Raw genomic sequence first — 72,089 nt, 5'->3', positions numbered from 1 at the left:
TCACATACACCCTTAAAAACTCCTAGTTTTATTAAATTTTGAGTCCCTGTCTTGGCAACACCAGACCAATGCTGTCCCTGCACCCCTGTTCTACAGGTTCACAGGTTATCATTCTAACAAATGGTTAGTGGGACTTTCCCTCATGGTACATACATTTTATTGCTGTCATGTCCAACTCTGTGACCTCCTATTTGAGGTTTTATTTTGTTTTGTTTTCTTCTGACATAAATACTGGGGAATGATTTGCCTTTTCCTTCTCCAACTCATTTTATAAATGAGGGAACTGAGTCAAACAGAGTTAAGTGATTTGTCTAGTGTCATACAGTTAGTAAGTATCTGAGGCCAGATATGAATTCAAGAAGATAGTTCAGTACTGAGTCACCTACATTCTAGGATTTATTCAGTCATACATTTTAGATCTAGAAGGGATTATCCAATTTCTCTTATTTTGCAAATAGAAAAAGTAGTCTGACTTCATGTAATAAGAGGAAGTAAGGTTGGCTTTAATAAGAGGAAAGAATACCATCCTTTGAAACTAAAATAACCAATGAAGAAAGAATAAAGATGGAAAAGTTTTGAAGATTGGATCAGGATGGATGAGAGAACTCATGATAACTGGCCTCAACCTTTTTAGGAAAGTAGGAAGCAAGATCATCTGCTAAAAGACAGAAGAGGAAATGAGAAAACAAAAATGTTCAGACAAGCTACTGCAGAGAATATAATAGAGAGTTATGTAACCCATGCTACATAATCATGTACAGGGTTCAGTTGTAGTGGTGGGATGAGGGTAGGATTCTCTTAGCTAACAGAATCATTTAAAAGAACCCTCAGCTATCCAGACTGATACATCAAGCATAAAAGAGAATTTAATTATACTGTTTGAAAAAAATACAAAGAATCAAAGTTCATAAATGTTAAAGACAGTTTTCTGCCCCTCTCCACTAAGTCCTACCTCCCAGAAATCTGTAGTTTATTAGATTTATAATGTACTTTTTCTTGGTACTCCTACTTTCACCAATACACACACACACACACATACACACACACACACACACACACACATCACTCAAAAACTGCTAACATATCAAGAAACCCAACTCTCCACTCCTGTGAACACACACAAATTCCCAAGTTTATTGGTTCTTGCCCTTAGTTTTCAAGAAGACCAAAATGACATCCCTATGTTTGAGACAAATTACAGTATGTCCAACTCTGGTTTATCAGACCAGAATACTCCACACCACAGGCCAGGCATAAATAGTCTTTTGATACGTGGGTAAATTGGATTTAAGTGAGGTAGAGCCGCATGAAGTCATCTGCCTTCCAAAGTCATCATGATCCAGCATGGCCAGACAATAGTCAAGACAACTGGTGATGGCTCTAGATGCAGTGGACAACCTTGGCATCTTTGATATCTAACCAAGGGCTCCACAGCACCTGTTTCAGTAACCTTCAAGGTGTTCTCCTCCTCCATTCCACCAGTGGAAGACTTCACATACTTGGGATAGACTCTAACCCCCAACTCACTAATGAGTGAGACTCCCTCAGTTACCCTCAACCTGGTTTAGCCCACCTGTCAAAACGGTTTACCAGGATGTGGCCACTGTACATGCAGCAACATCTTGGAGACAGGTGAGAATTAGGCGGCTCAAGTAGACATCAAAGTTTGAAAGAAACCCTGAAAAGGACTTGACAGCCTCAGGTCAAAGTACTAGTCTTCCCTGAACACCCCCTACACCCCTACACAAATTCCCAGGCTAATAGTACTCATCTGAGGTTGAAACTCAATCCCTAACATTGATAGGGGAAGCACTGACATCACAGAGTTAACTCTTTTATCCTAAACTAGCATAGTCTGTATAAGTCACCATATGAATGAAGCAAAAGAGTTGAATTAGACTCTAGACAAAATTATCTTCAGTTAATGCTTGGAATAGAAGTTCAGCTACTCCAGGAACTCCTCTGCTGGGGCCAGAAGGATTGGTCCAAAATTTCTGTCATTGTGGTTCATTGTTCCGAAACTGACTCTTCTCTATTGTCAGCTGATATTCTTGCATCTACAAGCAAAACCAAGGACACCCCAGGGAAAAGAATTAGTCTGTCTTGGACTCTGTTTTTTCACCCACTGCCTTTCCTCTTTTTCCTTCCCTCTCTTTTCCCCTCCCCCCCAACCCAGGTATGGTTTTCTTCCTCTGTATATTTCTGCTCCTTTTAAAGGAAATGTTCAAAGGTGTAGGCTAGGTACTTTAACTGGTCATGCATTAATTAACATCTTTAATGAGTGGTACATGGGCATGGGACTACTCAAAGTCAGAAAAATGTACAACTTACCAAAAAAGTCAGAGTATCTGCATCTCATTATGGCTGTAGGACTTTACCAGATTTACCCTCTCCAGAAATAAAATTTTTGTCCTATAGTAATAAGGCCCAGTTGAAGTGAGCTATGAAAAAATTTTGTGATTTTACAATCATGTGAAGAAATATAACACTGAAAAAACTTCAGAACTCTGATCAATGACCAAATATGACTTCAGAAGACTTAATGGTAAAGTATGCCCCCTCAGCAGAGAGATGGTAGATAATAAATGCAAAAGGAGACATATATTTTAAGACATGGCAAAGTAATTGATTTGTTTCACTTGATAATACTCACTACAAAAAGGCTTCTTTTTGTTGATGGTTGAGTAAATTGGGAAATGATAGTTTTATATTACATATATATATATATATTAAAAAAGTAAAGAGCATCAAGAAATTATTTCAAAAAAAAGAAACTTTGTGAAAAACTTTAACAACATTTAGTGATTTGAAAATAGAAGCAGGGAAAATTGATGTGAGTGATGTGGGGTTAAGGATTAGTAGGGCAAGGGATTTAAGGGTTAAGAAATAGTGACAATTAATTATTAACCATAGGATCAAGACTGGTGATAAATACTAGAACAGGGATAACAGAGAAGGATTTTGATTTGGAATATATTTAGGTCACAGTGAGAATGAAGAACAGATTTGAAAGAAGTGTGAGGTCATATATAAGATGGAAAAAATAAGGAATTATGATCAGAAAGTCTCGAAAAAGGAAAAGAACAAACATTTTATTCAATGAATATATGTTCTATGGACTGGTCTAAGTACTTTACAAATATTATCTCACTTGATTCTCACAATAACGCAAGGAGGTGGGTGCTCTAATCCTCATCTTACAAATGAAATTTCCGACAGAGGTTAAGTGACTTGTCCCAGATCAAACACTTAATTAGCATCTGAAGTCAGACAAACTCAGGTCTTCCTGGCCCAATGTTCTATGCTATGCCACCTAGCTGCCTCTAAAGGAAACAAACAAAGATCAAAAATTCTGGAGATGAAAATAATTTCAGTCAATAGATCTACTACAGTCCCCTGTACACAGTAGCCACCTATCAAATGTTTATTGAATTGAATTCTAAGGCATGACCATCCCTTTGGGTAGCTCAGGTAGGGAAAAGAGGGAAATAATGAAAAGTAATGATAGTGGTAAATTGGTAAGCCAGAGTGTTTGATGGGTAAAAACATGAATATTAAAGTCACCTAGTCAGGCAGTTAGGTGGGCAGAAAGACTGAGTCAGGTACTAACCAGGTCAGAAGATAATGGCAAAAGTAATCTGGAAAGGATATAATCCTGTGCTGTCTATGGAAGAAGGCTACTGAGCAATGGTCACAGACTCCTAGATCTAGAGCTGCAGGAGATCTTGGTATCCATCTATCTCAATGTCTTCTTTTTATAAATGAGGAAAATTAGTGCCAGTGGCATTGAGTGATTTGGATGGTAATTGTCATAGGCTATGAGATTTGAACCCAGGTCCTCTGATTTAAGGGTTAGTGTTCTGTCCATCATATCATAATGCCACTTAAATGTTAGGAGTTTTCTTCATGTAGGATGGTACTAAGCTATTGTCATTATACTCATAACTTTCCTTCTAAAATAAACTCCATAAAAACAGCAGAGAAAAGAGGCTAGATAGACTTAAGGACAAATATATTATCCCCAGACTAAAAGTGAACTAGTTGTTGTTAACAAGGTATGGCTAATTATTTCCAGCCCCCAGTGTGAGAAAGGTAGACAGGCTGAAAATAAATTGTAATACTTAGGTAAGATTCACCCCTCTGCCACCGAGAAAAAAACAGAAAGGGTCAATAGTGCCACTCTTCTGATGTTATAAGTAGCAAAGGAGGTAGGGTCCAGAACTTATATAATAGAGAACCAGAGTTCCTTTTCCTAGCCCATAGCTTTGAAAGAAAAGAACTGATCAACACTGGAAAATGAAAGCCAGGTTTCATTAAAACCAAAAGTAAAAAATGTTTGTGAGAAAAAGATCTAAGATGAAGAGTTGTTGTTGCATTTGTTGTTGTTGATGATAATGATGATGATGATGATGATGATGAAGGAAGAGGAGGAGGAATTAGACATGAAATAAAGAATCAAAATACTTTAGAAAAGTCAGATATGTATTTTGTGATTCCTGAATGGGAACAGAAAGAAAAATATTTCCAAACTGGGCAAGATGCCTTTACCATTTACCATATATTGAGGAAAAAACCCTCATAAATTAATGTATAAAAGCAGAAACATTAAATGCATTCTTCCTAATTATAATGCAATACAATTATATTCAGTAAATGCTTTTGAAAAATAGATTAAAATTAAATTTGAAAATTATTTGAGCCTAAGGAATATAGATGGAAAGGCAGTATTAATATCAATGGCTGTTCATGTAAATGGTATGTATTCACCTATAGAATGAATGGACAGGACAGAATTGATTAGAAAGCAGAAACCTATAACTTATTTATATAAATCACACACTTGAAACAAAGATTCACATAAAATTAAATATAAAGGGATAGGTGATTTATGTTTATGGTAAAGTTTATTATGTTTCAGGTAAAGTAAAAAAAGGAGGGGTAGCAATCATGATCTCAGACAAGTCAACAACAAAATTAAATTAATTAAAAGAGACAAAGAAAGAAACTACATTTTTTGAAATGTACTATGACAATACTGATTCATTGTTAAGAATTAATCATTACTAAACATCTCTGTACCAAATGGTTTAACACCTAAATATTTAAAAGCAAAATTAAATGAGTTATGTGGAGACATAGATAATAATAAAACTACCATAGTAGTGGACCTCAATTAACTCCTCTCAGACTTATATAAATCTAAATAAAATGTAAACAAGTAAGGAAAGGACTTTAAAATAATTTTGGAAATGTTTAAGTATGGTATACTTCTTAAAATTATTGAATGATAATGGAAATGATTATATATATGTGTGTATATATATATATATATATATATATATTTCTCACCTTTACAAAAACTAATCATATATTAGGATATTAAAGATTCATAAACAAATGCAGAAAAAGAAAAGATAAAACATGTTTTATGGAGTACAATGCAACTGAATTAAATGACAATCCTTTACAATGGGTGGGGCAAAGGAACAATAGAAAATTTCATTAAAGATAATTGCATATCAGCATATCAGAATTGGATAAATGCAGCTAAAACAGTCTTTAGTAGGAGAAATGTATATATCAAAGCATTCATCAATAAAAAAAAGAAAGAACAGATCAATGAAACAGATACTAGAAAACTGGCAAATTGAAAATCCCCACTTAAATAACAAAACAGATCCTCAAAATCAAAGGAAAGTAACAAAGTTTAAATCAAAAAACATGGGATGAATAAATAAAACTGGGAGATTTTTTAATTTTTTTTTTTTCGTTTTTGCAAGGAAATGGGGTTAAGTGGCTTTCCCAAGGCCACACAGCTAGGTAATTATTAAGTGTCTGAGGCCGGATTTGAACTCAGGTACTCCTGACTCCAGGGCCGGTGCTCTATCTACTGTGTCACCTAGCTGCCCCAAGATGTATTTTTTTAAAACTACCATTCCGTAGTTTAATTTTTAAAAGTATAAAACTACATTGTGAGTATCAAAAAAGGAAAATGGTCAAATAAAACTCAAAAAGTCGAAGAATTTATTAGAAAGTATTTCACCCAATTATATCCCCAATAAAACTGATAATTAAATGAAATGCATTAATATTTGCAAAAATGTAAAATGCCCAGATTAAAAGAACAGGAAATGGAGCACAGAAAATATAATGTAAGAAAAGGAAGTTGACTAAGATTTAAGTGAGGTTCTAAAGAAAAACTCCCAGAGCTAAATGGATTTACAAATGAATTCTATCAAACATTTGAAAAATAATTACCAGTAATACAAAGGCTATTTGGGAAAATGGGAAAATAAGAAATCCTACCAAATTTCTTCTAATACAAATAAACCTAAATCACAGAGTCAAAACAGAGAAAGCAAGCTATAGCCTAATCTCCCTAATGAATATCAATCCAAAAAAATTTTTAAATGAAATATTGGCAAGGAGACATATCATATCATAAACATTATATCATAAAGATTATATACTAAGACCAGGGTTGGGTTTATACTAGGAATGCAGCTTTAAAACTATAAACATAATTGACCATCTTAATAACAAGAATCACAAAAATCAGCTTTGACAAGATTATATCATCCATTCCTACTTCAAAAAAAACTCTAGAAACTATAGGAATAAATAGATCTTGTTTGAATAAAATAAATAGTAGCTAGCTAAAACCAAAAAACCAGCATTATCTTTAACGGGCATAGAGACCTTTCCAGTAAGATCAGGAGTAAAACAAGGATACATAGTGCTAGAAATGACACCTAGAGCAGTAAGACAGAAAAAGAAATTGAAGGAATAAGCATAGGCTTATTAAAATTATCATTCTTTACAAGTGGCATGGCAGTTTACTTAAACCCTAAAGATTCAACTAAAAAATTAACCAAAACAATTAACAACTTTAACAAATTCAAAAGATATAAACAAACCCAGATAAATCATCATTTCCTTATATTACCACAAAATATTGCACAAAAAGATAGAGAAATTCCATTTTAAAATACCACACAAAATATAGAATATTTGAAAGTCTGCTTGGCAAGACATGCACAGGAACTATATAAATACAAATATAAAGCAATTCTACATACATATAAAAATTGGAGAAATAATAATTGTTCATGAGTAGACCAAGACACAATAGTACAAAATGACAAAACTATTTAAATCAATATATTTTAATCAGTGCTAGCAATACCAGATCTCAAAGTATTCTACAAAAAAAAGTATCAAAATAATTTCGTACTGATAGGGAGAGAGGTGACTCAATGGAACAGATTAAGTAAACAATATATTAATATGGTAAACTAAAGTTTGATAAACTCAAGAGATCCCAGCATTGGAATAAGAACTCACTATTCAACAAAAATTACTAGGGAAACTGGAAAGTACAATTTTCTGGCAGAAACTAGGTATAGACCAACATCTCACAACATATACCAAGATAAACTCAAAAAAGGGTCTATGACTCAGATAATATCAAAAGAAAATTAGAGAAGCAAGAAGGGGGAAATTAACTGTCAGATCTATGGATGGAGGAGAATTTTTGAAGACACAAGAAATAGAGTCTCTAACAAATGGTGAAAATCAATCATTTTGAAATGGAGGGAGGGATCTTTGTAGCAAGATTTTCTAGGTCTCATTTTTAAGATAGGGAACTATTTAAAATTAATTCCTTATCTCAAACTTTGGAGTAGCAGAACCAACAAAAAGTTGGAGTGAGACATTTTTTCTGGCTTAAGAAAACTTAAAAAGTAGGTAGAAGGGGTGGCTAGATGGCACAGTGAATAGAGCACCAGCCCTGGAGTCAGGAGTACCTGAGTTCAAATCCGACCTCAGACACTTAATAATTACCTAGCTGTGTGGCCTTGGGGCAAGCCATTTAATCCCATTTGCCTTGCAAAAACCTAAAAAAAAAAAGAGGTAGGTAGAAGTCTGAAGCACCAAGGCAGAGATCTGAGGTGGCTGCAGCAGAAGCAGGATTTCAGCAACTTTCAGGCCAGAAACAATAGAGGGTCAGCCAACAGGTCAGAAGGAGATTATCATATGTCCCTTTCTGGCACAGCTGGGTTACAGCTGGCAATGATCAGTCACACTATTGCCCATATGCAGTTTAAACAGCTATTTTAAAAAATAAAGAAAAATGCTAATTCTACCCAAGACAACAAGAATTCCTGCAAGTTAAGAGATAATAGTGGTGCCTAAAAAAAAAAAAAAAAAAAACAGGGGGTGGCTAGGTGGATTAGTGGATAGAGCACCGGACCTGGAGTTAGGAGTACCTGAGTTCAAATCTGGCCTCACACACTTAATAATTACCTAGCTGTGTGGCCTTGGGCAAGCCACTTAATCCCATTTGCCTTGCAAAATCCTAAATATATATATATATATATATATATATATATATATATATATATATATATATATATATTATATAGATAATAGCCGTGGAAGGAAAACAGGGAGGGGGGGAAATGAGTGATATGATAAAATTATGAAAAGAGAGTTAGTAGCTTGGTAAAAAAAAAAAGGCACAAAATAACCTGAAGAAAATAGCATCTTAAAATGGAATTGGCCTAATGGTAAAAATAGGCATAAAAATTCAATGAAGAAAAAAACTCCTTTAAAAGTAGAATGAGTTAAATTTGAAGAGAAGGTACAGAAATTCACTGAAGAGAAGAACTCCTTAAAAAGTAGAATTCACCAAATTGGGGGGGGGGGGAGGTACAAAAGCACACTGAAGAAAATAACTCCTTAAAAATTTGAATTAGGCAGGTAGAAGCTATGGACTCCATGAGACATCAAAAACAAGAAAACAAAGTTAAAAGAATGAAAAAAATAGAAGAAATATCTCCTCAGAGAAAGTGACCTAAAAATAGAACAAAGAGAGATCATTTAAGAATTATTTGATTGCCTGAAAGTCATGATTTTTAAAAAGAGCCTATTTGTGCAACTAGGTAATACAATATAGATAGAGCACTAGCCCTGGAATCAGGAGAACTTGAGTTCAAACTGGACTCAGACACTTGATACTAGCTGTGTGACTTTAGGCAAGTCACTTAATCCCATTGCTTTGCAAAAAAAAAAAAACTAAAAAAATTAAAATAGCCTATTTATATCATATTCAAGAAATTATGAAGAAAAACTGCCCTGATTCTTTAGAACCAGAGGGTAAAATAAATATATAAGGAACCTAAATCCTAAAAGAGATCCCAAAATTAAACTCCCAGGAATATTATAGCCAAATTCCAAAGCTCCCAAGTCAAGAAGAAAATATTGCAAACAGTCAGAAAGAAACAATTCAAATGTTATGGAACCATAATTAGGATCACACAAGATTTAGTATTTTCCATATTAAAGAAGGGCAAAGGAGCTAGGATTATCACCTAGCATAACTTACTCAGCAAAACTGAGTATAATTTTTCAAGGAGGGAAATAAAAATTTAATGAGAGGATTTTCAAATATTTCTAATGAAGACCAGTAATCATAATTGTGAATGTGTAAAGGATGAGCTTACCCATAAAACAGAAACAGATTAAAGAATGAAATAGATTAGAATATAATCCAATAATATGTTTTTATAAAAGACCCATTTGAAATAGAAAGTCACATACAGAGTTAAAATAAAGGACTGGAAAAGAATCTAATGTGCTTAAGTTGAAGTAAAGAGATAGAGGTAATAATCATGAGCTCAGACAAAGCAAAACCAAAAATAGACAATTAAAAGAGATAAGCAAGGAAACTACATTTTGCTAAAACAGACCATAAACAAAAATATAAAAAATTTTCAAATTTATCAAATATATATATTGAGTATAGAACTAAGTCAAATTTATAAAATGAACCATTCCTCAATTGATAAATGATTAACGGATGTGAATAGGCTGTTTTTTCAAAGAAAAATCAAAACTACCTATAATCATAAGGAAAAAAATGCTCTAAATCATCACTGTTTAGAGAAATGTAAATAAAAACAACTCTGAGGTACCATCTTCACATCCATCAGAAATTACAAATGCTGGAGGGGATAAGGGGAAAATATAAACACTAATGAACTGCTGGCCAAGTAGTAAACTGATCTAGTCATTCTGGAAAGCAATTGTGAACAATAGCCAAAGGCTTATGAAACTGTGGCTGTTAACCCAGCAATTATCAGCACTATATCTGTATCCCAAAGAGATCAAAGAAAAAAGAAAAGGACCAAATATACCAAAAATATTTATGGTAATATTTTGTGGTGGCAAAGAAGTGGAAATTAAGTGATTACTCTTCAATTGGGGAATGGCTGTACAAGTTTTGGCATATTACTATAAGAAATGACAAAGGGAGTGGATTCAGAAAAGCATGACAAGACCTATACGAATTGATACAAAGTGAGAAGAACCAAGACATCATTGTGTACAATAACAGCTATGTTGTAATGATGATCAACTGAGAAAGACTTGGCTACTCTTGATTAATACAATGATCCAAGACAATTCCAAAAAACCTCTGATGAAAAGACATTTTCTACCTCCAAAGAGAGAACTGATAAACTGAGTACAAATTGAAATTACTTTTCTTTACTTTTCTTGCTTTTGTTGAAATGTCGCTAATCCAGAAACATGTATAATTAATATTAAATTGTTTGCCTTCTCAGTGGATGTGTTAGGGATAATAAATAATTTTTTAAAAAGAGAAAAGAATATAAACAGTCATTTCGGGGGAAGAAATACAAAATATGAAAAATTTATCAAATAATTATAATAATAATTAAGAGAAATGTAAATTTAAACAACTTTGAGGTTTTACCTTACACTAATCAGATAAGCAAGGCTGGCATAAAAGAAAATGCAAGGCTGGAAGTACTATGGAAAAATAGTTATATTCATGCCCTTTTTGTGGAAACCATGAACTGATCTAACCATTCTAGCCATTCTGGAAAGCAATTTGTAACCATGCCCCTAGAGTTACTAAAATGTGCATACTCTATGACTTGGCAATATCTCTACTAACTCATCCCTTGTAGTGCCTGAATAAGATATGTATGTGAATGTGATAGAATATTATGCTATAAGAAATAATGAAGAGGATGGTTTCAGAAATATCTGAAAAGACTTACAAAGTGAAATGAGCAGAGCAATTTAGCAACAGCAACAATTTAAAAGATTTAGGAACTCTGATCAATGCAGAGACTTACAATTATTTCAGAGGACTCATAATGAATGAAACATATTACTGATATCTTGAGAGGTGAAGAATTCAGATTACATATTCAGACATATTGACATGGTTTTGTTTTTCTTTCTCAATGAATGGGGAGGAAATAGGCAAGAGGGAGAAATGGTGAATTTTAATTGACTGAAAAAATTTTAATTAAAAATATAAATTAGTATTAACATTGCCATATCACTATAAAGTTACTCCAATACTCCATTGTTTCACAGAAATGTCCTTAAAGTTGTCTATGACTGTGCCAAGAAAATTCAGGCTTTGGTAGGTAGAACTTGACAGGCTGGAACAAAGGAGATGGGCTTTGAGTATGTCAGTATTTCAAATATCAGCTGAGCTAAAATTACAGAAAAACCTATCATTGGAGGGTTCAATGGCAGGTGATGAATTTGAGTAGATCATGGCATCTCATGGGGATCATTCATTAGGTTATAAAAGGACTGAAATCTGAATTGCTAGAAATAATATAGTAATTATACCAATTGAGTCATAAATGTTTTAATATATTGTATCATTTTACAGTATTTCTCATATCCTGCCTATGACAAAATATAATGGCAAGTATCTAGGTATACTCTACTACTGATTGTTTCCCATGTCCTGTTTTCCCAACTTAACTATAAACTTCCATGGAGAAGATCAGTCATCTTGAAATTCTTTCATAGTACAAAGGACTGAGAACAAAGATAAGCACTTAATATGCAGTTAAATACTTGCTAGTTCTTTTTATGTTCATGCTCATCACCCTAAGGTGTATAGCAGTTAAGATAAGTAACATTATGTTCATTTTAGCTATGGCTATCACAGAGCTAAATGTGGATCTATGGAAACATCTGTCTCCTAATTCTTAATCTACTACCCTTTTGACTATATCATATTCCCTTAGCCCATCATCTTTTCCAGTATAGCACTCTTTTCTTTACAATGGCACTAAAGGACATTTTCTATCCAAAGTCCTTCCTTTCTTCTTAGCCCCATTTTTCATGAAGACTTCTCTAAGATCCATGCAGTCGAAATAGGCTTTCCCCGGCTTCATCATTCTTCTCCTCTCTTCCTCTCTGCTCTTCAAATGTAGAAACTTTTTTTAAGTCTTTGATTTTTCCACTGGGGGACTGAGAATCCCAAAATTTGTTATATAATAACATGAACTCTGGCCCCAGGGTCAAAATACATAATTCTGCCAATTCTTGACTTTAAACAAGTTATTTTACTTTGCTGGGTTTTGGTTAACAGCTTTAAAAAAATGAGTGGTTGGAAGGAAGAAGAGATGTCAGACATGATTATGGCCCTTAACACTCCCAAGTATGGCCCATACCAGATAAAAATGCAATTAGGAAATAGTTAACAATAAAATACAGAAAATGTTAGTATATGATTTTCTAAGTCAAAAAACAACCCACATAATTAATATTCCTGATTAACATCAATGCAAAAATTTTAAATGAAAGATAAGATGTTCCAAAAATAATAGAATATAATAACATCTTTTTTAAATTGTTATTTTGAATACCAGAAGTATAAACCTAATTTAATATAAGAAAAATTATAAACATAGTAAATTGCTTAGATTAAAAATGATTTTTAAAAAACATGTGATTATATCAATGGATGTTGAAAAAGCTTTAGAAAAAAATCCAATGTTTCCATTAAAAACATTAAAAGAGCATAGGAATAAATTTGATTGTTCCTTAAAATGTAATAAGTTGTATCTCTTTAAAAACATTAATTAGCATTATAAAGAATAAATATCTTTCCATTAATATTAAAATCCATTATCACCTCTATTATGTAATATTCTATAAATGCTACTTGTAGGAATACAAGAAGAAACTGAGAAACAGAGCATAGGTAGAAGGAACAAAATTATTACTACTTGCAGATGATATGAGGGTCTAAATAGAGAATTCAAAAAAGCCAATAAAATTAATTGAAATAATTAATGCCTTTAGCAAAGTTATAGGATATAAAATAAATGCATCTAAATGATTTCCCTATATTAACATAAAACCTAACAGGAAGAGATCAAAATTCCATACAAAATATGGAATATGTAAAATATTGGAGAGTTTATCAAAACACACTCAGTGGCTATATGTATACAAATTTTAAACATTCTTACAGAAACAAGAGATCTAATTGGAGAAACAATTATTCATGGGAAAGTTGAGCCTCTACAATGTAAAATAAATAACAATACTCTCTAAATTAATTTACTTATTGAGAACTACCCAAACTACCAAACTACCAAGAACATTATTTTATTGGCTAGAAAAATAGTAATAAAACCCCACCCAGTAGAATAAAAGATCAAAAATCTCTAGTGAAATAATGAGAGTCTCATAAGAAGTATCATAGGAATACTGAAGCTGAAGTCAGAGGGATCCTGGTTCAGACCCTCCCTTAAGTCAAACTTTTTCCTTTTCTAGGTCTCAGTATCTTTCTCTATAATTCTATAACAAATATCTGTGATTTTGTTTAAAGTGAAAGATATCCATTCAAAAAAGTGAGAAAGTAGAAAATCTAGCAGTTCTAGATATCAAACTATACTACAAAGTATCAATCATCAAAACTATTTGGTATTAGTTTAAAAGTTAAGAAGTTAAACAGCGGAACAATTTTGGTATATAGCATTCAGAATCAAAGAAATATGTAACACTGATATTGTTGTTCAGTCATGTCCGATTTTATGTCCCCATTTGGGGTTTTCTTGGGAAAAATCACTGGGGTGGTTTGCCATTTCCTTCTCCAGTTCATTTTACAGATAAGGAAACTGAGACAAAGAGGATTAAGTCACTTCCCCAGAGTCACATAGCTAGTAAATGTCTGAGGTAGAATTTGAGCTCAGTTCTTCCTGACTCCAGGCCTCAAGTTCTATTCAATGGAGCACTGAACTACCCATAGGAACATGGAAATATAGTGTTCAATTAACCCAAAGACCCAAACTACTGGGTTAAAAATTCAACAAAAATTGCTGGAAAAACTGGAAAGCAGGTTGGCAGAAATTAGGCAGAGATCAACATCTCATACCATATACTAAGATGTATTCTCAATAAATATATGACTTAAGACATAAAAGGGGACATTAAAAAAATAAAGGAAGAAAATATCTTTCAGATCTATGGATGAGAAGTTCATGGAAAAGAAAGTAGGTCAAACATTTTTAAGACCCAGAAGAAACCAGAAAGCTAGAAAGAATCATAAACAAGCAGTGCAGCTTTGAAAGTTACATGTGAGGATGGCTAAGTGGTGCAGTCTATAGATCACCAACCCTGGAGTCAGGAGTACCTGAGTTCAAATGTGACCTCAGACACTTAACAATTACCTAGCTGTGTGGCCTTGGGCAAGCCACTTAACCAATCCATTTGTCTTGCGAAAACCTAAAAAAAAGTTACATGTGGATTCTGTAGAACAGTCTGGAACTATGCCCATAGGACTATAAAATCATGTCTACCCTTTTGACATGGCAGTGCCAACTACAGGTCTATAGTCCAGAAGAGTTGAACAACAGGAAAGAAAAAAATCTATCTGTAGATAGCACCTTTTTCTGGTCACAAGGAATTGGAGATTGAGGGGCTGCCTATCAGTTGGGATGAAAAACTTGTGATATGTGGTTAAGATGAAATGCTATGGAGTGGCTAGGTAGCATAGTGGGTAGAGCACCAGCCCTAGAGTCAGGAGGACCTGAGTTCAAATCCAGACTCAGGCATTTTAATAATTACCTAGCTGTGTGACCTTGGTCAAGTCACTTAACCCCACTGCCTTAAATAAAATGTTTTCAAAAGATGAAATGCTATTCTGTTAAAGAAATGATGAACAGGATGCTCTCAGTAAAAAACTTACATGAGAAGATGCAATAGGAAATGTACTACCATATACAAAGTAACAGCAATGTTCGTGTTAGGATCAACTGTGAATGACTTACCTTTTTCAATGCAATGCTGTGACCCAAGAGAAATATGAAGACTGAGCAGATGATGTCTGAATATAGATTGAAGCATACTTTTTTAACTTTATTTTTCTTGAGATTTCTCTTTTTGGAGGAGGGATAGGTTATGGTTTACTTTTACAACATGGCTATTGTGCTTAATGTTTTTCATGACTACACATTTTTAATCTTTATCAATTAATTTCCTCTCTCAATGGGGGGAGTGGTGTGGAAGGAAGGGAGAGAATTCAGAATTCAAGGTTTTAAAAGTGATGTTGAAATTTGTTTTTGCATGTAACTGGGGGAAAAATAAAATTAAAAAATATAAAGTTACTTGTTGAATATATTATACACTTAAAGGGAAAAGAATAAGTTCCACATAATATATATTTCACGAATATCCTTTTTCTGTTCTACGTTTATGGAAATGTTTATTTTACTTGGAGCTTATTTGGTTGTTAAGTTCAGAATAAAAATAACAGAATTCTAATGTCTCACATGTGGAACCAACCCCTTTAATGGCTTCCTTCCCCTTTAGAGAAAATCTCAGATTATCAGATTTGGAAAATAATTTACAAATCATCAAGTTTAATCTACCCATTTTACGGAAGAGGAGACTGAGGTCTAGAAAAGAGAAGATAATTGCTTAAGGGAGGATTTGAACCTTAAGAGAGGTTTTTGAACCAGGATGCTCTAATTTCACCAGTAGCCTTTGCTACTTTATATAGTAATACCTTCCTTTTTTCTTCCTCTTCCTTTCTACCTTCTTCTTCCATCTTATATTACCTTTATCTGAAAATTTGTCTGACATGAGTACTGTAAGACCAATCATTTTGGACAAATTGAAGCAGCCAGAATGACCCAACCAATTTGATATTATATAGAGCTATTGAGTATCAAGTGAGGTAGTCATAATGGTCAGGTATGAGTATTCCTAGATCGTAAAGTGGATATTACAGCAGGAGGCAACGTGAATCACTGTTGCTGCATTCAGAGTGAGCAATCATTTACTGTGGATTTTCTGAGTCAGAGAGAGACTAGGGAGAAGGATGCAAAGGAACTTGAGTGGTAGGGTCCAGAGAAGCTTCCAGAATAGCCTGAAGACATTTGATGAGGACTTCACAGGGATGGAGGAGGGAGAAGGTGCAGTCATTGTCTGGATTTTATTTTTAATGATAATTCTGGTAATAGAAATAAAAGATAGTGAATTACTTCCCTTAAAAAGGTAAGGTTCTTTAAGGTTGTAGAATGAATAAGTAAATTTACCTCAGTGAAGTTTAGACAAAGGTTCCCTTGTCTTCATGTTTCTGGATTTGGTGAATAGATTTACCTTCAGCTACAAATAAAACCAGAAAACTTGGAGATCAGCAATAGAGGAAATCTATCTTTCCCAAAAATGATGGTCCTTCTGGTAAAAATATCACCAGATGTATGTACCTGCTTCTTCCATTTGTCCTGGACAAATGAGTTTAAGTTAAAAGGAAAGATCTGATTGAGATATTAATTTCAGTTTATTAGGACTTGGGGTAATAGCTGATCTGACCTCTTGTTCCTCAACAAAACAGACTAAAAGACAGGAGTCTACCATGAAATATCTCACTAATGGAGTGGGTTCAGACCTCAGGTAAGAACAACTGATGGGACTAATTAAGATTGACCCTAAATTGGGGGCGGCTAGGTGGCACAGTGAAGTCAGGAGTCAGGAGTCAGGAGTACCTGGGTTCAAATTTGACCTCAGACACTTAATAATTACCTAGCCGTGTGGCCTTGGGCAAGCCACTTAACCCCATTGCCTTGAAAAATCTAAAAAAAAAATAAAATAAAATAAAAAGATTGACCCTAAATTGACCCTAAGGGCAATACAAAAAATAATCTCCTTCTGCATCCAAATCAGAGACTGTCTCTTTTCCTGCTCTGAAAGCCTAGAGCCCAAGCCCAGTGGATTGCTTCACTGACTAAGAGGGATGGATCCTGACCTTCTCATCTCTTATTTGTAGGAGAATTAAAGAGGCTATTCCCCAGCCAGAGAGCTGTGAGACCAGAGGGACTCCCCCCACCACCTCCATATGGAGAAACCAGTGATAGTTTCAGATCAGATGGGATTTAGGAATATCAAAATGGCAATTACATGGAGTAGACTATTGTTGTTAATGTTGTTGTTGACTTGTGTCTGACTCTTCATGACCCTGGTAACCATAGCATGCCAACACTGTCCACTATTCTTGGCAAAGATACTGGAATGGTTTTCCTTTTCCTCCTCCAGTTCATTTTATGGATGAGGAAATTGAAGTGACTTTCCCTACCTGTTAGACATTTCCAACTGGATGTTCCATAAATATCCCCAATTGAAAATGTCTAAAGCAGAGGCAGCTAGGTGGTACAATGGATAGAGCACTGGCCCTGGAGTCAGGAGGACCTGTTTAGACAGTTAATAATTGCCAAGCTGTGTGACCTTGGGCAAGTCACCTAACCCCATTTCCTTAAATAAATAAAAACTTTTTTTTTAAATGTTCAAAACAGATCTCATCATTTTTTTAACTGACCCCTTTCTCTAGCTTCCTTCTTTTCTGTCCAGAGTGCCCCCCCCTTTAAAGGCACTAAAGTTTGCCACTAAGAGTCATCCTTGAGTCCTCATTCTCCCATACCTTCTCATCTAATTGATTGTCAAGGCTTGTCTATTCTACCTCTACAATTCTCTTATTTGATCCCCACTATTCAAATGAACTTGGGAGCTAGGTGATTCAGTAGATAAAGCACCTGCCCTGGAGTAAGGAAGACAACTTTCTGAGTTCAAATCTGGCCTCAGACACTTCCTAGCCATGTGACCCTGGGTAAGTCTCTTAACCCTGTTTGCCTGAGTTTTCTCATTTGTAAAAAAATCTGGAGAAGGAAATAGCGAAATACTCCAATATCTCTGCCAAGAAAACTCCAAATGGGGGTCATAAAGAGTCAGCAGATTAACAGCATAAACAACTGAACCCAAGTAGCCAATGAGATCAACAAGAAAGCCTATATAGAGATTGAAGATAAAAGACCCAGGATAAACCCTTGAGCAAGACATGATTAATGACTAAGTAAAGGAAACATGAAGAATGACAAGATAGATTACAGGAAAACTCTAGAGAGAATAGTGAAGACTATCTTCTGAAAAAAAAAAACAGAAAGAAAAAAAGATCATTCAAGAGCAAAATGACCCAACTCTCTCATTTTTCAGATGAGAAAACTAAGGTCAAAAAGAGTCAATAATTGACCCAAAATGCATAGGAGGTAGAGAATCTAGCCAGGATTTGAACCCATGTCCTATGATTCCAAATGTAGCACTCCCAGCAAAACACCCCTCTTCTTCCAACACCTTTTAAATTCCTAGAGACTTTAAAATGATACAGTCTAATCCTTTATTTTACATATGAGGAAACTGAGGTCTGGGGAGGTTAACTGGCTTGCTCATTGTTGTGTAGGCAGAGCCACCAAGGTCTATAACTTGGAATCTACTTCTTCTGCTCTACACCAAGAGCTCCAGTCTTCCACCCCTGTCCCTACCCCACCATGATTTCACCTCTTCTGCCAGCCCTGCTAGAGCTGAGCATTCCAGTTTCCTAAACTCATATTCTGCTTCTCCTTCTTTGAGTTTTAACTAACCCAGGCAGTTGGGAATGCACTAGGCAAACCACTCCTGTTGTCTCTGCTGGTGTTACTGAAACAAACTGCTCCAGGCCGCCTGAAGGCAGACATTGTGAGTTTCTCGGTTGAATCCAGCAGAGAAGTTTCTTGCATCACTGTTGAATGCCATCATGCTGTGATTAGTTAATCATTAAGTACATGGTGCTTTTAATTAACTGCCAGCCCATCTCGGGCAGCTGTTCTGCGAATCACATTTGATCACGCTTCCCCCCAGTCTGTGGTGATGGAACACTTCAGTAACACAATTGGTACTTTTGGCTCGTGCTGCGGCTGCTGTTATTGCTGCTGCTGCCACCATCAGAGAGCATCTATCCCAGCCCCCCATGCCCAAGAGCTGCCCACATGTCAGGGGGGAGTTCTGTCTGAGAGGGAGGCAACAGCCATCACTGGCCTGCTCAGAGTCGGCCTGCAAGGCCTGGCTGGGTGGGCAGGTCAGACGTCTGCAGACTTAACAAGTCCTGTCTGACCAGGCTACAGGTCTGAGAGAGACAGAGAAAAGCAGACACATGGAGACAGAGACAAAGAGAGAATGACAGGAAAAAATAGAGAAACACAGAGAGACAGAGACACAGAGACAAAGAGATGGGAAGAGAGAGACAGCAAAAAACAGATACATAGATAAAGAGAATGGCAGGAAAAAATAGGGAGACAGAGAAAGAGAGAGAAAACAGACAGACAGAGAAAAAAGACACATAGAGACAAAAAAGACAGGATGAGAGAGAAACTATAGAAAAACAGAAAAAATACAGAGATAGAGACAGACAGGAAGAGAAACAGGAAGCGAGACAGTTAAAAAAACATATAGAGACACAAAGACAGAGACAATGAGAGGAAGAGAGACAGAGAAAAGATAGAGACAGACAGGAAGAGAGAAAAAACAGACACATAAAGAGAAACAAAGACAGGTAGAGAAACAGAGAAAAAACAGAAACAGATGGAAAGCAAGACAGTACAAAAAAATAGACCTCTGACACATAGAGACAGACAAAGGGACAGGAAGAGAAAAAAGAGACAGGAAGAGAGACAGAAAAAACAGAGAGATGGGAAGAAAGAAACAGAGAAAGAGAGGAAGACAGAAAAAGGACACAGAGACAAAGAGATGGAAGAGAAACAGAAAAAACAGACAGGAAGAGAGATAATGGAAAAAAACCAGACAGACACATAGAGACAAAGAGACAGGAAGAGAAACAGAGAAAAAACAGAGAGACAGGGGGGAGAGAGAGAGAGAGAGAGAGAGAGAGAGAGAGAGAGAGAGAGAGAGAGAGAGAGAGAGAGAGAGAACAGACAAAGATGCAGGAAGAGAGAGACAGAGAAGCTGAAAGGGTTGAGGGAGGGTGGTTTCTGTGTCCACAGTGATTTCAAATTCATATGGAATGAGGTAGTCATGGTATAAAAGAATCTGAAGTCAGAGAACTTGGGTTCAGATTCTATCTCTAATTCTTATTAAGCATATGATCTTGACCAAATGACTTAAACCTTCCTGGGCCTCATTTTCCTTAGTTATAAAACTTCCTCCAGGGAACCAACCTCTCATTCAATATTTAGGGCTAAAGTCCTGGGTTTGAGTGTTTAAAAATTTGCTCCTCATTCCTGATATTTTCTAGTGCTGCTTCCCTCCATAGTAAGATCAAGTCTGACCAATTTCCTTGGGTACCATCTGACTGATCTCACCAAAACTCGAGGAATCCAGGATCCAACAGGAAATGATTTGTCAAAAAACAACTACTACTTGTCCAAAGTTATAACAGCAGATGGCTAACAGTCAAGATTCAAACCCAGGTCTTCTGGCTCCAAATCAAGTGTATTTTTCCATGATGATACATTGCACACAACTCTTTTTTTCACAGAGCTATAGAAATGTGAGTCATTATCCTTCATAGCCTAAGGAAGTCCCAATGGTGCACAATGAAAAACAATATGCTTACATTAATTTATATAAATATCATATTTAAATAAGGAAGTCAGTCAACAAACATTTTTTAAGTAACTACTCTATGGTAGGCACTAGACTAAGCTCTGAGGATACAGAGGTAAAAGTGAAAAGGTAAAAAGTGTCCTCAGGGAGCTTACTTTCTTATGGAAGGAGATAACATACAAATAAATGCACATCCAAGATACAAAATCCATCAGCCAAATTTGCATTTATTTATTCATCATTATGTACTGTGCCAGGTTCTGGGGATATAAAGTTGAAAATTAAAAAGTCTCTCCTCCTCTCAGGGAGCTCACCATCTTACTAAGAAAAGTCATTGGCAGTCTGGGTGGAAGGAAGTAAGAGAATGGTGGGGACTAGAAGAAAAGATGGTACCCCAAAGACAGGAAGAGGGACTCCTGAGCCTGCTCAGACTGGACCATGGAAAAGCAGCTCTTCTCTTCTACTTCCCTGCCTAGGCTTTTAGGGGCAGCTCTCCTTCAAAAGGACCCATGTCTTGGGACAGATTTGTGGCAAACCTGTAGAAAAGTGGGCTATTTCTCAGGCACCAGAACTCTATCATTATCATACTTTAACTATGAAGGGTAAAGGGCTACCAAGGGAAGCACCATCTGAGTTAATAGATAGGACTCTATCTGAGCTAGTAGGACTCAAGAAGAATGTCTCCATTACACCGCCAACAGTAGTTTACATACGTTTTTTACAAAGGTTATGTCATTTGTTCCTTGAAGAAGTCCTGTATTGTGAGAAGGGTGGATATTATTACCTCTATTTTACAGATTAGGAAAGCAAAATTCTAAAACATTAAATTACTTACCCAAGACCACAGAATTAATACATAACAGCTGGTCATTAAATGTAAAATTTGGTGAACAAGTCATGGTATTTACCACTTAGGCATGATCTAAAACAAATCTCTCATTTTAAAAATAAGAAACCTGAGACTCAAAGAGGATAAACAATTTCTTGAGGGTCTTACGGAAAGTAAGTAGTGAAGTTAAAATTAGATTGTAGGAATTTTAGACTCCTAATCTAAGGTTATTTCCACTAAACCATGATTATTTCTGATCCTAAAGCTATTATATTCTATAGAGAAATATTACATGTTTCTATAATCTATTTATTCTTGCCTTATATATTGATAGTTGTCCATATATTAATATAATGCATTAATTCATGGGCAGGGAGTGAGAGGGAGGAGCAAACCTGAGGTCACATAACAGCTCTCTCCATCATATCACAGTCCGTTGCGGCCAGAATAAGATACCACCTTGCAAGATATATAACAACTATGCAGGGTGACCCAAAAAAGTCACAGCACAGTTTTGAGCTCTTACAGCTAATTAAGCTCAAAATATTTAAGCGATTAAAGCTTTAAACTGCACTATGACTTTTGGGACACCATTTCTAAATCTTTCATCCCCTTATCCTAAATTTAGATGACATGGGATATGGATATCTCTATAAATATAAATGGTATCTAGATAGACTATATATAGATATACAGATATTGTTCACCTGTCTCTCTTCACCTCCAAAACAAATAACACACACAAACACATTGGACCCCTATAATTCTGTAAATGTCAATATCCTCACCTTCAATGGGACCAGAGAACTCTGACCATTTTAAAGAGTACATTTAAGGCTGGAGTCACCTTTTTCTTTTACCCAGTCCCCCACCAGGGAGGCCTTTTCCTAGAGAGAAATGCCAGCTTCTTTCTCCAGCTTTTTAAGAATGGAGATGCTACTAGGACAATCTCCTTCTGGACAGAGGGAAATTAAATCGTCTCTAATTATCGTTCTCGGAGTGCCGTGTCCTCTTTCCTGCAAATCCACACTCTCCCTCCTCCAGCCCCTTGAGATCTAGGGTTTTATTCCTATTTAAATTACAATTATAATAATTAGGCTGGAAAGGAAGTTGGAGCTCAGGGGCTGGGATGTGCCAGACGGCCCCCTGGAGGTATGATTTGGGACTAGCTCATTATGGTCAGTCCTAAACCTTTCCATTTAATCGAGTTACCCTGCATTTGAGGTCAAGAGCCTTAATGTCCTTAGACTCTATTTCCTATAAGGCCTGTGCCTACTCGGGGGGGTCTGGCAAAAGTAACTAAGTTCTACTTTGATCTGTCTGGGCAGATGTGGCAAGCAATACTTGATGGTCCAACCACACCAAGGTGGTAAAGTTTCTCTATCTCCCCTTGAAGTCCCATTTGTGAGTGGGAGACAGAAGAGAAGCTGATCTGCAACAAAGTTTAACCTGAGTTCCTTTTTCAAAGCCCTTACTGTCCTGGTTTAGTGATCTCTGAGGCTTGGAGGGGGCACTGCAGGAAGGGACCAGCAGTTACTACTCATCATTAAGCCACACAGATATGTCTTGGGCATCAGCCAAGACCAAACACACTCTCATATTCTAGCAGTTCCTATGAACTAAGATTCCTTTTTGTGGTGCATTTTCAAATCCATTTTCTCATTATATTAGCAATACTCTTCTATGAGAAAGATAGGGCAAGCGGAATAACTTCTTTAACAAATGAAGAAACAGAGGCTCACAGATGAAATGATTGCCCAGGCTCAGGCATCTTGTCAAATTTAAGCCTGGCTTCCTGACTTAAAATCAAATTTTACAGGTTATCAATATTAACACACCCCCTCATTTTAGAGATAAGGAAACTAAAATCCAGAAATCTTGTCTTGCCCAAGGTCATGTAGTGACCTATAAGTAAGAGAGCCAGAATGTGAATCCATATCCTCCCAATCTAGTCCTCTTTCCACTGAGCCATGTACAAAAATATCATAACTAGAAGGGACCTTAGAAATCAACTATTCTGACCTCATTTTATGGATGAGGAAACTGAGGCCCAGAACAATGTTCTTTCAATGTCACACACACACACACACACACACACACACACACACACACACACACACACCTACCTTCAAAATATCCAATGTTCAACCCTGACCCTCCTCTGTCTAAACACAGCCAGCCTTTGGTGCCCATCTTCCCAGAACCCCTCCAAGGACTTTAGTATCCTCCCTGTCTCCAAGATTTGGAAGGAATGTTCCCTCCAAAAAGAGGCAGTAAGTTTCTGAATATGTAAATTGTGGAACATTCTCTGCCACATTCATTCAGTGACTTAATTGAGACATTTGCTTGGTGTGTCCTCAAAAACTAGGGCAGATACAGTGCTTGGAGGATCTGTCAGCAGCTCCACTGACTTGGGCTCCACGCTGTGACTTCAGGGACTTAATAGGTTTTCGATGGAACTTGGTCCAGCAAGAGGGAAGCCAGTTCACTCTAATAAGATAATATATATTTTAAATGACCCCTGTGAATTACAATGATATTGGGTATTAAAATACCAGAAAGTAGGACAAAATAAAAACTCCTAACCACCATCCTTCCAGGAGCTGCATGGAGGGAGAAGAAATCTCTGCAGATTTCGCCCACATTCCATTACCTGGCCCAGCACAGGCCAATCCAGGTGAGTTTTAGTCTTTATGTCATCCATAGCATTCCTTTGGGTCTCAGGATTTGAACTTCTTTCCTCCAGTCAAGAAGGAAAAGGCATTAAGAGTCTTAAGTTTTCATCTCTGCTCTGTCACTAATTCTATGACATGTCATTTCTTTATGACTATTTCATTATCTGTCAAATAAGAGATAAGACCAGCCCTATATAACTCACAGTAATGTTGGGGTTTTGAGGATAAGTTCAGTAAACACTTAATTAGCAGCTACTGTGTGTAAAAGAAACAGACATTTTGGTTGACAGAAATCATACAATAACTGTTATTGATCTTAGATACTATTTCATGCATCTTCTTTATTTTACAGATGAAGAAACTGAGGACCAGAAAGCTAAGTAACTTTTCCAAGGTCACATAGGTAATAAGTAACAAAAATGAAATTCAAACTCAGTGTCCTCTGACCCTTAATCTTTACAATCTATAAGGTCAAATAAAAGAAAGGAGAGAGAAAAAATGAAGCAGTGCCTATCCTCATGCAGATTACATTCTACCATGAAGATTGTTTCAAGTAAGTAAATGCAAAGAAATATGCAAAGTAATACATAATATTTTTAAGAGGAAAAGAAGAAAGAATCAGGAAAAGATTCATGTAGGAACTAGGACCTTAAATGTACTTTGAAAGCAGCTAGAAATTCTCCATTCAAAAGGTGAAAGATTACAGATTTTAGAGATTGCTGTTATTAAAGGAACCGCTTTGTCTGACCTTGACCAGCTCTTGGAACCTGTACTCTGGAGTCTGAAAGAGAATTCCTTAGCTTTGCATTTCTGAGACACGTCTTCACATTTATCCTATTCTGTGCTGAATTGCTAAAGTCACTGCTCTCTAGGCCCTCCCTGTTCTTCATCCTCAATGTGACTTCCAATCCCTCCACCCCTCTATTATTTCTCAGATCATCAACTGCAGTGCACTGGCTCTTCTAGTCTTGACCTTTTGGTGAAAGGTCTATATTTGCCCTCATATATCTCCATATTTTTATCATATCTTATCATGTCTACCTATCCCAACCCTGGATTGCTCCCACCATCTTGCTCACCTTGTTCCTACTTAAAAATACTGTTGAAGGAAGTGGAGGAAGTCATGGAACCATGCTGATTTGGTTCATTACAAATTTACATTATCTAATCTCAACCAGGTTCCAGGCTCTCACTACAACAAAATAATCCTTCTCTTTCCTAAAAGATTCTCTTATCCCACTCAAAACTTTCTCTTCAATACTCAAGCCCACCACAAATCCCCTACCTCTGAGCTGAGGACTGGGCCTCATACTTCATTAAAAAAAAAAAAGACCATGTGCCATGATCTCCCTCTTCTTTTGTATTTCACAGTCCTCTGAATTTATCCCCTACTGCAGTCTCTGTTGAAGAGGTGGCCCTTCTCTTTACTATACCCTTTCCCCCATCCTCTCCCATCTCCTTCAGCAGATTTCCCTACCATTAACCCTACTCATTGTCTCCCCACTCAGTCTCTACTAACTTCTTCACTGTTGCCATGTATCTCCCATTTTTTCCTCCCATTTTTAAAAAATTATCACTCGATCCAGACATGTCTGCTAATTGCCCTCCTATATAAGTACCTCACTTTCCTTTCTCAGTTAAACTCCTTGAATAAGCCATCTATACTCAAAGTCTATTTTCTCTTCTCATTGTTGTCTATATCCTACTTAATCTAATTTCCAATCTCATTAACAGAAACTCTCAATGATCTCTTAATTGCAAACCCAGTTTTATTAATCCTTGCACATCATTTAAGCCTGTTGATCACCCTCTCTCCTTCTGGATACTTTTTGGTGTTTTTGTAACACTCCTTTGATTCTCCTCCCATCTGTCTGAGTACTTCTCAATCTCATTTCCTGGAGCTTTATCCATGTCACATCAATTAACTGTAGGTGTCTCCCAGGCTCTGTCCTAAACCCTGTTCCTTTTATATCTCTATACTATACTACTTGGAGATCTCATAAGATCCCTTGGGTTCAATTATCATCTCTATGCATACAATTCTCAGATTTATTTATCTGACCCTAATCACTCTCCTGAACTTAAATTCCACATAATCAAATGACTATTAGACAGTTAGAACCTGATGTCCCCAAAGGCATCTCAAACTCAATGTCTTTTACCAAAACCCACCCCTCTTCCCTTTTACTATCAAGAGTACCATCATCTTCCAAGTCACAACTTGGTGTTGTCTTCAATTCTTCACCTTCACTAACTCCACATATATATGCCCATCACCAAATTTCATTTCTACCTTCATATCTCCCATAATGCGCCTTCTCTACATTCACTGAGTGACCGCCTTAGTTGAAGCCCTCATTAGTTGTGTGACTATTGCAACAGTTTTCTAAGTGACCTCCCAACCTCTAGTGCCTCTCATTCCAAACTATATTTTATGGAACTGCCAAAGGGGTTATACAGAAGCATAGGAATGTGAACTGATACAAAGTGAAAGGAGCACAACCAGGAGAACATTGCACACAGTAGGAGCAGTATTGCAACAATGATCAACCTTGAAACTTTGCAACTTTGATCAAGACAATGATCAAGACACTTCCAAAGGACTTATGATGAAAATTGCTATGTACTTTTAAAGAGAGAACTGTTGAATTCTGAATTACAGATTGAAGCATGCTTTTTTCACTGTATTCTTCTTGTATTTTCTTGTTAGTTTAGAACTGTTCTACATGATTTCATATGTATAACATAGCATAAATATGACCATGACACACCCAGCTATTCGGTAACTCCAGTACCTATCTACCACCTCTATGACCTAATATAAAGCCCTTTGGGAGACATTTAAAACCTTTGACGCCACCTGGTCCCTTTTTTATCTTTCCAGAATTTGTCCACACTTCTCCATGACCTTTATACACTGTACAGTTCCATCTACACTGGCCTACCTTCTTGTCATATTCTTCTTGAATATGACACTACCATCTTTTTGCACTGACTGTTCCCCAAGCCTGGAATGTAATCCCTCCTTGGGTCCATCTCTTAGAATTCCTTAGAATTTCTTCAAGGTTTGCCTCAAAAGCCACCTTTTGCAGAAACCTTCACTAGCCTGGCTGCTGGAGCTGTCATTTTTTATTTACTCTGTTATCTTAACTATGCCATTTTATATAAACATTCCCTCCTCTTTAGGACATAATTGAGGACAGAATTTTTTTTCTTTCTTTGTAACCCTACTTCTCAGCACAGAAAATGCAGAATAACTGCTGCATTGACTGTTGATTTGTTCATTGATTGGTATGAAAAGGACCAATGAAGGACCTTAGCTTCTCCAAATTTAAAGGAGTATTCCCTAAGCTGTGGTTCTTCACACACATAGACACCACACTCCACTACCCCACCCCCCCAATCTCTGCTCCACCCCAGATCCATAGCCCTCCAAAGTGTCCCACTGATGCAGCTGGCCTTCTGGGATCCCTCATGGGCTTCTCTGAGCCAACCTACACATGGATCCCATGAGGTACCTGAGTTGAACTGAATTCTCTGAAAGGCAGTCACCAAGGGCTCAGTTGGCTCAAAGGGTTAGACACCACCAAAAAGGGCAGCTAGGTGGCAAAGTGGACAGAGCACTGGCCTTGAAGTCAGGAGAATGGGAGTTTGAATTCTACCCTTAGACACTAGCTGGGTGGCCTTGGGTACGTCACTTAACTCAAGGCCATCTCCAGTCCTTTTTTTATGTTTTTTCAAGGCAAATGGGTTTAAGTGGCTTGCCCAAGGCCACACAGCTAGGTAATTATTAAGTGTCTGAGGCCAGATTTGAACCCAGGTACTCCTGACTCCAGGGCCAGTGCTCTATCCACTGTGCCACCTAGCCACCCCCATCTCCAGTCCTTCTGATTCATATCTGGCCACTGAATCCAGATGGCTCTGGAGGAGAAAGTGAGGCTGATGACTTAGCACAAGCCCCACCTCACTCAAATCCAAATTGTCATAGCACCACCTCCTGATGTTGTGGTCTTCTTCAAATCGAAAGACAAACTATATTGGATTAAGGTTAGAATCTGGTTCTTGGCAGGGTGATAAGAATCACCAGAAGGAATAAGGCAACTCTTTGTGTACCTAACTCTAGGAAAGCCAAGTACCTTCGGAACAAAATGGTTTAATTCTCCATTATTACAGTCTTCAAAGTAGTGGCCATCTCCCTGAATCTGGAGTCATGAGCTATGAGTTGCATATCTGCTGTTTTTACTATTTACTACTTGAATAACTTTGGGAAGTCATTTAAGGCCAGGCTCCTCATCTGAAAATTAGAGGGTGGCAGTAGATGATCTCTAAGGTCCAATTCTTTTTATAATCAATGATAAATTCCATTATATTCAGCTTGTATCTTCTGTACTGCTCCCTACCTTATCTATCTGCATGTTAACTTCAGGTATATTAAATTTGAACCTTAGCTAATTTCTTCATTCTGCACCTTTATTGTGGATATCCCAGGACACCACCTAAACCCAAGAGAATTCCAGGTCAGCTCTGGTGTTTTTCCACCAGCTCATCTGAGTCTTAGCCTAGCAGGGCAGAACTGAACTTTCCCTCTCATTCATTCTCTAGTCAGGCCATTAGAGAACTATTTGTAGGTTGGTGACTTTCCTGCTGTTGCAGAGATCTAGTTTTAATTTAATGCAGCTGTGAACTTGGCATCAGTTTTCCTATTCCACAGAATGAGGAACATTTGGGAAAAGAACAAAAAAGAGGGAGGAAGAGTACCCACCTACTTCCTTGAACTTGCCATTTCATGTGCAATCACTTGACAACAAGGTCAAAGTCTTAAAGAGTATAGCATTTCTCAAGAGCAGTCTTTGGTCCCTTTTTTGGAGCTATGTGGCAAACTGAAATGAGCACTGGTCAGAGTCAGAAGAGCTGGGAATTCTTATGGGAGTTTATGACACTTCACCTCTCTGTGTCTCAGTTTTCTCATCTAGAAAATGGTAGTAATCTCTGCTCCATAAGGTTGTGAGATATTGTGTATCTATCCTCAGCCTCTCCCTGAGATCATGTATGCAAAGTATTTGGTAACCTTAAAATGCTACCTGTATAAATGCCTCTATTAGTTAACATTATATCCATAAATTGCCTAGTGGAAAGGAAATTAGAATCAAATGATTGGGGTCCATATCCCAGTGGGATTTACCTATGGGACAATTTACCTATGGGCAATTTAACTCTGCCTCCAAAAAAGAAAAAGAAACAAAGGAAGGAAGGAAGGAAGGAAGGAAGGAAGGAAGGAAGGAAGGAAGGAAGGAAGGAAGGAAGGGAAGAAGGGAAGGAAGGAAGGAGGGAGGGAAAAGAGGAAGGAGGGAAAGGAAGGAAGGAGGGAAGGAGGAAGTTAATTATCTAATCCAATCATTTTGCAGTAGAGCAAACAAAGACCCAGGGGAATTAAGAATCTTGCCCAAGTTCCCATTGGTAGTGACAGAGTCAGGATCTAAACCAGGTTCTCAGATTCCAAATCCATTATTCTTTCTGCTACACTATCTGGGAGACAAGAAAGGATGAAATGAGGGATATTTTCCTCCTTGTTATCCCTTCCTTGATATCCATTGCAATGTCTTAAACATAGTTGCAGCTTAATAAATCTTTTCAGTTGAAAAAAATAAACTGAACTGGAAGCAAAGAGGATCCATGGATATCAGGAGGAAGAAGAACAGGTATAACCCTTGACAAAATTGTTCTTCTATCTCTTCCATCTCAGCCAGCTCCAAGCATCCTTTACTCAGAATCAAGTATCCTCAGGAAGCTCAGACACCCCACCTACTTCTACCAACACAACCTCCTGCCAGTTTTCTCCTTCTCAGAGCAGTTTCCTGGTTCCATTTTCCTTGCTCAGAAAAGGCCTGTATTATGTTCCTCTCATTCCATTATTGCAAGTGAACAAGATGGCCCTAGGAGAAATGATCTGAGAAATTAATACAATGCAAAGAGTTAATAGCCTTAAGTAATCCACTGTATACCTTTGTTTGAAAGCTGTTCTGATTGTTTACATTTGATTTTAAAATATTCAGATGAAAAGGACTGGTCTCCTTAGGATTTAAAAGCTGGGTTTTATTGGCAGAAAGACTATGAAACCTTCCTTGCCAAACAAGGTATTCACTGCTAAAGGTTTAAACTATATCTCAAAAATTGGCAGGGTCCAGTTTACAGTTCATCTAATCCAACTATACCTGAGCATCAATCCCTCCCAACACATCCTGACTAATGGTCATATAGCCTCTTCTTGAGAGCTCTAATGGCAGAGAATCCCTCTCTCCCAAGGTACCCTGTTTTACCACTGGATAACACAATATCTTATTATTGTTCAGTCATGTCCAACTTTTCATGACCTCCTTTGAAATTTTCTTGGTAAAGATATTGGAATGGTTTGTTGTTTTCTTCTCCAACTCATTTTATAGATGAGGAAATTGAGACAAACAGGGATAAGTAACTTGGCCAGAGTCTCATAGTGAGTGTCTGAGGTTGAATTTGAAATCATGAAGATGAATTTTCCTGATTCCATAACCAGACCTACTTTCCCCAGCACAATATCTGGTATATGATAAAAAATATCTGGTTGAACGATATGTGATACAATACAAAGAGATAGCAAAGTTCCTATAGTCAGAGGAATATGAGGGATCTGAAAGGCACTCTGAACTTTACTACCTATGTGACTTTGGGCAATTCCACCTCTCTTGGTCTCAGTTTACTCATCTTTAAATGGAAGGAATAGTACAAGATGACCCCTGAGGTCCCTTCCAGCTATCTTTCTCTTTCTGATGACTATAACAGATAATAATGGTTCACGTTTTCTTGAGTTCTATGAAGACAGAAAATATGTGTTTGGAAAATATCACTATTGGAAGAACATGTTTGACTTGTTCTCCCACAACAAGAACACCATGTTGAGTGGGGCGAAAGACCACCTATCCCATTCCCCAAGACTAGGTGCTCCTGAGAAATGGGCTTGTGGCTTTAGTCTGGTTTGTTTTCAGTTCTTGGTGCAGGGATTAGAGCAACTGGGGGCTTGAATTATAAGAATCTTGGAGGCAAGTGCCATTGGGACCCTTGATTGGGGCCAGGGTTGAACAGAAATCAGAGCAACTGTATAGACAACATCCTTCTTTCCTTAATACACCTAACTTTGCATTAAACTTTTTCATTGATGATGTTACTGTTCCCCTGACTCATAAGGAGCTTTCAGACCACAAATCTTTTATTTGCAAATTGCTGTATAGCTATTCTAAGTATAACATCATTTTGGAATTGGGGGAAGAGAATTCTAGAGCACAAACCCTAATATTTTTTTGGAAATATTTTTATAGCCCCCCCCATGTTGCCTCTACTTGCCCATCTTTACTCTTACTCCATTTCTTGGGGAAAGAGAATGCCCCTCATAGAATGGGTTCATTCAAAAAGGATCATTCATCCTCACTACCAGGACTGAGGATGACCTTTCCCATAAGACAAGTCCTGCGAGTTTGAGGTAATGTCAGCTTCCCCTCTATCAGGGAGCTATCCCACAAGTGACCTCACAATTCCCTTTCATGTTGGTCTCTGTCCAGTCATGATGACCCCACACAGGAGGCAACAGGAACTGTGGGATGCTTCATCAAAATGTCAAGTTTGGCACCATGGGTTTCTTTCTTGCCTCACAAACACAAGCACTAAGCAAAAACAGAACATTTCACCTTGGTCAGAAAAGAAGAAAAAAGAAAAAATATCTATCATGGAAAACCAACAGAGGTCACTAAGATGGCAGATTTTAAAGCACTGCCCTGGGAACCTACAAAGCTGAGGACAGGACTGAAGGCAAACAGGGAACGGAGGCAGACAGAACCAATATTTGCAACAGATAGACTGGATCAGAAGCAAGGGAAATCCTTGGCTGTTGCCCACAAGAAAGAGAACAACCAAGTATGCAAATGGGGCAGGTAGAGGGCAAACCTCTTTGAGGATTGACATTCCAAGAGTTAGGAGACTGGAATCCCTACTATTTTTCTTTACATTTAGAATACAATCTGATTCACTCAGGTATGAATGGGATGTATTTAAACACAGGGTCCATTTTCCATGAAAAGTCATATACCTGTGGAATTAATCTCCTTCTATGGAGAATGAACTTGCCAGTTCATAGAATCCTGTAAAAAGGGCCTTATAAAACACATATAGTCCACCCCCTAATTTTATAGCTGGCAGAAGCAAGACCCAAAGAAGCAAATGACGATGGAAATCACAAAATGAATTTGTGGTAGGGCCAAGATTAAATTCAAGTCCCTCCACTCTTATTCAGTCCTCATGTCACTGAGCAATGTGGCCTCATTACATGCCCCATGTTGAAGAGAAGATGAAGTATCTTTGTACTTCTGGATAATTTTTCTTCACCCTTTTTCCTTTCTTAAGCACTTTCTAGATGGTCTCAGCCACAGAAAAATCCCAGAATTGTTTCTAGTCATGAAGTCCTGATATGAATCAAACTTGCCACATTATTGTTATTACACCTATTTTCAGGGCTACAACTCACTGGACAGCCATTGGTATAAGTATTGAGATCTTCCCACATTAAAACAGGGATGGGACTCAGCAGGTTTCCTTTTTTGTAGACCATTTTCCTCACTTTTAAATTAACCTTTTGTTTGATTCCTAACTCTCCTGTCTCTAGCCAGCTTTGTTTGACTCTGGTCACCCACAGATTAGAGGCTGATTCCGTTTGGTTGACATTAATTGGTTTCAGAAATGAAATTGGTTAGACCTGGTCCAACTGGACTTTCTGGTACTAGTGGGAGCAAACAAGGAGCCACAGGAGATTTCTCCATAATATAATGCCCCTCATCTATTGAGTCCACTGCCCTCTCCTTGCTTCAATCCCAGGCTCATGTCTTTGTGAGGAAAACTCCAGAGCTCCTCCCTTGATTAGTTCATCTTAGATCACACTAGTAAAGATATCCTTTCTTAACTGCACACCTCTTGTTAACTGGCCTCTCTGCATGCCCCTGTTGCTTTACTACTAAAAAATATGCAATAGTATATACACCTCATTACTGTGTGCATCAACTCAACATTTAAAATTAGAATTGTAATTTCATGCTGTGTTAGGATTGTTTGCGTCTGTACCTGTCTTGTTTTGTCTGTGTTTGTGTTTTTGTAAAATGTGTTGTCTTTGTGTTGTGAATTAGATTCTGTTTCCTTGAAAGAATTAAAATACAGTCAGTCAGAAAAACTTTTAAGGGTTGTAGCCAAAGAATTTAGAATTCTGGGAAAGCTTAGTGAACTTTCCTATTTGAAGGAAATGTCCCAAGAATAATTCCCACTTTAGGCTTTCCTTGGGAGATCAGTTTATAAGAAAAGAAAGAAAATTATGCAAAACATTTTCCCCTATCATTTCAGCTTTGGCTATGTTGAAATTACAGAAATAGTCAGATAAAGTTTGTGGAAATGCTAAAAAAAATGGTAGATTAAGGAGTTTGGAAATTAATCCTTTTAAGACTGCTGGGTAGTACTCTTGAGACTTTGAGTAATTTCAGGAACTCACCCCCTACTGAAGTATCTTAGTAAATTTTGGGATACCACTTTGTAGAATTTGTTTTAAGGAAAAATAATAATTAAATTTCATAAAAAAAAAATTTAAAGAGGGGGCAGCTAGGTGGCGCAGTGGATAGAGTACCAGTCCTGGAGTCAGGAGTACCTGAGTTCAAATCCAGCCTCAGACACTTAATAATTGCCTAGCTGTGTGACCTTGGGCAAGTCACTTAACCCCATTGCCTTAAATAAAAAAAACCTTTGAAAAATTTTAAAGATAAATGGCAAGATTAATAGCCTCATTGTTCTAGGGCAATGAAGGAAGGCAACTACTTTGGAAGTAATCCCACAGTGAATAAAAAATAGGCAAATGGTTTACACCTTAGAGGAACCTCTTGTTAACTTTCCTTGGCATTTCTGGCCATGAAAAGAGAATTGTTTAAACTACAGATACCCTGTTACTTCCTCAGGTCAAGAAATATGTCAACCTTTCTCATCACAGATCAGATTCTCAAATACAGGTGTTGGAAAAAATGCTAGGAAAACTTGAATTATGTTCTACCCCTCCAACTGTGCAGTTCACTGCCCAGGACCCACCTGATCTGTTTGTGGGAAGGGGTGGAAGAAGCAGCTGCAGCAGGAACAGTACGACCCCTGAACAATCCTGCAGCCCATCCCTCTAAGCAAGCACTTAGTTAAACATCAATATTATCGCCTGTCATTCAGTTTATGCTCTTCCTATCTCCCCCTACTCCTTCCTGAGGGGAATACACAGGCTATACTCTCAGACGTCTCAGTTCTTATGTGGGCAAATTTCACCAGGGAAGACAAAGTGCCATTGTCTCCTTTGTTAAATGAGGATGATCACTCCTATCCTGTAGGGACATGGAAACTGGTAGAAGTTTCCACTCTGAGTTCCCTATCCTAATGAAATCACACATTTGCTACCAAAATTAATCAGGTTCATAGATTTAGAGCTATAAGGTATCTCAAAGATCATCTAGTCCAAACCCTCCATTTGACAGATGAGAAGTCTGAGGCCCAGATTGGTTACAAGATAATAAAGATAGAAAAACTGGGATTCAAAGCCTGGTCCTCTACATCAGCACTCTTTCCATCAAATCATAGTAGTACCAATCAGTTTTTATGTTGCGATGGCTCCAGTAAAATGCAAATTCTTTGAGAGCAGGGGCTGTATGATTTTTCTCTTTTTATTATGTGTCTTACACATAAGAAACGCTTAAAAAATGCTTATTGGATTGAATTAAATTGGTCTTACCTATTTCAGTTAAAATCTACACTGCTTTTAAACCTTTTGACTTATCTCTTCAATGTTCTCTCTTTCCTCTAGTTGCTTAAGATCAAACAGTCACTGGAAAATCGGAAGCACCTTCAAGAACATAAAATAAATCAAGAAGAAAAAAAACTTAAAAAATTGTTACTGAAACCCCCCAGAGACCGCCAATTGGATAACCTTCCCTCTGTCCCGGTAAATCAATTCTTTCTGCTTCCCAAGTCTTAGGCACTACCCAGAGAAAGTAAACCAAAAGAAAACTTATTATCTTCAATTTTTTAAAAAATTTTCTTGTGTATTATGTCATTTTTTCCTTCTATGTGGATTTGATTTTCTCTCACAATATGATCAATATGGATCTTTGTTTAGCATGGTTATAAATGTAGAGCCTATATCTGTCTTTCTGGGGGCGGGGGAGGAAGGAAGGATAAGAGAAAAATGTAAAACTCAAAACTTTGCAAAAAATGATTAGGGAAAACTATCATTACATGTAGCTGGAAAAACAAATAAATATTTTTTAAAAAAAGAAAAGAAAAGAAAGCCACTGTCAGGACAACAGCTCTCTCTTCTCGGTGCCCACCTCAGAAAGCAGATCAAATGCCCATCTTGACTATTCACTGGCTCTCAGTGTCTACCTCAGGTTATTTGATTTGTTAACAGTGTATATTTAGGAGAAGCATCTATTTCACTTTGTCCATGTGTCCAATTTCTTTTGTACTTTTCTTTCTGAAATCATAACTCCTCTGTCCAGTCTCTTTCTCATCCCCCCAGCTCCTCACTTCCTCTTCCCCAAGAGTACTAGGAAAAAGGTAAAATTCCATTCCTAATATAACCCCTCACACCAGTTTATCATGCCACAGTTCATTTCTCAAAGCATTTCCCCATTTATTGTCTCTTATTTCACAGCACCTCTTTTAAGAGTTTATTATAATCACCATTCCACAGATGAATGTTAAGGTCTGGGAAGATAGAATGATTCATTCAAAACTGTTCATCTAATAAGAGCCACAACAGTTACTCAAACCCAACACCTCCTGTCTCTCGGTCACTTACCACTAATCCACATTCAACCCCCTCCTCCTACCTGGGATTGGCAGCACTATCAGTTGACTCAATTTTTCCATGAATAGATTTCACAAGAGAAGGCAAAGACCTAACATTTATTAAATGAGGGTGATTGCTTTTTTCCATACATACCTTGGATGTTTATTATATGGCTCCAACAAGATTCAGGCTGGGAAAGGGGTCACAAATAATTGTTTCTAAGAGAGAAAAGGTTCCAGTTCTCTGGCTTGTAAAAATGGAGAGGACTAAAGATGACCTTCCTTCCAAGACATCCCTTATTCTGAACCCTTTGATATCACCTGAAATTTCTAATAATTCAGTTTCTTAAGATCATAGCTTTGGAGTTATGAACTGAAGGTCATCCTTTAACAGAGACAAAATATGACAACTGGGTCTCTTGTCCACCCTACCTGCAGACCAAAATTATGCTTCCATTTTTCTCTTGTACTAAGTTCTTACTGAAGAATGCCCTGAAAAGCTTGAAAATACCCCCAGATGATGTTCCAGAAATCAAAGAATCTGATATTCCCAAGATCTACAGCAACTACCTCAACAACATGAAGGACACAAACAAGAAGTTAATGGGAGGTAAGAAGAAAGTTCTTGCTTTTTTGTTCCAATCTTGGAGGGAAGCTCCTCCTGTTTCTTAGAGGGTATCAACAGCTTCCCTGAATCATGCCTCTATTTATGGATCTCCTTGCTCTGGAAAAGCAAAGGCTTAATTGACATATCAAAAAAACAGAGAACATTCTTGGTCAAGTGGTGAAGGTGGTCAAGTTAGTCTTCAGCAACCCACTCCTTTCCCACTGTGCTCTTCCCCTTTTCCTCTAGTATCTGAGGAGAAAGTGGTAAAACACTTCCTCTTGAAATATTGGAGAAGCAATGTTTTCAGAGAATTATAGAAATTCAAATCTGAATTGCACCAGGTAGTTGATGATTGTTCTCAATGGCTCGTAATTATAAATACTTAGTCCAGCGTGTTTAAAATAGCTTTTATTAACTTCTCTGCAAAGAAGGGTCATCTCTCCTAATAAGAAAAGATAGTGAATTATGACAATGTACATTCTTATATGCAGTTTGAAAGGCTTGTTCCTCCCCTTCATGCCAATCATTGATCAGGTTTACAATCTAATAACCCTCACTCCATACCATTCTCTAATAATGTTTTTCCCCACCCTGGTCATTATACTAATTGAGCATAGAGGAGTATACAGTAATATGTATGAACTTCATTGAGCAGGTGCAAAGGACAAAGACACAACCCCTAACTAGTTGAAGCTAGTTTTTGACCTCCCCCTGGATAAGGAGACTTGTTATTGGGTGAGGGGACCTCACTCAGTTCAGTGATTGGTCAGGGTCAGTTCTTTTGTCTTAAGCTCAACAACTGCACTTAGGCTCCAGTCTTTGTAATGTAAACTAACAATTTCCCCTTACATTCTGTGGATGCCAAACACCCCATGTTCCTTACATCATGATGATTATAGGTGACAGACATATAGCACTAACTTGCAGACTTTTATTATGTGATTTATCTCAGGTAAATTTCACAGCTATCCTGTGAGGTAACTACTATAGATCAGAATAGGAATCACTCAATCCAATTCATTTGTTTAATTTTAAAAATTTATATTGATACCTTTTGTTCTTAGTTTTTTTTTTCCTGATTATATATCCAAACCACACTGGCTCTTCAACAGCTATGCATTTATAAGTCTTCTCTTGTAACAAACAAAAACTTGATCAAAACTACCAATGCAGTGACCAACTCTGATAGCATATGTAGCATTTCACATCCATAAATCTTCTTCAGCCTTTCCACAATTTATATCCATCTGCTTCGTTTTTATTTTAAACTATTATGAAAAGTACTGCTACTGATATTTTGATATATTTGGGTGTATGTATATTTGTATATTTATTATTATGTATATTATATATATTATATTATGTATATATGTATATTATATATATATATATATATATATGTATATCACCATTTCTAACTACTTTGGGTGTATGTCCCAGTGTGGAATTGCTGGATCATGTGAATGGTTTTGTGATTTTACTCTAATTATTCTAAATTATTTCTTTTGGAAGTTTAACCAATTCACAACTCTATCAATATGTATTAATGTGCCTTTCATCTACTGTCTCTTCATCATTGACTATTTCTCTCTTGCATTATCTTTGCCAATATCCTGGTATAAAGTGGAACTCTAAATATGTTTTAATTTCTATGTTCCCTTATTATTATTGGCAGTGAATTTTTCATATGATGGTTGTCAGTTTGCATTTCTTCTTTTAAAAGATAAGTTCATATACATGGACAACATTAGAGTATGATTGCTTAGTCTTACATACTTTTGTCAAATCCCTATGTATCTTGAATATCAGACTTTTGAGAGGAAGTCTCACTATTGTTCTCATTTTAGATGAAATAATTTTACTTGTAAAAAATTTTGCCTAGGTCAAAACAGTCCATTTTCTTCCTTTGCTATCTATTGCTTGATTTTGAATATCCCTCCTAAACACCATTTTGAAAGCTCATAGGTAAAAATTGATGGAGTCAGGATTGGAACCTAGGTTTCCTGACCCCATAAAAAAGAATTGATTTAGTGCATGGGCATAGGGAATATTGAAATTAATTGGAAACAAATTTTGTAAATCTTTTTTTAAAAAATCTTCACTCTTCCTCTATCACTCTGTTAAAACATTCCATCTTGACCTCCAGTATGATCTTGGTTACATTCTCATAAGGCAAGCTAGATTACCCAGGTGTCAAAACGTCATTTTGAGACTACCCAGGCCAGAATCAGAGACCCTCAACCCCTCCCCAAAAGGCAAACTCGCAAGCTACCACCTCTTCCCATGGATGCTGAGGGAGGGATTTAAGGAGATTCTGCCCAAGTCTCTGCCCTTTTTTTTTTTTTTTTTTTCTTTCAGACTTCTGCTTGATCCTGCAGCTGGACTGTCAGGATTAAATTAGCAATCCATGTGGTTTTCTTTAATCTTGTTTTAACTTCTCTATCACTTTCCTTGTGTTGTAACTACTTCTCAATAAATCTCTATTTTCTTTTTTTTTCACCTGCATTCCTTGGTCAAGTAGTTATTCTTCACAGGAAAACACCAAACTCCTGCAACAAGAAGACTTGGATTATCTGTCCTCCTGACCCTTATCTCTAATTTAGTCTTTGATTTTGCTCACTTCTCATGGATTTATAATCAGAAGACATGAGTTCAAACCTTAGCTATGAAATTTACTATGAATGCAAATCACTTCACCTCCCTCAGTCTCAGTTCATCTGTAAAATGAAAGAGTTAGAATAGAAAGTCTCTAATTTCCCCTTCTAGCCCCATATTCTATTATTTTCGTTATTCCTAAGTCTTTTCTGAGTCTATAATTCTAAATCCTAAAAAGAGTAAGGGTACCCTGGCATATTTTTCTCTTGAAACTTAGGTCATCCAAAAAAGAATGAGGCCAGGAGAGTCCCAAGGCCTATTACAGGGAAAAAACAAAACAAAAATAAATAAATAAATAAAAACAGAAAAAAACGTAAAACAGTCTCCCTTGACTGACCTTTTGCCAGTATCGGTAAGAAAAGACAGATTGTAAGCTGTATCATTTTCTTAGTCTCTGTATCCCATCTCATCTCTCAATTTAAGTCTCTGTATTCTTAGAGAAAAGACTGGGGCGTATAACATTTTTAAAAAGAGAAGACTCAAGGGGGGGAAGGATAAGGGGGGAGGGGACCACACTGCAATCTATAAATACCTGCAAGGTGACAATATAAATGAAGGAAGGGAATTCTGCCACCTCAGAAGGCATTGGATAAGGAGCTGACAGCCTGGGGCCAGAGGCAGGCTGAGTAGGGAGACTGGAATGAGGGCCAAAGGGACCCACAAGGCAGGAGCCCTTGGGCATTAGGGAAGCAGGCTGGAGGCAAGAAGGCAGGTGCAGTGGCCGCCTCCCACAGCTACCAGGAAGGGGGAACAGAAGTTTGTGAAAACAGTGGAGGGAGTAAAGCAGACACGTTCCTCCTGAGAGCTCACAGGGCTCCTCTGATTTGACCTATATAGCAGTTCTCAGCCCTTCCAGCTGCCTCCATCTTTATATGCAGGGAACCACATGGGCTCTGGAGTGGGGAGCCTTTTCTCTTCCTTTAGAAATCATGGACTCTATGGGTTCTGGGGGACACTGACAAAGCTCAGGTCAGATGCTTTCCTCCTATCCTTTGACCTTCCTCCTCCCTGCCCCCACCCCAATTGTTCAGGCAATAAGCAAAGTCAGCTCTTTCTATAGTAAATATAAAGAAGTTACTTTCTGGAAACAAAATAATTCAAGTTATCAGAAAAGAATCTGAACCAGGAAGAAAAAGACATGTTTGGATAAATTCTTTGGGGCACTGAGTTTTGAGTTCCTATTATCAATGAAGAAACGATCAGAGAATAGATTTCTAGATTTGAGTAGGGAATTAGAAGAACCACAAGGCCCTCAAAAGTCTCCCTGTAGATCCAAGGAGGAAGGTGATATGATATAATAGAAAGGAGAGTCAGAAGAGGTATGTTTCAGTTCTTGCTTGGTTCACTTTTTATATGACTTTGGATAAGTCACACCCTGTCAGGTTCCCCTACATAAAATGATAGACTCCTGGACTAAGTCACAGAATATCAGGGTCAGAAGGTATCCATGGAGTTAAAGTCATACAGCAAAGGAATCCCCAGTTTAACTAATGTATACTCAAAGGATCATCTAACCTCTTCCTGAGAAGCATCAAGGAAGGGAATCCCACCAGCTCTCCAGGTGCACAGGGACAAGTATAATGGTTAGGAAGATTTTCCTGATATCAAAATTAAGTTTACTGTTTTGCAACTTCCAACCACTGTTTCTGGCAGTGCTCACAGACAGAACAAATCTAATCCCTTCTCCACATGAAAGCCTTAAAATGCCTGGAGATCGCCTCCTCCTAAGTCTTCTCTTTTCCAGGCTAAGTTCCTCAGTTCCTTCAATTGGTCCTCATTTTTTCATAGATTGAGGGTTATTCTCTGGACATACTCCAGCTTCTTAAATTCAGTCTAAAACTACAGCACTAGGAACTGAGCATATAACTCCAGAGATCTGAGGAGGGCAAAGTAAAAACAGCTAACATCACTTCCTATTCCTCGAAGCTCTGCCCCTCATAGCCAAATTATTAAAATGGCGCTAGCCACATTAATTGCTGACTTATATTGAACTTGCAGTCTATAAAAACCCCAAAGTCTCTTTAAGAATGTAATCTTTCCATGAGCCCTCTCTCTTACACTTAGGAAGTTTTGTTCTCAAGTGCAAGACTTCGGGTTTATCTCATTGAATTTCATCTTATTAGATTCAGCCCAATGCTTTAGCTTATCAAAATTCTTTTGGATCTGGACTCTGGCATTTACTGTTAGTTATACATTTGTGTTTTTTATCTAATTTGATGATGAAAATATTAAACAGCACCAGGTCAAGTACAAAGAACTGGAGACCTCTAATGATGTTGACATTGAACCATTGATAACTATTTGTGGAGGCTAGCCAATCAATCCATTCCCAATCCATCTGATCACATTATTGTCCAATACATATTTTTCCATCTTCTCAACAAGGTTGCATGACAGATTTTATCAAAAACTTTGCTAATATCTTGACAAACTATATCCACAGCATTCTATTAATAGAGCCATCTCATCAGAAAAGGATTCTGGACTTGATGAAACCATTCTGGCTCCTTGTAATCCCTGATTCCCTTTATAGATGTTCACCAACCATGCCTTTAAATTATCCCCTTGGAAATTTTCTCAGGAAAAAAAGTAAAGTTTGCTAACTTGTGTGCAGGCTAATCTGGGACATTTAAAATTTCTTTAATCTCATGGAACCTCTCCTATTTTTTTCATGATCATTCAAATATTCCTGACTGGTTTGGAAAACACACCTGTCAATTATTTTGAAACCCAAAGATGTAATTTATTTAGACCAGGTGATTACTTGAATTCAAAAGAAAGAGTTAGAGGTTCTAAGATATGTCTTGGAAACTTGCCTTAGGAACAACAGACCTCTCTATTATTGTTTTTAGGTCAGAGCCTTGGCTACTCCATCTTTATTTTTTCCAACCCTAGGAACTTAAGAAAGGACCTAAAAAATCATCTAGGATCTCAGAGCCATCTAGTTCTCACCCCCATCATTTTACAGGGAAGTTAAATTGGCTTACCCAAGAACATCAAAGATGGGATTTGAACCTTCATTCTCTGCTTCTGGAGCCAAAGTTCTTACTATCGTACTATGCTACCCAATTTTCTCATTTGACTTGAAATGAAGGCACATCTTCCAGTTTCCTATTGGCATACTTCACTTTTCTTCTCTCAGATTACTCATAATCTCAATCACTAATTATTCTTTTTGCTGTCATCATGGAAGGTGACAAAATACATAAACAAAAATCAAAGGCCAGGGTCATAAGAATTGAGCCCTAGTCTCAACCCTAACACTAACTCCTTATTTCTCTTTGGGTGAGTCTCATGTCTTCTCTGAAACTCAGTTTCCTTTTCAGTTAAAGAAGGGGTTTGGACTAATTTATCACCATAGATTTGTGGCTAAAAGGTACCTTAAAGGTCCTTTTAATTTAATTCCCTCATTTTACAAATGAAGACAATGAGACTCACAGTTACTAAATGATTTTCCCAAAGTCATATGAACAATAAATGGTAGGGCCAGGATACAGGACCAGGTTTTCTGTCTCTAAGTTTAGGACTTTGCCTGGTCTGTGAGATTTTCACTTCTAACAGTTCTAACAATAACAACAAATCAATGATTCTCATCTAAGATATTCAGAATTGGCCCCACATTGTTCTTTGTGTCCAGAGAACTGAGCACTCTGTATTACATACTGTATGTATCTAATAAATGTTTTGGGGGTGACTGGATTGGACCTGATTTCTAGCTTAGGGTGGTCACTCCCCTGAAGGCTTCAAAACTATTCCTCTGCTACTTTTTTGGCAAGAAGACCAGGTTTTTCTTTAAATTTTACTTTTATAACTGAAAAATGAAAACACCTTTAAAAAATGCAAATCTGCTCACATAATTCATAGACCGTGAGAACTAGGAGGATCTTAGTCCAATGCTCTCAATTTACTTAGGTAAAATCTGAGGAACATGGGGCCAATGTCATTTGCCCAAGAATACCCAACTAAAGCTAGCAGCTGCAACTTGAATATGTGTCTCTTGATTCAGGCTTAAATATTCTTTCCATCATAATACCCTGCTTCTAAGACTGACCTGAGTTCAGTATTTTCGCAAAGAATACTTACTACATCAGGTTGGAATTCTTAGAGGAGAAATGAAGGCTAGAGCTCATAGAATCAGAGGTTCAGAGTTGGATGGGACTATTGAAACTCTAGTCCCGTTCCCTACATTTTATACATGAGACTCAGTAAAAGAAGAATGAATATTCAAGGTCATCTGAATTGAAAAATCAATTATCAAAGGATTTTCTCTCATTAGAATTCTATTGAGGTCTCTGCCTCCTACCACCCTTCTTTCCTTCATCCCCACCCTAACTCCCTAATGAATTCTAAAAATTTTTATGTTTTGTGTGGTTGAGTAGAAAAAGAACAAGAAATCTAAATTTAAGCTCTAACTCTGACACTTACTGTGCAACCTTAAGCAAGTCGCTTCCCATGTTAAGGAAAATTCCCTCATAAACCTTTAGAGTTAAATCCAGAAATAAGTATTAATAAGATTTTTACTTTTTTCTTCCTCTTCAGACACAGAAGAGCCAGAAGTTGTAATATCAGCAACCCCACGGATAGGCATACCACATAGGAACAGTATAGATACTACTCCCAACCTGTTTATGCAGGATGTCTATTCTTCTTCCCGTAAGGGATTGAATACAAAGTTGGCAGAACCCTCGGTTACCTTCCAGGGGTATGAGCGGAAGAGAAAGAGTTTAGTTGAAAGGACACCAAGTATAAAGCCAGAAATAACCACTCCGATGTTGAAGCCCCATGAAGTCTTGAGCTGTAGGTAAGGAAAATGGGGGTAAGGAACAGGGTTTGTCAAGGAAACAAGTGTGGACACTCAAAGCCAAGGCCCTGATAAAATGGCTTCAGTGGTCAGCTGAATTCCTAAAGGGCAATTGACCTAGGTCAATTCCTTGCAAATCACCAAAAACAAAAACAAAGAAAAAGACAAGCAAAAACTCTTAAGAATGGCCCAACAAATAGACTGACAGATTGATTTTGCTTGCTTGCCCCTAAAGAATAGAACTCTGTGAAGTTGGTGGACAAATCAGGGAGAATTGTATTACTTCAGTGTAAGGAACTGCCTCTTCACAATTAGAACTGGACTGCCTCAAGAAAAAGTGAGTTCTCCGACACTGACCCTCTTCAAAAAAAGAGGCTAGCTGCTCTTGTCAGGGACTGAAGAGAGGATTTAAACTTCAGGTAGAAGGTTAGGTGAGATTACTGCTAAAGTCCCTATGGATTCCAAGTTTCTGTGACTGATAAAATCATGGACTGATTCTTTTAAAAGGTAGGCAAGTCGATCCCTCCTTACTTTGACTTGAATGATTCACTGAAAGTGGACCTAGTCTTAAAAACATCATTTTTAGAGTGATTTCCATTTCAACTGAACAAACATTCTTTAGTGACCTACTATATACAAGGAATATTGTGACCATTGAAAGGCAGATACTGTACTCCTACTTAGCCCAACTTCAAGTGGAGAAACTGACAGCTTCCATAATTTACCAAATCACAGAAAACAGATATCCTAAAGAAAAACTAAGGGACATTTGTGATATAGAACATATGATATATGTCTAGACTCAATGAATTATTACCTGACTCTAGATATTATTGATGAGTTTTGCTAGACTTTAACTAACTTTTACCAGTTTCTGGCCAAATAGCCTTAAAGCTCTAGTTTCCATAATAAGCACAATGTTCTCATATTTCTATTACTGTTTCTCACTTAGAGAAATGAACTAGGTGCTATTTGCTTCTGGGATTTAATTATTGCAGACTTTAGCTAGATTAGGCATCATCTGATCCATCTAATTCATGCATATATAGTCTAGGGTTTTAAGTGGTCTAGTAGACAGAATCTCAGTCCTGGAGTCAGAAAGACCTGAGTTCAAACATTACCTCAGATATTTTCAGGTCATGTGTGACCAAAGGCAAGTCACTTGAACTCCTTGGGTCTCAGATTTCTCATCTGAATAAGAAGGATAAAAATAATTGTACCAACTTCACAGGGTTGTTGTGAAAATCAAACAAAATAATAAAAGTCAAGCACTTTGCTTACCTTAAAGTATACACAAATATGAGGTATTTTTGTAATCTAGCCCCATTCATTGTGTATATGGAAAAACAAGGCTCACCAAAGCTTTTATTTGAGTGCCAGTCCTTCAGCTTCAAATCCTGTGTTCCTTCCACAATAAAATATTGCTGTTCTCAAGGCACTGAAGGCAACTGACCTCTAAACCTTTGGTATTATGAGAATGGAATTGACTCTTATAGAGATTGAATATAAATTCCTTCTTTGGTCTCTTTTACAGGATAGATATAACAGCTTAGCAACATAAACTCTTGCTTTTTTAATTCAGTCATGTTTTCACAACACCCTAGATTGTTTAGTTCTTGTCATTCATTATCAAAAAAGAACAAAATGATATTATGTTAGAGACAAATACACTGTGTCCAACTGTGACTGATCGGACCAATACAAGCTTGGAATGCTCTACTACAGGTTGGGCATAAAATGACCATCGAATACCTCGGGTAGGTTCTCTAAACATACTCATCTCATGTTTCCTTTTATCTGCTTCAATTCCACCTTGTTCATAGAGCATAGCATCTTCTCTGAGGTGGATGGTACAGTGCCAATGCTCTCACACTGCACAATTAATTCCAAACTTCTTAAGAGAGACCTTTAGGGTATCCCAGTATCACTTCTTCTAATTCAAATGTGAGCACTTGCCCTGTGTGAGTTCTCCATAAAATAGTGTATGTCTGGCATTCTAACAATGTGTCCAGCCCATCATATTTGCACTCTCTGTAGTAATGTTGGAAAGTTAGGCAGTTTTAGCTCAAGAAAAGACCTCAGTGTCTCCTGTCAGATGATCTTCAGAATCTTCCTAAGACAATTTAAATGCAAGAGATTCAGTATCCTCTCATGGTGCTGGTAGACTGTCCAGGTTTAACAAGCATACAACAATGAGGTCAACACAACGGCTCTGTAGATCTTCAGTTTGGTCATCAGTCTGATAGCTCTTATCTCCCACACTTTCTTTTTGGAACCTCTCAAATACTGAGCTAGCTCTGATAATGTGTGTGTCAACCTCATTGTCAATGTGTACCTCCCTGGAAAGGACACTGCCAAGGTAAGTGAACTTGTCCACAGTGCTCAAAACTTCTCTATTTGTTGTAATCAATGGTTCCATATATGGATGATGTGGTGCTGATTGATGGAGCACCTGCATTTTCTTGGTGTTAGCTGTTAGACCAAAATTAACATAAGCAGCAGAAAAATGATGCATACTTTGTGGCATCTCAGCTTCAGAGCTGCATTGAGTGCACAATCATGTGCAAACAGATCATGTACCAACATTCCACTTAGTTCCTGGTTTGAAGCCTTTTCAAGTTGATGAATTTACAGTAAATGATCTTGATGCTGTGTTCATCCTCAGTGAATGAATTTGATAGCATGGCTGAAAACATCATGCTAAAAAGCATGGGAGCAAAAAAAAACAAAAAAAATTTTTAAAGCAAAAAAAATAATAAAAAATAAAAACTAAAAAAAACCAAAAAATAAAAAATAAAAAAATAAAAAAAGCATGGGAGCAAGGACACATCCTTGTTTCACTCCATGGTGACAAGAAAATCAGAAGGTAATCATCCACCATTCAGAACCTTGGCATGCATGCCATCATGAAATTGATGTATAATACTGATGAACTTCTCAGGACCACCAAATTTTGACATCATTTTTCATAAGCCCTCATGACTTGACAGTCATATCAGATCTACAAATGTCATATACAGACCTCTGTTCTGCTCTTGACATTTTTCCTGGGCAACAAACACCATATTGATTGTTCCTTTACCCTTTCTAAAGCCACATTGGCTCTCAGGGAGGTGACCATCTTCTAGGTGAATGATCATCCTAATGAGGAAGATTATGGTAAGAATCTTACCAGCAATAAATAAAAGAGAAACCCCACTGTGATTGTCATAGAATAATCTATTCCCTTTACCTTTTTAGAGATGGATAATGGAGGCATACTTGAATTTCTAGGGGATAATCTCTTCATGCTATATAACCTGGAAAAGTTCAGCTTTTCTCTGAGCATTGGATCCTCCACCTTATAAATCTCAGCTAGAATAGAATTAGTACCAGGTGTTTTGCCACATGAAAGGAGCCTGATGGTATTCTAAACCTCTTGTTCAGTTGGAGCTTCAACTAGAGCCATATTGACGTCAACTTGAGGTAAATGATCAGTGGCTTCTGCATTGATTGATGACTGTCTATTAAGACCATAATGGAAGTGTTCAGTCCCTATCTTTAGGATCTTGTCCCCATCACTAATCAATGTGGCTACATCAGCACTGAGTAGTTGAGATGCACCATATGTCTTTGACCTTTAAATAACCTTCAGAGCATCATAAAGACATTTTGGATTATTATTATTATCTGCATAAAACTGAATTTCATCTACCTTCTTACTAAGGCAAGAGTCCTACATCTCTCTAAGCTTCACTTGTGCTTTATTTTTGATGGAATTAAATACTGACTTCTTAGAAATGGATGAGCTACCTTGTTGGTAAACCCTGTAGAATTCTCATTTTTCATTTATCAGTTTCTATATTTACCTATCAATCTCATCAGACCTAATATTGATGTTTGTAGTGTTCTGACCCAGATGAGCAAATGCAGTGCTGTATACCAGTTCTCTGAAAGCTGCCCACTCCGTTTCTGCTCCACTGTTGCCAACTGTGTATTGGTTCAACTTTCTCTCCAAATTAGCAACAAACTGTTCCTGCTCAGAGAGACCTATTCTCTTGACATCAATTCTTCTGGCAGGCACTTTGCCTTGGGGTCGATGCTTTAGTTGAATGTGAATATTTAGCTTGGAAAGAATAAGTCTGTGATCAGTTCAACACTCTGCACCACACACTGCTTTTGCCATTCTCACATCCTGTCTGCCTCTTCTCCCTACAATCACATAGTCCATTAGATGCCAATGTTTGCCTAGATGCCAAGGGTGGATCCAGGAAGTTTTATTGCATATAGGTAAACAGAAGTTTGTGATGAGAAGGTCATGAGATGCAAAAGTCTTCAATAGTAGGTGACCGTTGCTATTGCTGTTTCCAATTTCATTCCTCTCAAGGACTTTCCTGCCATGTCTGGTAATCTGAGCCTACTCTAGGATTAACATCACCCAAAGTTTTAAGCTTATCCTCTTTTGGTCTTGATGATAAGGTCTCCAGGTCTTCATAAAATTTTTCTTTGACTTCATAAGAGTTCATTATGGTGGGATAGGCCCTGATGATGGTGATGTGACATTTTCCTTCAAGGGACAATCTCATTGTTATGAGTCTGTTGTTCACTACTTTTGGTATGCATTCTTTCTTGTTAATTAGATTATTTTTGATGTCAAAACATACCCTCGATTCACAGAACTCCTCTTCACTTCAGCAATTCTAGAATTGTATCCAACTCGGACTTCAGTGCTGTGGCCTTCATTCACCAGCCTTGCTTCACTCAGGACTGTTATTTGGATATGATACCTACTGTGTTCTCTTGAATAAGAGCTGTTCATCTTTCAGGCTTATCAGATCTTTTATTGTCTATGAGTGTGCACACATTTCATGCACCAATGGTGAATGGAATCTTCTTTGAAGAAATTTTCTATATTTTTTTACATTTCAACTGCAGGATGGAAACCTTGTCTGCTGCAGAAATCAGGCCAGGGTGGGTAAGTAAACAATTTTTAGAGCACCTCTTCTAGCCCCTTCCTCATCCTAAGAGGTGAGGTGTGATCCTTTAAAGAATTGCTCAAATACCCAGGGAACTGTCAAATGCCACTGCTGCTTCTATTGAGGAGATGGCCTGATAGCCTAGGTCATCTGTGTGCAGGGTTGGACTACAGCTCCCAGTGTATGCACACCTGCTGCTTTGTCACTTGCCTGTTGCCCCCCAGACTTTGAGACAGGAATGGTAAAGTGGTATGGGTAATGTCTTTTGATATGTGTGTAAACTGGATTTAAGTGAAGCAGAGTTGCATGAAGATATCAGTTTCACTCTCTCTTCCAATAACACCATTGTCCAGTGGCAAGATAGAGTCAAGACAACTGGTGATAGCTCTAGATGCAGTGGATGACCTTGTCATCTTCAATGTCTAACTCAGCTCTTAAGTGCTCCACAGCACCTGCTTCAACTGCCTTCATGACTGTCTGTTGAGTCCCTTTCTGGACTCCCTCATTCTTCCCCAGGTGAGCATTGAAGGGGCAGTAGACAAGGAAGATAAGGATGACAAGTTCTCCCTATACACAAAGGTCTCCATTGAACCAAATACCAGTGCTTAAATATCCTTCCCAGTCCCTTAATCCACTCCCACTCCCATGGTACTTAGTAACACAAGGCTCTGGTGCTCAAGGACACCAGGTGAAGATAATTTACAGTGCTCCCACACACAACAGTCCCTAAGAACTGTCAAAACAAATTATTCTCAGTCACCCATTCTACCAATGGAAAACTTGAGGTAGACACCCCACCAAATCATCGATGGGTTTTAGACTCCTCACTTACCCTTAACCTGGTTTAGTCCATCTACTGAAATGGTTTTACAGGGGTGTGGTCACTGTGCATGTCATACAATTTCTTGGAGATAGTTAGATGATAGATGGCTCAAGAGGACAGCAAAGGTGAAAAGTGGTACTAGTCTTCCTTGATCACTTCCCATATCTAAAGTAGGGCTCTTCCCCCTCCATTTTGTCTATCAAGTCCCACCCAGTCGATCAATGTCCAAGTCAAATCTACTTTCTTTGCCTCTATCACTATTGCAGTTAGAATATGTTTGTGTGGTTTCAGAAGGAGGTCAACTGTATATACAAGATGAGCCCCTACCCATAGGCTTTTCATTAGTCAAAGAGCTTCACTTTACTGAATTCACCCAGGGCTGATCAGGGTAGACAAAATCAAATCACAATAACCAGATTTGCCAGAGATTAATTTAAAAGCTAGAAAGCCAATTTATTATGGTGTGTTTTGTGCCTGCTATCCAGGACATTCTTTTCTGGTACTTATGATTCTGAATTTATATTTATAATGGACTCACGTGTCTTTTACAGATAACTCCTTGAGGGTAAGCACTGTGTTCTTTGTATCTTTAATGCCTCACCCAGAATCTGACATATAGCAGGCCCTTCATAAGTACTTTTTGGTTTGAATTGAACTAGTTATCAAAAAATTATTTGGTGAACTGGGTATCTGGCCAAGAGGAGTAACCATTTCTTCCAGTCTTTATTGGAGTTTGGTGCCTCTCTTTAGTTTCAATGAAGAATAAAAACTGACATTTAAAGACATTTTGAGGTTTACAAAGCATTTTACATACATTACCTCAGTTGATTATCAAATTAACCCTGTGAAGGAAAGGTATTATTGTCATCTCTGGTTTAAAGATACAGAAATAAAGGCTCAGAGGTGTAATAAAGCCACATAGCCATAATGTGTCAGAGGCAGGTTTCAATATCAGGTTTCTTCTGCATTTTCTGTTCACTTTTTTCCCATGGTGCCACATGCTTCCTCTCCTTTCAGAGAATGATATTTCTAAACTACTTCCCAAATTTTGGGGTTCTCTTTGGAGGTTGCATTAACCCCCTTAAATGACTGCCTTCATAAGCCATACTCACCATTGAGTATACCTTCTCCTCAATTCAACTGACTATAAACTTCTGGAGGGTCAGGGGCCATGTCTTCCATTTTCTTCTAATTCTATTCTGTAACCTAACACAAGACTAATCTGACAATAAATATTTGTTGAGTTAGTAAATAAATGTCATCCAGTTTCACTCTTAGGAGTCAGCTAGAGAGTCACTTCAATGGTTCATGATCAGGGATTTTCCCCCAGTTATCTCTCTTTTATTCTGCTCAACCATATATCACATTATTCGAAGTGTTTTATGGTCACTTAAATCAGCAAAGGCCTTGATGCCATGGGAAAGACTTTATGTAACTTTGGGTAAGTCACTTTTGCTCCTGGGGCCTCAGATTCTTCCTCTGAAAAATGAAGGATATTGGACTAGATGGAATTATAGGAGCAGGCAAAGACTATGTGGTTTGCAGTTAAAGATCATACCTTTCTGGAAAGGTTGGATATGGTGGAGAGTTAGCTGGAAAATTATAGGAGATGGAGTGAATGAAAAAGCGTATCCTCTCTGAGAAAAATGGCATGAAATTTCTTCATCTAATGTATGTTTCCTCTTCTGTCGTTGTTAATGAAAACTTATCCCTATCAATGGAGGAAACTCATTTACTTGGGGAAGTATGATAGCTCTTCATTATAGAGTCACTGGCCTGGAGTCAGGAGAATAATAGCTCAGACATAAGCTATGTGACCTTGGGTAAGTTACTTAATCCTGATTGCCTCACATTCAGGGCCATCTCCAGTTGTCCTGATTCATATCTGGCCACTGGAGCCAGATAGCTCTGAAGGAGAAAGTGAGGCTGGTGACTTCACTCAAATCCAATTCATGTGCTTGTCAAGGCATCACTTCCCTGATGTAATGGTCTTCTTTGAGAATGAAGGACAAACATCATCATCATCCTCATCCTCCTCCTCCTCCTCCTCCTCATCATCATCTCATCATCATGAGTTGGAAGCCCCAGCAGGAGGGGATGAATAGTGATGGAAGATCATCTATGTCAGGGGTTGGGAATCTTTTTTCTGCCAAGGGCCATTTGGATATTTATAACCTCATTCGTCTGATATTTTTGGTCAAATATTTAATTAATTCACCCCTAAAAAGCTCCTGGATTTATAGGTCATCCAACAGTACTGAGCAGAGGCTACATTCTATCCCTGACCTTCTGCCATTTCATATCTACGCTGCTTTGATTTAAAGTGTTCTTTTAGCACTAATACCTAAGGTAGCATTCATTATTTTTTTAATATTTTATTTTTCCCTAATTACCTGTAAAATAATTTTTAACATTTGTTGGGGGTTTTATATTTCCTATTAGTCATTTTGTGGAAGGAAGGAAGGGAGGGAGGGAGGGAGGGAGAAAAGAAAGAAAAGAGAAAAATAATATGCTTTGGTCTGTAATCAGATGTTATCAGTTCTTTCTCTGGCTGTGGATAGCAATTTTTCATCATGAATCTTTTGGAATTATCTTGGATTACTATATTGCTAGGAATAGCTGAGTCTTTCACAGTTGTTTATCATACAATATTACTAATATTCTCCTGGTTCTCCTCACCTTATTCTGTATTAGTTTGTGTCTTTCCAACTTTTTTCTGAAATCATCCTGCTCATCATTTCTTATAGCACAATAATATTCCATTACAACCTATACTGAACTTGTTCAGCCATTCCCAATGGATAGACATTCCCTCAATTTCCAATTTCTAGTCACCACAAAAAGAGATGGATAACATTCATTTTGAGAGAAATTTCTAGATTTCTCAGCATCAAAGTCCATACTTTCCAAGGGTAACAAAATTTGTTTGATATATTTCCAATAAAGTAAAAGGATGCTTAGATATTTTCACCTTCATACTTTCAACCAAAAATCTTTTTTTTTTAATTTCCCCAACAGGTATCTGCGGCTTTCTAAGAACAACATCCAGACTTTACTCAACCTGTGTAAAGAATCTGGAATGGAAATAGACATTCATCCTCACATGAATGAATCTGAATTGACTGCTAACAGGATATTCAACCGAAAACCTAACATAGCCCTCTAAGTCATCCTTTCTCTTTGGCTAACTTGGGTTCACTTGAGAGAAGGTAACATTGCCCCTCAGGCAACTACACCCCTAGCCACTAATTTTTGGGCAGACTTTATATCCCAACTTAACAAACAGAGGAAACAATCATCAAACCAGAAGTAGATTGTGATATTTACACATTATAATGCTCTGTGTTATTTCTCAGAAGAAGACCAATCTGGAAGATTGCTTAACATTCCCAAATTGTTACCCACAACTAATGATAGAAGCTCCACACTCACTTAGATTAGCTTCAAACAGACTTCTTAATCATAAGTCAATGGCTCAATTTGTCCCTACCTAGAACTCTTCCTGTGAATATCAGGATCTGACCTGTGATTCTCAAGATCCTGTCTCTCCAGGCTACCAAAGCATTGGTATAGGTTTATTAAAAACTATGTGAAAAACAGAGAAAGGATTGGTTGTCTTCAATGCTTTCAAGAATCTATAATTTCAAAGCTATAAATCTCTTTCTCCTAATTAAGACCTCAATCTCTCATTGCTTTGGAAATGGTGGTCTTTGTAAATTGCTGTGACAAAAAAAAGGAACTCATCCACTGCCATCTTACTATGAGACCCTCTGAAAAACTAGCCATGCTGGTCCTCAGACAATAGAAACTCATTTTTCTTCTAGGCCAAAATAATCCATCCTGATATGCAAGTTTTCCAGTGTGGATTCCAAAACTATCTGGGTTGTAAAAATACAAAATAAGAGCTATAGGAAGGCCCCAAAGGACTGTTTCCTTTCACATCCTACTCAGCCTTGCCCTCCTATGCCCAACAATTTCTAGTTTGCATCAGACATCTACTTAAATTGCCAGGTGGTGAAACTATTCAATTCTGTCTCTAAAACCCTTGTCTTAGAGTCATTTGGGGTTCTGGGTTCTTTGGGGTGGGGCTCTATTCTTTGATTAACTTGGACCTTCAAACTTAGAATAATCAATATATTGGAGAGTCCGGTAGATGAATATCAGTTCTATCACTTTCAAACACAATGGCCTATTATTGGCCATTGTATAGTTTTATTAAAGGAAAATCAACAATTATTAGCTTTCATAAAGCACAAAACATCTTAGTTAGAAGGAGCTTTAAGAGATTATCTGAATAAAAATTCTTCATTTTACAACTGAAGTCCAGGAAAAAAAAATTAGTTTCTCAAGGTTGCACAACAGAAAATTACACAAACTCCACATCTTCTGATACCGTTAGAGTCTAGTACACTCCCCACTGTACTGAACAACTTTTCACCTATGATCCTCTCATGTAACTCCTATAATACAGAAGGTAGGAGTCAGACTTGGTCCTTTATTCCTCAAAAAATTCTAGGACCACGTTTTATTTTCCTTTCAGAACAAAAGGCATCCTCAAACGATGGAAAGGTTGAAAAGAAAAATCTTTTAAATCACCATCCATTGAACTATATGCTGGAGATGGAAGGGTCTTGGATCTAACATACTCAGTTATTTAGTAGGAGGAGGAGGAGGAAGAGGAGTAATGTAGTATTAGTAAGTAGTAGTAAATAATAGTAAGTAGTAGTAGTAGTAGTAGTAGTAGTCATTGTCCTCCTCATCATCATCATTTTGTCTTCAGAGAAATAAGCAACATATAATTTAAAATGACATCTAGAAAACCTCTTGTCCTGCATGGAAACGCTTCTCCTTTTACAAAGAAAAACAATACTATAGAAGGGTAAATTCAGATTCTTGGATTTCCTGGTCCAGTTAAAACTATCTTTGCTCTGCCTTCTTTGTACATACATAGGGATGTTTCTTTTCTAGTGTTTAAGCTTTTTCACCCACAGAAAGTTCCTCTTCATGTCTACCCTAATTCTTTCTTATTGCAATTTAAGACCATTTCCTCTTACCCTATATTCTATGGAAGAGAATGGGTTAGCATCTTCCTCAAAATTATTTTGGGGGGTAGGAGTGGGGAGTTTGAGAGGCATCAGATGAGTTCATGAGGGTTAAAGGGCCTTGAAAAGTTAATGGTGGTGTACAAAGTAAAATTCTAATCCTAACAATAGGGACCTATATCATCCCTCCCTTCATCTTCTCATGTTCAGACTCAATGACTAAAACTCCGTTAACTTTTCTTCATATAGTCCATTCTGCATTGATCCTCTCATCTTGATGCTTTTTCTTTAGTTTCTCTCCAAGTACATTTTAAAAATTCAATTATCAACATGAGGTTCACCACCATCACTCCTCTTTCTTTCTCCCCCTCCCCCTTTCCCTGTTTCTTCCTCCCACATATGACTAAATACAAGAGATCTTCCCAATGAAAAGTAACATGGGGGGGGTGGCTTAGGTGGCGCAGTGGCTAGAGCACTGGTCCCGGAGTCAGGAGTACCTGAGTTCAAATCCAGCCTCAGACACTTAATAATTACCTAGCTGTGTGGTCTTGGGCAAGCCACTTAACCCCATTGCCTTGCAAAAAAAAAAAAACTAAAAAAAAAGTAACATTGCTTTCTACCTCCTGTATATAACATACTCCTAATAAATAACAATGTCTTATTTTATGTTTATAGAATGTAGAATTACATGGGACTTTATATAAAAACATAGGACAGATTAGAGCTAGAAGAGACTTTCATTTAGCTATTCAACAAATATTAGATACCTTTATGTCCCAGGCCAGAAACTACTGGTGCAGGGATGAGATGAAAATGCAAACAATCTTATGCCCCAAAGGAGTTTATATTCTACAAAGAGAAGCAACAAGTCATCCTCAGACACTTAATAATTACCTAGCTGTGTGGCCTTGGGCAAGCCACTTAACCCCACTGCCTTGCAAAAACCTAAAGAGATAGATAGATAGAGAGAGAGAGAGAGAGAAGCATCAAGTACATGGATGAGTATATGGAGAGCCTTGAGCTTACCAAAAAAAAAAACACAGTAATTGCAAGATATTTTAGATCAAAGTCCCTCATTTTCCAAAGAAGGAAACCAGGGAAGTAAAAGACTTTCCCAGAATCACAATAATAAGGGCAAATAGTAAGGTTTAACCCTAGACTCCCTGATTCCAAAAATCATTCTTTCCAGTTCAAGTCATTCATTTTGTTTTACCAATGGTAACACATAGCTGAAATTCTCACCTCTTGCCTCACTAGGAACACCAAGTTGTTCTTGCTGGATTTATACTCCATAATCATCCTTCTTATATAACCCACCAAGGAGTCCACTAGAGTAGGGGTAAGGAGATTGGGAAGTCTTAGTTCCAGAGAATAGTGATGCCACAAAAACCCATGTAGGAGCCTTTAACAGAGCAATGAATATATTGTTCAGGACAAGTAGCCAGAGGCCTTGAGAATGATCTTATCCTCTACTCCAATTGCCTTCCAACCCCTCTAGAAGAGGAAAGTTCTGAGAGAAATCAGGTTTAAGAAAAGACAACCAAGCTTCCACAATTTCTACCCTTCAACCCCCAAGCCCTGGGAAGAACAAAAGGAAAAGAAATTGGCACCATACCAGAGCTAATTTTCCAAAATCCAATTCAGCTCACTGGCAAATAGGACTTCAGAGACCAAGACTGGGAGGAAGATAGGGGTCCATAATGCTCTAATTACACTTCCTCCTGATCCTTTTGAATTTAAAGGCTTTGAATGATCTCTGCCTCCTCAAATTTCTTGGGAGACTTTGAACTCACATTTATCTCTATTACACTCCCCATTATGTTTACATTTATTTACACTGTGTTTGTTTACATTTCATACCTGAACCTACTCCTAATACTGTACAAATACCCTGAGAGGGCCTTAGTCTTATCAATCCATGCTATCTCCAGCAAGGAGTACAGAATCTCACAAGTCCAGGGCACTCAAACACTGTCGGTGAATTTGAATCAAATCAAATTCTCAGGCTCATTGATTTTAAGCCAGAAGGAAACTCAGAAGTCATGAAGTCCAATCCTCTAATATAAATAGATGATGAATCTGATACCCAAATAAGTAAATTGACTCACACCAAATTTTCAAGTAAAATCAAGTCAAGAAACATCAATTAAGTAACCAATAGGTACTAGACACTGTGATGTTAGGATGTTTTACATTCTACAAAGAAAGGAATAATCTGTTAAGTAGCAGAATTTATAAAATTCTTGAGGGCAGGATTTTTAATTTTGACTTTGGATGTCCATCACCTGGTACAGTGTAATGTATTCCCAAGGCACTTAATAAATGTATATTGAATAAATGAATAAATGTACTGGGATTCAAACCCAAGTAGTCCTCATTGAAAGTTCAGGACTCTTCCCAAGTGGCTTTGTTTAGTGGCACTAGTACTGGATTAGGGTTCGATAGATATGGGTTCAGATATAAGCTCTGCTGCTTATGGAAATCATGGAGAAGTCAATGACCTTCCTGACCTTCAGTTTTCTAATCTATAAAACTGAGGAACTGGAATTATAGCACCAATAGAAGTCTGTTTCCAGAAATGGAATTGAAACAGACTTAAGTAGAGGGGAAAACCATCTTTTCTTAATCATTTTTTATCTTTGACTAAGATTCTCTGAGTTCTCATCCTACCTCTGGCTCTCCATTCTAAACAGGACATCAGCAAGAGAAACAATTTTTCCTTTTTCCTCAGTTTTCTTCCATATAATAAATCAGTTCCTCAAATCTACCACCAGGTGGGGCTCAGTTACAGCAGAAAATTCATCATACTTTCTAGATCTCATGAGTTTTCTTTACACGTGTTGACATTGTTCTTACCCATCACACACACACACACACACACACACACACACACACACACACACACACACACACTTGCAGGTCCCACCTATTCTTTCTTCCTATGTAAGGCAGGAATGTCATTGATTTCCAAAATTATAGATTAAATAAAATCAGTAGGTTGAATAAATTGCACATACCAAACTCCCATTTTGGGTGAGTAATGACAAAATCCAGTCCATGGGGTACTAGCCAATTCCAACTCTGTAGACATTCTGAAAGCTATGGAGCAGACCCAAAGCTGAGATTTGAGAATCAATCAACATACATTTATTTATTCAGTACTTTCTATGAGTCAGACATTATACTAGTCACTGGGAATATAGATAGAAAAGGTAACTGGTGCCTACCCTCAAAGAACTTATGTTTTACATTCTACTGGAGACAATATATGTATCTACAAGTTTATGTAGAAGATGTACAAAATGAATAGAAGGCAATTCGGTGAGAGGAGAGGGCATTAGAAACAAGGGAATCGGGAAAGATTTCTTGTAGAAGGTGGTACTTGAGCTGGGTCTTGAAGGAAATCAGGGTATCTAATAGGCAGAAGTGAGGAGGGATAACATCTCCATCCTTGCTCTACAGAGATGGAGAACCAGGAATGAGGAATGCTACCTTTTGTTGTGGGTTTTTTTACAATGTGTTAATTTTGATGAACTGGGTTTTTTATTCTTTGTTATAAGGAATGAATTGTCTTTGGGAGGGGGGAGGGAAAGGGCTCTATTGGAAAAATAAAAGCAAAAGATATGGATAAATATTAACAAACTCCAAACAACCTGTGGGACCTTGAGAAGAAAGACCATACACTGCTTATATGGAGAAAAGGCTAGTGCTCGCAATGCTGCTGATTGCATTTGTGGGGCCACTGGGGTTGGGAAAGAGGTGCTAAGGATGTTCTGAATGGAACATTCATCCAGACATGGTTTCCCCTTGAGGAAATTAGTCATTTTTCTCTCTCTTTTAGGTTGCGTAGTTAAATTCAGGGGCAGAGGTCCTCAGCAATATACAAGGGAAGACAGACTTCACAAGGAGGGATCCCATGGTCTCAACCTCTAGTCATAAAATTTAGAAATGTAAGATCATCTTAGGGAACACCTAGGCCAATCCTCTTATTTCAAGAAAAGAAAACCCAGAGAAGGAAAGGTTACACTTTTAGGATCAGTACCAGGAATTCAAATCAAAGTGGTTTGGGGGCAGCTAGATGGTGAAGTGGATAGAGCACCAGCCCTGGAGTCAGGAGTACCTGAGTTCAACTCTGGCCTCAGACACTTAATAATTACCTAGCTGTGTGGCCCTGGGCAGGCCACTTAACCCCATTGCCTTGCAAAAAAAAATCAAAATGGTTTGACTCCACATCTGGGTTATTGTTTTGTCCCATCCTCTATACTAGATAGAACTCTGGGAAGTTGGAACATTAGACAATGTCCAAGAGTCCATCTCAGTTGAGGAGACCCTGGCAGCCTTCCAATCCAACCCATACATCATATAATCCCTATACAACATACCTCCACACCTCACCTCTTCTATAAAAGATCCATAGGACAGATTCATTCCCATTACCTCCTCCAGATTTCCAGGCACAAGCCAACTATTCTTAGGATAGGTACTCCCATCTCTACCTCCCAATGACCAAGATCTGCCACCAGTTGTCCTGTAAGTAGCTAGAATATCAAATAAACCCCCTTATCTAAGAAACAGCAAAAGAGAAATCAGAGTGATACTACAGATAGCAATATATCAGAAAATACACAAAAGTGAATAAGCTCTTCAGATGGAAGTAAGATGAGATCATAGGCAGTTGGGTGGCAACGTACATTAAAATGTCAGACCTGGATTCAAGAAGACTCATCTTCCAGAGTTCAAATCTGGCTTCCGACACTTACTATGTGACTCTGGCCAAGACATTTATATTTATTTGCTTCAGTTTCCTCATCTGTAAGATAAACTGGAGAAGGAAATAACAAACCACTCTAGAATCTTTGCCAAGAAAACCCCAAATGGGGTCATGAAGAGTCAGTCACAACTGAAATGACTGAATAACAACATAAGATCTCAGTTCAACCAAAAGAGAGGACCTAATCTCAACTCAGAGAAAGCCTCTGAAATTTCTATGAAGGCAAAGTGGAAATCAGGGACATCCCCTACATGTATACATTTTCCAAAGTATATCCACAAGTTTTCCTCCCAAGAAGAATTTGTGTTTTTTCAAACAAACTCATCCTTTAGCCACATCACATTGTTCTCTTAATCCAAAATTTCTCCTTCAATAGCACAAACAATGCCCCAGATTTGAATGAAAGCCTAGTTACATTAAAAAAGCTAAAAAATATGAAATAATATTTGATTCTAGAAATACTAGAAGGTTGTTGATTAGGGGAAGGGGCAACATGGTCAGACCTGAGCTTTAAGTAAAATACCATGGCCATATTTTGGAATATGGGGAAATTAGGAGAAAAATAAGAAAACTTTTGCAATAATCCTGTTATCAGATGATGAAGGGTTGAAGTTGGGTTGTAGTTGTATGAAAGGAGGGTGGAATACATAAAACTGAATTTAAAAATAACAATATTTGTCAACTGAATACATATATGGAGTGAATGAAAGTATATAATTGAAGGTGTTACCAAAGTTGCACCCCAGTGACAGCCTGGATGATTAGAGGATGGAGGTTACTTGGAACAAAAACAGCAAAGTTTGAGAAGGAGGTGGACCTGGAAAGAGAAGGTCCCAGAGAGAGCATATAATAAGATTTTCAATGCATATTGCAATTTATCCATGCCTGCTCAGACCCTGCGTCTTATTCTGTTCCAATCAATATGAAAAGGAGAGATGACTCTTGATGGCTACTGCCCCAGAGTTCAGAGGTATCCCCCAGGGATACCTGTTTCACCTGAGGTGACCCAGGTCAGGGGATGATAATCTGGGAGCAGAGGGAGAATTTTCTCAATGATACCTTTGCTGTGACTGCTCAATAGCAGTTCAGTTAGAACTGCTTTGAGGGGCTGATTCCTGGTGGAAAAACAGAAGATTAGGGAAATAGTGGAGGTCAAGGATAGGTGTGGATAAGTATGGTTGTATTGGAAGTGAACCTCATAATTAACTTATTAAAGGGTGGGATGGGAGCTCATAATTGCATCCTCTGATTAGTCATTAGGATCAGATCACAGCCCTCACTTTGGAGATCACTGATTTAAGGTATAAAGTGCCTTCTTCTAATCATTCTTTGAGGTGAGGTAGTAAACTTTCTCATTTCAAAGATATGAAAACTAAGGTCCAAAGAAATTAACTGATTTGACTTGAGAAATTCAATAAATGCATGTCTTCTCTGAGAGTAGTTCTCTATTGACAACAGACCCAGTACTGGAAGGTTTGCCCCACACCCCAATGGAAAACAAAGATCCTAGACCCTGTAGGCACTGCAGAATGTCAAAGTGGGAAAGGATCTCCTCTAGTCCAAGTTAGGCCTCTCTTGCCAGCTTCCCCAGACCCTCCCATTAAGCAAGTTTCCTGGCATGGCTGGCAACCTTTCTCTCTCTGCACCCATGCAGATGTTGACAGTAGAAGCCATCAGCCATCATGCAAGCTGCTTCCTGCCAAGAAGCCTAGATCCTCCCTGGGGGCAATAGTAGACAGTTTCCTCTGGTCTGGGCTGGCAGAGGAAGCAAAGACACCCTAAGTAGAGGCCCCTCCAGACTACACAGAGGGGAGAGGTCTCTGGAAAGGAGGCAGTTCTCATGGTTCTAACCAACCTGGGCAGCCCTGGACTATGAGAGAGGACAGAAGAGACACCCCCCAGCTGCTGCCTTCTCTTCTTCCTCACAAGGGGCAAGCTAGGGAGGAAGAGGAGAAGGAGGCACAAATTAAGATGCATGCGCAGAAGCAAAAACATTAATAATCAAGTTGCAGAGTCAATGCACACAGCATCCCTGTTTGTAGGGACCCTACTCTCACAGAAGTATTCATTTGCTTCAGATAAAGGTTGGTCCATCCCCCCCCCCCCAACCAGGCAGTTCGTTGCCCTCTGGGACTCAGACCAAAAGGACCTGCATCAAAGGAGGGGAAGGAATGGGGTTGCCTGGGCATCCACTTGGCTTCAAAGAGAAATTGACTTTCACATCATATGTAAAACTCCCCAAAGTTACCACATTCATTGGAGAATGTCACCTCTGAAAAACTCTGATGGGAATCTAGAGCATGAATAAGGGTGAAAAGTTCCACAAAAACCTAGGAAGGAACATGAAATCTGATCTTTCCAACAGCCTGTTCAGCCATTAAAGGTCCAGAAATATCTTGGATTGAGCTCCTCCCCTTCAAAGAATGCGACCAATTAAAATAATTGACTCAGATTCAGTTCCAAGACTATCTTGGTATGCCCAGTTGTTGGGGTTCCCCCCCCCCCAGGATTTTACTGATTTGGAAAATAGTTTCCTTCTGGTCTAGACTGTTTCTCCAAGCATGTATGAGGGTCTAAGGATAGGAAGGTTGGCTTTAAACAAAGGCTTCATGATTCTGTAAGCATTTTGTTCTGTTTTGACTTGGTTTTGCTAGGCATGGGTTATACAAAATGGTCTTAGAGGAATCTACCATCACTGAGGTTCTCAGGAACTGCCCAAAGTGGAATGAGATATTTTAGGAAAGTAGTTGGTTTGTCACTATTGAAGGTCTTCCAGTAGATCATTGTGTTCCTGGAAAGATACTGTTGTCCTGGACAGTAAGAGGGATGTTTGGAAGAAGGGAGGAAGATATTGTTATAAGATCTTCAATGAAAATCACAAGCCCTCCACTCCTGTACATCCTATGTGACTCTTCCTGACTGTCTCACCCAAAATGAAAAAGAAGGAAGAGTTCTTCCTAGTTACTGCCCCCAGATCACATAGGTACTGCCCACTATACAACTTATCAGAAATGTCATGATGGATATTCTTGGTCAGGTGCACACACTAGAGTAATCTTTTCCAACTCTTAAGTTCTGTGATCTTGGGCTCTATTTGGGATCCATCAATAAAGTCACAATTGGTTTCAGTTTGGAATTTAGCAAAATGAGACATGATATGCTAGTATCTGCTAGGGAAGTTTTGTACCCCATATCTTGGATGGCCATGGTCATCCTAAGATCTAGAGTAGGAAAGGACCTAAAACTCTCCAGGTACAAGAGCCTCATTTTACATAGGAGGAAATTTGAGTCTCTGAAAGTAACTTGCCCCAAGTCACACAAGTAATACAGAGAAGAATTATTTTGACTTTAAATCTAGACCTCTTTCTATAGGACCACTCCAGTGACCTCCTTTCAATCAAAAAATAGTTGTGTATACTAGTAAATGCTGACCCTCCTCTATGCAAAATCTATATATTATCCCAGGTGAGAAAAGGTAGGAAATCTACCTACCTTACCACTAACTATCCTAGGACTACATAGTATTGGCAATACTGAAAGAATAGCTTAGTACCAAGGATGATTTTTCCTGGTTGCCAAGATCCCAAGAACATAGAATAGCTGGCATCTTCCTCTTGATTCAACCTTGGCTATCTCTTAACCTGCCATCCATCATCATCAGAACCTATGGAGAATTCAGATGAGCACAGAACATGGAGTATTGGTCACTTACTGATGTCAATACTCTTGGAATAGACTCCCAGTAACAAAGTTTAAGTAAATGAGTTTCCATCTCATCATTCCACTTCAATGAAAATGAATGTGAGGTGGCAACCAAATAAAGTTGGTAGTCAAGTAGTATTGGGAAAGGATCAAACACAGAAGCACAAGATGAAGAAAGTATAGTTAAATAGACATTCACATAAAAAGATCTCGGAGTTTTAGTAACTGCAGGTTCAAAATGAGTCGACACTGTGGTATATAGAATATAATCCCTTGAGGATAGGCAATAGGTTAATTTGTAGTCCCACAATAACTATTACAGTTATGGAAGTGAACTATCTTTCCATACTGTGACTGGTAAATCACTCCAGGACTAGATGATAGTGCACTAGCATTTCTTCCAAATATAAATTTTTTGAATTCAATTTTATATCTCCAAATAATTACTGAATAAATGAATAAACTTTGGGCAGGAAAATAAAGATATGCAGAGCTGTAAATAGGGCTTTGCCTCAGGGAATCAACCCCTCCCCATAAGGTTTTCTGTACAGGGATATGATTTCCCTCCTTCAACTGAATTTTTCTTTCAAAAAGTCAATTTGAGGAAACTTCTTGGGCTGCTTATCCAGGATCATTTTTTTTGGTGAACAATGCTCCCAATGGAGAGCCAAATTGCATATCTCTTACCTACTAATTGTATGATCCTGAGCACCTCTTGGCCTCATTTTTCTCATCTATAAAATTTGAAGGGAGTGTGAAACAATGAAAAGGTCATAAGCTTTGATTTGCATCCTGACTCTGCCATTTGCCTAGGTGGCAAGTTTTATAACCTTTCCAGAACTCTTCTTTCCTCATTTGTCAAAGCAAGATGCTAGAGTCAGTGATCTCTAAGGTTCCTTTCCACACCAAATCTAATGATTAGAAAGGTCTATTTCAATTCTGATTCTATGATTAAGTTTTTGAGTATCAAGATAATGCAATGAAAGTGGTGTTTTAGGAAAACTTATTTGTCAACTTGTGCAGAAGGGTTTAGAAAAAGTGGAGAATGAAGGCAAAGAAGATGCTTAAGTGACTCTTTTAATCATTTAGACATGTAGGTGGCACCAACAAGGATAGAAAGGAACAAGGGATAAGAGATATTTAAAAAAGAACTGACAGAATTTGATTGAAAAAATAAATGAATGAACAAAAAACATTTACTGAACACTTAAATTTGCAAAGTACCATATTAATGGTTGTAGATATAAGTAGAAAAACAAGGTAATTCCTATTCTCCAGGATCTCCCATTTTTATAAAAGACACAAGCATAAATGAGGGCTTTTGATGCAGGAGATTGAAGGAAAGACTCAAGGATAATTTCAAGGTTTTAAACTTAGGTGATCAGTGTCAAGGGATTTAGGACTAAAAGGGACATAAGAGATCATTCCAATCTCCTTAGTTTATGGATAAGGAAACTGATCCCTCCAGTCCCAGTGTTAAAGGTCCTAAGGGAAGAGCCAAGATTTGGTCCAAGAACCTCTGTACTTCCAATCTGCTACTCTGAACAATTCATTTTCTACCACTGCAAAAAGTCAATTTACCCAATTCTTTTCAATCTGTCAAGCAATACTGAGCACCTACTGTATGCAAAGTTCACTATTGATACAATTGACCAGAAGAGACTGTTTGTTGTTTGATTGTAGCAGAGTAGCAGATGATGAGTCCACTTTGTTAAGCTTGAGGTCATAGTGAGACATGAGAGTTGAGATCATAAGATCATAGATTTATAAGGACTCTTGGAATCCATCTAGTATGGCTTCCTCATTTTATAAATAAGGAAGTGAAGCCTAGTGATTTATCCAAAATCATACGGGTAGTAAATAGCAAATTAGGGTTTGAAACTAGGTCCTCTAACTCCAAACTGTTTTTCTTCCATTGTACTGTCCTGCCTGCTCCCAAATGTCCAAATGAAAATGTGAGCCTGGAACTCATAGGAAAGGTTGTAGCTGGAGATGAAGGTTGAGAGCCCCATCTGCATGCAGATGATGACAATGGTTTTGAATGACAGCAGAGTGAGAGAAGGGAAAAATTTTTGATCCCACCTCACTAGGAAGGCAGCATTTAGAGCAATGGGTGGAAGATACAAGTAGGAATACTGAGACTTGTTGTAAAGAAACATTTCCTAACAATGAGAGCTTTCTCCAATGAAGTAGGCAGCTTCTGAAAGCAGTGTTGGTTCTTAAGTAAAGGCTGGTTGAACTTGTTGGCTATATAATAAAGGTGGTTGCTATTCAGGTATAGGTTGAACTAGGTTGTCTCTGAGGTCCCAATCTTGAGATTCAATGATTCTGAAAGTGATATGGATATAGAAGGGAAAAGGAAGGTAGATGATTTAAGAAGGGAAGGAGGGACAGAGAGAACTCTAGGAGGCCATTCAAGACCATATAGAAAATAACAGCTGGCTTGAACACTATTTGCATAGGACATCCCATGTGTGGGCAGAGAAAGAAAAAAAGAGTATAATATATTCTTATTACTCCCCCCAGCATAGCTAGTCAGTCAAAGATCTTGACTACAGGACTTAAAACTTTATGCAAAGAGAAATCACCCATAAGGAACTGAATTCCAACTGGCCCTGGATAGTTCTTAGTCATTCATTTGGTAGGAGATAACTGTGGAGAAAGTCAAAATTTTAAAGAAATTTTAAAATACAGGAATAAGTCTGAATCTGGTGAACATCAAGCACATTTCTCATCATCTCAGCCATCACCAACAGTGATGAACAGGGTTACCTTGAACAGATGCTTAATGTGAAACACTTAATGATCCATTATGAACAGAGTGATATTCCAAGCAGTGATGAGTAGAGCATTGGCTAATGGCTGGAAAAATGAAGAAGGAGAAACCTATTTTTGGCTCAGCCCTTCTCTTCTCTGTTATTACTTCTTTATTTCTTCACATGGGATCTCCTACTCCCATATTTAGAGTACATAATGGAAGGCATATATTCCTGACCCAGTGAGATCCTAATTATAAGGAAAATAAAAGTAAGAAATTAGACCTTCAGAAACCAGTGGTGGTAACTTAGAAATAGCCTTATGATTCTTTGGTTCAGCCATTGGACTGATTAATACCACAGCTGGGCTGTCTTGTAAAGGGTGATTGGTACAAGTAAGACCAAGTCTAGCCAGACCCACTAGATCTCCTGAAGAGCAACATGATCTGTGGTTCAATGGAACAATGATGGTCCCAGTTTACTAGGAATAATTTTGTGTGGTAAATGAGAGCTTTCAATACTGCCCTTCACATTTGGGAAAAGTCTAGTTCATTGAGTTAAGCTAAAACCTACAAGGAACAAATAGGAGACACTGCTGCTCTTCTCCAGAAACCCTGATCACAGTCAAGGAAGAACTACAATGGTGCATAGTAGAGTGTACCAAAGTAACTATCTGGGAAATGAAAGTTTTGGATAGGACAGACCCTTAGATGAGGCAGAAGCCCTAGGAAGAGGAGTATCTAACCAATGTTGTTGTTTGTTGTTCATTTTCCAAGTGGGCCAATGACATCAGAGATGTTGTCTTGACTTGCTCATGAATTGGATTTAAGTGAGACAGAGTTTCATAAAGTCATCAACCTTACTCTCTTTTGAATCATCAAAGTTAATTGGCAGGACAAAAGTCAAGTTGACTGATGATGGCCCAGGATGCAGTAGCTGACCTTGGCATCTTCAATGTCTTACCAAACTCTAAGCTCTCTAAAACATCACAGCAATGCTAAAAGCACCATAGCAATTGGAAGAAATTGTTCTCATCCAGTTATTCTACTGGTGAAAGTCTTCACATACTTAGGGTAGATATTTCCCTAATTCAACAACAGGTTAGAAACTTATTGGTTACTCTCAACTTGGTTTAGCCTGTCTGCTAAGGATGTTACCAATGCACGTGCTACAGCTTCTTGAGGCCACAAGTGACAGTTGGGTGAATTAGGTGGACACAAAAGGTGGATGAGCAGACCTTAAGAGGTTCAGTAAATCCTCACACCAGAGGTGCTAGTCCTTCTGAACATCCCACACATTCCATCTAACTAGCAGAGGGATGTGGGAGATAGAAAATCCCCTAAGACCTATCAGAATTAGTAGCTAATGGTAATAATGATAGCCAGCATTTATATAGTCTTTTAATGTTATGCCATTCCATCCAGTCCTCATAACAACCCAGCGAGGGAGGTGTTATTATTATTCCCATTCTAAAAAACAGGAAATTGAGACTAAGGGAGGCTAAATGATTTGCTCAAGGTCATGCAACTATATGAAGTAAAATTCGAATTCAGGTCTTATGATGCTGACTACAAGTCTAGTGCTCTATCCCTTTGCCACCAACTTACTTAACATTGCAGAATGTCAAACATCATGATTGAAGAGTGGAGGAGAGATTTTGAAGGTAGGAAAACTATCCTCACTACTACCCACCATCCCATTTCGGCAATCAGAAAGTCAGCAATCTACTCATCAAGCTAGCCTTGACCTTGAGCACTGTAGGGGCACTGAGATTATTTGAACTATGACAACCTTTTCCCCATCAAGGAGTTTGGGTAAAGAGTAGGGAGGCTAGATCTCACTAGGGATTTGCAGGGTTGGAGGAAGGTCACACTGGGTTGTGTAGCTGAGAAGGTAAGTTGCCAACTCCATTTTCTGGATAGAAAAGTATTGCTAGGCCATAAGCTATCCCCCCTGAACTCATCATTAATATGGAAGAGACCAGAGCAGGTTTTGTGCCAGCGAACAGCTGCAGGATGGCAGAATGTGGCCCCAAGCAAGAGAAAGCTAGCAGGCCTGGACCACGAGGGGCAGCTCAGCTTAACCCCTTGGCTGCTGGTTCTGCCTGCCAGCCAAGCCTCTCCTCTTCCAAAGGCAGCCACCACAGTCTCCAAGCCAGCAGGCCAGGGATGAGAATGCTCCAGGTGCTATTCCTGAGAAGTCTTTGCTGCTGCAGTTACCAAGACAGGGATTCAAGTTGAAAGGGATTTTAGATGACATCTAGTCTAATCCCTTTAATTTATAGAAAAGTTTGGGTCCAAAGTAGGAAAGGTGACTTGCCAAAAGACACAAAGGCAGTAAGCAGCAGAGCTGGGATTTGAACTCACTTCCTCCAATGCTAAAGATATGCTCTTTCCACTACAATGACTTTCTTTCTGTTCTTCTTGTGGTTGGGAGATTTTTACTAGTGGAAGCCACTTCAGCCTACAATGGATTCACAGACGAAGGATTCAATCACTGAAAAGTGGATGTTTAAGAGAAAATAGAGGTCTAGACATTCTATCTATTTGAATTACACTGATTCAGTTACCTGGAGTGAGGTTCGCTTTAAATTATGGAAAAAGTATTCTACCTATCTATGCTCCACGCCACTCTCAACACATATCATTTTGGAGAAGAAATAAACAAATGAAACACTTGTCAAACCTGTCCCCAAGAAACCAGGCTATTGGGTGCAGTGTCCAAGAGCTCCATCACACCTCTCTGTATACACACATACTAGTTTCACTGGTTGTTATTGGAGCCTAGGAATCTTACCCTACCCATATCTTCCTCCTGGGTTCCCTGACTTCCTTCAAATCCCAACTAAAATCTCTCCTTCAACAAGAAACCTTTCCTGAGTCCCTTATTATTAGTGCCTTCTCTCTCTTGAGTATGCCCAAATTATTCCATCTTTATTTTGTTTGTTCATAGTGATGTGCATGTTGTCTCTGCCAATAAAGTGTGAGACTCTTGAAAACAGATTATTTGGGGGGAGGGGTTGCTTTTCTTTGTATCACCAGCTCTTGTCACAATGCCAATGTTCAACTTTAGCCTAGGTTATTGGTTCCCTTGACCAATGAGGGGCACTGTGTTCTGACCAGAACCTGAGAATCATAGATTTACATCTGGAAGGGACCTCAAGGTTCATTTTGTCCAACCTCTGATTTTACAGATGAACTGAAGCCAGGAGAGATTAAGTGATTTGTGCAGGGTCACACAACTGGGATTTGAGGCAGAATTTGAACTCAGGTCTTTTTAATTCCAGGTGCAACACTTTTATCCATTCATTTTATCCTCCTGGCCTTTCCAAAGAACAGAGAAGCACTGACCAAACCTGGAGACACCTCTGCCTGTAAGGTTGTGGTGCTAAGCAAAAAGGCAAGGGCAAAGGGGAATTTGTCTTCTCCATCAAGATTTTCTGGGGAAAAATTTGCTTCCCAGAGAAGGGAGATATATATATATATATATATATATATATATATATATATATATATATATATATATATATGAAATTGATATAATTCCTGTTCCTAGGAAGCTTGTTTTCTTATATTTTACTGGGATGAAACCAAGATATTTTTGGTTTCCTTCTTTTTTCAACCACAAATGCATAATACTTGTTGGGGTTCTCTTGTAGGTCTTCATTAGTTATATTGGGGAATAGAAGGGAAGACTTAGTCCCTATCTTTAGTATGTCTTTAAATGTCAAGGTGGGAAGAAAAAACATTGGCATATGTAAAAAGAACATAATAATACTACATAATACATGCAAATGGCCCAATAGGGACAAGGAAAGGGAGAGATCCAGATAAAGAGCTGGGGAATCTGAGAAAGTTTCAATGAGAAGGTGGGACTTTAGCTGGGCCTCAAAGAATGAGTAGAATTTGAATAAATCAAGAAAAGTGAAATGAGTATGGACAAAAGTATAGAGGTAAGAAAAGACCAAGGAGTCTTGGGGGGCAATGAATTAAACAAGTTTAGCTGGGCCAACCACTGAGGGTGGTTACTAGGATCTTGAGTGTTAGGCTGAGAGACTGGACTTTATCTTGCCAGGAAAGAGGAGAACATCTTTAAATCAATCAAGCTAAAAAGCAAGGAATAGCAAATTCTTTGCAAGAGAGGGGAATGGGAGGGGATAAGAGTTTCCAACCCCCACCTACCCCATCCCTCCTAGAGTTTTTGTTTTGTTTTGTTTTGTCTTGTTTTGTTTTCATAAGAAATGGGACCAATGGAGAGCTAGAAACAGAAAAACTGACCAAATATGGTTTTAAGAACGCATCCTTTGAAAAGAGGCTCATCTCCTTATTAGTTCTCCAAGCAGGATGTCCTCTCTATATCAAGACTCAGACAGAAATACAATGGCCACACAAGTAGTTTTTGTGTCTTGGTTTCCATGTCCTCCCATCTCCCCCCCACCCCCAATAGATTTTACATGTTATTGGTATAACTAAAGAGCCACGGGTTCTGTTGGTGGGAGGGCACCTCTCCAGCTAACACTCTTCCCCTTTCTCCTTCAAATTTATCCGTTTGTGGGTCTCCTGAAATCTTTCATCCCATCAATATTGTAAGAATTCAAAGTCAGGAAGCACATGTTGTCAAAGCCGCCTTGATCTGAATAGCTCCCCCCCTCTGGCCCCCACACCCCACTTTCTCCTTAAATGAGTTGTTAACAGGAAACGAAGTGTGTCTGTTGAACCTAAAATACTTTATAAAAAATAATACGAAAAAAACATTTAAAGGTAACTTACGGCGCACACTTTAAGAAACGGCTACTCAGCGTGGGCCCCGGCTGCTGCCTCCTTGATGCTATGGCTGGGCTGTAGGAGGGATCCAATCAGACAGGCCGCCGCTGAGGGCTGGGGAAGGAGAGCTGCAGTGATTTTTCTATTAGATTTGAGCTAAGACCATGAAATGTAAGGCAGGGGGAAAAGTGTGTATAGCTTGAATAATGAGTCGCACTAATTCATAGAATTTCATTTTGGCCATCACACACACACATTCACTCACACACACACAGCTCCCTTTTTCTATAGAAGGCCACTTTGAAAATCCTGATTTCTTATGTCATTTTCTTCCCCTAGGGGGTCAGGCCTTCTAAAAATATTCCCCATTTCTTGCACCCCAGAGGCAAATTATTTATGTTAAAGTAGATTCGTTATCCTGGACACACTGGGCCTGGCTTGGAAAGTAAGGTGACTTCAAGACAACGCCATTGTCAACCATTGTCAATGGCAGAGTGCTTAGGAGGAAGCCAACAAAAGACTGGTGGAGGATTCCCTGAGAGTCTTTGGGCCCAGCCAGGTTGTTCTCAGTGAAACATGGAGTTCACAAGGGAATGCTTCAATGACCTGGCTTCACTTGATCAAGAATGAAGAATGAAGACATAGGGAAAAGAGGAAGGTCAGATTCCCTTTAAAAGAAGTGCCGCAATCCCTCATTTCTACCTCCCCTCTTTCTCTATCTCTGTCTCGCCAAGAATGCAAGTAAAACAATCACTTCTGAAAAGTCATCGAGTGGGAGAGATGTTTTAAATGTAGGGGGAAATGCTGGCATTTATCTAGAGAAGTGATTTTGTCTCTATTCTTTCATTATTTCTGAGTTATATCTTCTCAAGGTTAAGAGGGGCAAGGAATCAGAAAAGGAGATAGGGTGAAAGGGGAGAGGGAGAGGGAGAGGGAGAGAGAGAGAGAGAGAGAGAGAGAGAGAGAGAGAGAGAGAGAGAGAGAGAGAGAGTTTTCCCTAGAGAAAGGCATCCATTCTATGAATGTCCATAAGGCAATTAAGTCTTTCATTTGGAAACATGAAGGATTTTATAAGATGAGCCAATTGGTGTGTCTTTGTAATGAGAAAGAAC

The 72,089-nt window shown here is 38.1% G+C and overlaps 1 protein-coding gene across 3 annotated transcripts; it reads left to right on the top strand.

Annotated features, from left to right (window-relative positions):
* Positions 1-31,854: 31,854 nt before the first annotated feature.
* C1H16orf78 (chromosome 1 C16orf78 homolog) lies at positions 31,855-53,548 on the top strand. 3 transcript variants are annotated; one of them, XR_012473620.1, is made up of 6 exons: positions 31,855-32,163; positions 35,117-35,254; positions 36,577-36,712; positions 43,904-44,165; positions 44,401-44,672; positions 52,962-53,047. XR_012473620.1 is itself a non-coding variant. In XM_074211389.1 (6 exons), exons 1-6 carry the CDS (start codon positions 32,002-32,004, stop codon positions 52,977-52,979), a joined length of 756 nt encoding a protein of 251 aa, XP_074067490.1. In that variant the 5' UTR covers positions 31,855-32,001; the 3' UTR covers positions 52,980-53,061. The 3 variants fall into 3 exon arrangements, 2 of the variants coding, with proteins under 2 accessions (XP_074067490.1, XP_074067488.1); XM_074211389.1 differs by lacking the exon at positions 44,401-44,672 and adding an exon at positions 49,080-49,119 and having other exon boundaries at positions 52,962-53,061; XM_074211387.1 differs by lacking the exon at positions 44,401-44,672 and having other exon boundaries at positions 31,856-32,163; positions 52,962-53,548.
* The last annotated feature ends 18,541 nt before the right edge of the window (positions 53,549-72,089 follow it).

This window comes from Macrotis lagotis, chromosome 1 (genome assembly GCF_037893015.1).
Source record: "Macrotis lagotis isolate mMagLag1 chromosome 1, bilby.v1.9.chrom.fasta, whole genome shotgun sequence".
Lineage (NCBI taxonomy): Eukaryota > Metazoa > Chordata > Mammalia > Peramelemorphia > Peramelidae > Macrotis > Macrotis lagotis.
This window is presented reverse-complemented; position numbering and strand designations above follow the sequence as displayed.

Excerpts from the sequence above, each read along its gene's own strand:
- C1H16orf78 (XM_074211387.1), top strand. The coding sequence starts at position 32,002 with ATGGCAGATTTTAAAGCACTGCCCTGGGAACCTACAAAGCTGAGGACA. Across the intron at positions 32,164-35,116 it reads ACAAGAAAGAGAACAACCAA|TTGCTTAAGATCAAACAGTC; the intron begins GTATGCAAATGG and ends TCTTTCCTCTAG. Across the intron at positions 35,255-36,576 it reads ATAACCTTCCCTCTGTCCCG|TTCTTACTGAAGAATGCCCT; the intron begins GTAAATCAATTC and ends TCTTGTACTAAG.